Below are 72,089 nucleotides of genomic sequence, written 5' to 3'. Positions count from 1 at the left end.
CAACATGGTTCATGGTGTAATGAGATGCACAGACCCACCCGTCTGTTGGGTCTGGGAGGGCTGCAGACTGCCAAATTGGGGCCGGCTATTGAACCTCCATACTGATAATGAGGATTGATACAAATGGGGAACTTTGGTTCTAATCACTGCATTGGCAGGAGGCCACACACACACACACACACACACACACACACACACACACACACACACACACACACACACACACACACACACACACACACACACACACACACACACACACACACACACACACAGTTTAGAGGGAAGGGCATGGGGAGGGTGTATGAGAGAGAGGGAGAGAAAAGTATAGATTGTGAAGAGAGAAATATATGCGAAGGCAAAACACTGTTTACTTTAGTAGCGATCCGTAAATAGTGTAAAAATGTGTTTAAACCCCAAAAGCCTGTGTCTGTTGTTTCTGAGTATAGGGTCAAGCCCCAGTGAGAGGATACATTACCTTGGCGATTACCGCTACAGTGCAGTGACAGACCAAGAAGATACTACGGCCAAAGGAAACTATTCAGGACCAACTTTGTGCTTAGAATAGCAAAGAGAAAAAATACCTAAATAATGTACCAGCCTTAATATTGTATAGGATACAAGAAATAATAGTCCTCATATTTTGTTGTGTGCACACACACACACACACACACACACACACACACACACACACACACACACACACACACACACACACACACACACACACACACACACACATTCAATCAATGTCAGTGAAAGCATATGCCATGTAGCTGTTGCGCTAACATGAACAGCCAACAGTAGGTAGAGAAGCGGCTGAGGTCAGTCTATGTGTTCAGAAACAGATCGGAATGTATGTTCTATTAATGCCCGTCACAGCAAAAAGCAGACGAAAGACAAGCACCTGGGATGGCTTTCGTACAAAAGAGTGAATAGTCTACACTATTCTTGCACAGGTAGCTTCACTGCAAACAAGCGACAGAGCCTAAAGAACACAAAGAACAATAAAGAACATCAGACTTTCACTTCTGCCAAATTCACACACACACACACACACACACACACACACACACACACACACACACACACACACACACACACACACACACACACACACACACACACACACACACACACACACACACACACTTCATCCCAGGAAGTGTGCTCTGCTCACTTTAGGCGGATAGACCATTTTACCATCAGCCACCGCTGTCACCCCGGAACCCTCAATTGATCAGACAATTACCTGGAGACGGCGGATGTTATGATATAACTAGTCCTCATCTGGCCCTCCCATTTCTAATTTTATGTCTATCCTTCGCATGCACACACTTCTGCCTTCCACTCACTCACCCACTCACTATGGCAAATATCCTTGCGATTAGCTGCCTCTCCCACCATATTCCCGCCTCCTTTTTATCTCTTTAAATCAATGTTTCCAGCTTAAACATCTGCTTTCCTCGCTTCGCCTCAGCCCAGGGAGCTGGCCTGCTCTCCACAGCAAAGAGACATGTTCTGGTAGCAGATTAAAGCTGTGGTAGGCAATTTGGAGAAACCAGCCAGAGCAAACTAGATTTACTTGAAGTATCCAACCAAAAAACCCACCCCTCGCTCCAGGCCTCCCGCTAAAGCCACCCCCCAAAAACATATGCCTAGCTCGCTGTCATTAGCAATAGGCTAAGCTAGCAAGTTATTCAATAGCTAAGCCTTTTTGAGCCTTGTTCTGAAAGCCACAGAGCATTAGATTTTTTGTTTGCCGTCAGGATCTAAATATAATTTCAACAAATATGACAAAAAACGCTTCCAAAATAAATGTCCTACCCAAGCTTTAAATGCACCGGTGTTTAGAGAGTGTCCATTGTTCTTCAGCATCAGAGATCCAAATGGACCATCAGCCATGAGTAGAGACACATGGCCCACAAACGGATTTCCGCTCTCCTTGAGAATGCATTAACAAAGTGTGCACGCACAAACTCATCTGTGCATATTTGACTGCTGCATGCACCCTTTGTGTGTATTACTGCTGATCAATCGTGAGGAACAAAGAACAAGCAAGAACAAGGGGGCGATCTGGGAGGGGGGGGGGGGAGGGTAGGGGGGGAGAGGTGCGTGTCAACATGGCAGAAACAAACAAGGACAGCGCCTCCTGCTGCCATCAGCATCCATCCAATAATGAGCACCTCTGATCACAGGGACTCGGATCAAAGAACTACTCCTCTCCGTTCTCCTCACCCTTCTCTCCATCACCCCATGCCTTTCATTGTGTCAGGGACAGACAGACAGACAGACAGACAGACAGACAGACAGACAGACAGACAGACAGACAGACAGACAGACAGACAGACAGACAGACAGACAGACAGATAGACAGACAATCTGCAGGGCTCCAATTTAGACACTGCATGGCCCAACATGCAGTATAATCACACACATAAGTGTGTTTTTTTTTTTTAAATGACCACAACGTACACTTAAGTGTGAATACAGGCTCATTGATATTGCTCATCCAGTCATCATATGGGGATTATGATAATGAAATCAGCATTATCCTAATAAACCATTATTTTCTTTCGGGAGAGTGTGGACTGGGATCTAAATACGTGTAGCCAGCCTACTTTTTTTGATATGAAACATCTATAGATGTTTTTTTACAATTCTGCCGGCCGAATTTGTGCTAACCAATTACGCGCCTAGAGATCCTCGCCTCCAGCAACATGATTGGTCGAAACAATAAGAAGGGAAACAAAGGGAAACGACCCGTTCCCCTGCCATCGCAAACAAGATATTGAGCTAAATTTTGATTTCTGAGAATAAATCTCTATAAGCCCATTCCTAACTGCATCAGAGCAATCAGAAAGCGCACCAATGTTTTGCTCTATATGATATCGCTTTGCCGTGCCTTTTATATTTGATTTTTCTTTATTGACAGTGGATATGGCTCAGAGGAGCAGGGCATGTTTCAGCACTGCTTCTGCAACACTTCAGTGGCTACGCCTCTGAGCTGAGAGCAGAAGAAGGCAGAGAGAGAGAGAGAGAGAGAGAGAGAGAGAGAGAGAGAGAGATATCAAGACTCATTTCCAACTCAGCCACAGCGGGAGGCAGGGTGAGAGAGGTCCGGTCTCACTGCTCTCTCTCCCTCCAGCTCTCTCTGTCTCGGGTCTGTTCATCAGCCCATGTATTCCATCTTTCACACTTTGTATCTTTATGCTATTGCACCATTCTCTTATCTCTTTCTCCCCACATCCACCTCTATATTCCTCTCTCTCGCCAGAAACGAAAGCCCGATCGACGACACAGTGTGTGAAGTGTATGAATAAACTTTGTGCAGCAGGTTGTGACTGTGTACAATCAGTGCCGTATGTTTAACCACAGCACACAACGTATGACATGGCTGGATGCAGCGTATATGTGTGCATGCCTGACTGTGTGTTCATGTGTTTGTTTATTTCTGTGCTCATGTGTGTGTGTTAGTTTCTGTGTGTGTGTTTGCTTGTGTGTGTTTTAGTTTCTGTGTGTGTGTGTGTGTGTGTGTGTGTGTGTGGGTAAGTGCGTGCGTGCGTGCGTGCGTGGGTGTGTCTGTGTGTCTGTGCGTGTTAGTTTATGTTTTTGTGCGTGTGTTTGTGCTCGTTGCGTGCACGTGTGCGGCGTGCATGCATGCGTGTTTGTGTGCGAAAGAGGGGGCTGGACGGTCCACGGTGACAGGCTGTTGCTCAGAGAGACAGCAGCAGACGGGCTGTTAATTACGCGGGCTAATAGAGCAGCTACCGATTCACAGCAGGGGTCGGGGCCAGACAGCGCTCAGCCATGGAGAACGATAGACACAGACCAGACCCTTGCGGGAGGGCTCAGTAAGATAAGGAAATATGAGGACACAAGTGACTAAATGTGTATTTTGCCTGCAATATGTCTGATCTGGAGCTGCAGGATTGTAGTCACCAACTTTCTCCCTCTTTTCAGGAAGTTTGATGGCATTTTTCATACGCATTAACATTTGAATATGTATGACGACACATGAAAATGATCATGGAAAAAATGCCATCTCCTGGCATAGGTACTTTGCGTACCTATCCAGTTAAAGACAAAGCATTGTTGCATAGTGAGTGCTCTGTGTGTGGCCCCAAGTACAGCCTGGACATCCAGACAATGTGGCCCTCCTTCCCTCCTATGTCAATAACAATGCTGGATGCTGCACGGCCCCAGCGGTTGTGCGAGAGACGGTATGTTTTTCCTCTGTATATTAGTCCCCGGGGGTACAGTAAAGTATGATATCATCACCTTTGTTTGTGTTGTGGCCCACATGACACATTGTGTAGACTAAAAGTGAAGGCAGCTAATCAAGTGAGACTTTATATTCACAAAATAAATTGTGCTGAAGGCTTAGGGTTCCCAATTTGTCTTTGCGTGTACGCCAGCTCTACAAATCACAGGGTGGGTAAAACAGCCATAGAGGCCGATAAAGAGGACAGCGATATATTCAGAGCCTGCAACATCGTTTTGTACCCCATTTTGAAAGCTGGAGCTGAAGGCAGTGTTATTTCTTATTACAACGTTCGGTTTTGGTGAGGCAAAAAGCAACTTTGGATACTGAATCTGTCATGAAAAATACATTTGGAGGATTACTACTCTAAGAACTGTAATGGGTTCCTTCTGGGGAGCAACAACGCAATGTCAACTGAACAGGGGCTATAAACCTATGGTGATGGAAAGACAAGTAAGGCAAGTATTGTCAGCCCTATGGTACCCGGTCACAAGCTGTTCTTAGGGTTGTATGTATTGGTTTCTTTCTTGTTTCTTCTATATCATATGATATAATGGGATGACAAACAGTACAGTGGATAAACTTGGTTTCTTTCTGCCTGACATGAATGAACTCTATTTCACAAAACAGCGTTTCCACCTGGTTGGACAGCTTATGGCTGTTTTCTGTATTTCTGCTGAGTAACACTTAAGAGAGGATTACATAAACGGTTGTAATTAAGAACTGTGTTACTGTGCACTGTCAGCTACAAAGTAGTGTGCACCAACTTACGTAGGGGATGCAATAAAGGGAATTCCCGCATGTACAAACCACGTGAATAACAGTTCTATGCATTACAGACAGGGTCACTGAGCTTTGTGCTGCTGGTAATTCAACTGGGAGCTTGGAATGTACAGCAGCAGACAACAACAAAACACACTTTGTATTGTGTATGGACAATAATAAAGTTGGTTGGTGAGCGAGTCGGATCTGAATATGTGCTTTTTTGTATGGATGTTTGTACATTATGAATTAAAGCTTTTGTGTAGTTCTTTCTTCTTTGTACTGTATGTGTGCATGTTTGCTTGTGTATGTGTGTGTTTGTGTTTTTGAAATGCATGTGAGCTAGAGAGGTTCAGCCACTTGAGAAAAACTGTTTGATAATATGATACTTTTTGATGAACACTATGATAAAAGACCAGCTAATGCTGAACAACAGTAGTCATGATCTCAAGGTTGAGAATTACTTTGTTCCCACAAATCAAACCATCCTCATCATACGCCATCGCCATCCTTACTGCGGCAACAGTGCATCCCCTCCATACAACACACTATAGTGCCTACTCTTTCTGACATGACGCACAAAGCCAAGACGCAACATAAAGTTGCATGAATGGAAGGATAATTTGGAAAACGGTCATAGATAAACCTAAGCAATTCAAGAAGAGGAAGAGAACGAGCAAATAATGCAGCAAATTTAACAATCCCTGCCACTCTGTAGGGGGTGTCCTCATAGTGGTTCAGCAGAGAAAACGATGGACAGTGTGTGAGAGGGCGAGAGGGACAATGTGGCCAGCAGAGGGCGCACCTTACTCGGTCGAGTGGCGCTGTGTGTTGTGTGTTGTGTGTGTGCACACAAGTTTTGCACACACACACACACACACACACACACACACACACACACACACACACACACACACACACACACACACACACACACACACACACACACACACACACACACACACACACACACACACACACACAATGGTGATCTTATCACGGCGAGCCTATCTTGATTTGTATTTGTCATACTCTATCTGAGTCTCATATATCCCCTCGTACTTTCAGCAATGGTACTGTTATCTCTGTCTTAGATTCACGTGTTAAACAGTACATATCGACTCCCCCCTCCTGACGAATGAGCCGCCATGTCAGATACTGCTGTGGAACTAGACCATCTGTTTATAAATGCAAATACAGACCCACGTCTTCCAATCAGGCCCATGATGAAAACAAGGGGAGAAGAACACAGACTTCCAAATCACATCACCCAGCACTTAGAGCACTTGTTGTCAGGGCAACAGGATGCCAAGGTAGTAATTGCAAAATTCAGAATGGGCAAATTTAGAATTGTGGGGGCACCAAGGACGTGTTTTTCAGAACAGCAGCTAGGATAGAAGGAGAGGCAGCGAGGTACAGGCTGAAGTGCAGCACAAGGGTGGCACTGCTGACTCTGACTGCGCCCGGTGCCCGGTGATGGATGGAGCGATTGGTAGCAGTTGTTTGGTTTATAAAGTCAGTGGGCTGGTTCACACACTGAGGCTCCAGTACTGAAGAGAGGCGTCCCAGTGATGTGTCTTCCTGACAGCACCATCTATCAGCGGACCGAAAATAAAATGTTATCCTGACACGAGTGCATGGACGACCAAGGTTGTCATCGCAGCATGCTGGTCGGCTCATAAGTCTGCACAAAGAAGTTTAGTCCATTTCGTAAGTGCACATGGGCATGCACACACGCACGCGCACACACACAATAACAGAAACGTTTACGATACATCCATTATGCGTCTCATATCCATTTTCATAAGGTCAAAGTTCTGTTTGTGTCCTTTTAATATCAGTCTACTCTCCAATTCTGTCCTATTCCGAGTCCTCCTCAGGCTAACACCACCACACAACCCTCAATCAATTCTGCACGTCATCGGACACCTTATGCAGCACTGTGGCCTTGTTTAATGATCTGTACTGACCCAACACAAGGGACGCCGATTCAAAGTGGATTACGATACAGCACAAAGACCCCTCGGCACGAAACCTAAAGGTGTTGACGTAGCTTATTTCCCCTTCTCCACCGCAGCGTGTGATTAAACGCACCGTATCTGGCCTTCACAGGGCCCCGTCAGGCATCAAGCTCACAGCGGGCGGTGCCTCCCAGTCATCACTTCGATGACTGGGAGTTTCTCCCCCTTCGGTCAGACGGACAAAGCTCATTACAAGTTTCTGCTCGGCCGTAGCCCCCGCAAGGTCGCCACGGCCTTGCTGATCTCCAGACTGGAGCGTCCAGATGGAATGCAGTCAGCGCGCCTCGCCTGCCTCACGCCGCGACCAGCCCAAGGACACAGACTTGAATGAAACGCTGTTTATTTAAATTCCTTTGCACCAATAAAATGGGGGCTTTGTAGGGGGTCGTTATTACGTGTACTTGTTACAGAAGTTGATTTTCTAGTACTAAAAAGGATGATTTATTTGTATAGCAAGAGCCTGGGCCATTGTATAATGCAGCCAATGCTGAGTAGGAGCAGTTAGTGGAAGGATGGATGGTGTTTTCAGCCTGCATGCATGGCCTCTCACTGAAACAAAAAACGGGCTCGCCTCAAGTTTGACGCGGCGCAGAATGGAAAGGAGAACAAAAGAGACGACCGAAAGGATTCTTAGTATTTGCATCGATTGCGGCCGGGTACCTGAGTATATCTCTCTGCTCTTCAATTTCATCAGCCACCTCTTGATACCTGCAACGACGTAAGGAAGCCCGTCAACGTCACAACCACACGAAGCACCCCGGCCGTCTGTCTGACGCGTTGAGGCGGCCCCGCGGGGGAGAGTTGCACACACACTGTGCTATGATCGCCTCATGCTAAAATACGGCGTCATAAAACGTTGTGGCACTATCGCATGCAAAATCAAAAGCACAACATGCTCACATAAAGAAGAAGAAGCAACCCACTTGTACGAGTGACGAGTGGTAACAAGGCCGCCACCACCACGCCATTCCACCCATCCGCCCTTTCTATGAACCGAACGAATGGGCCTCCTGCCTCACTGCCTCAGCAGTCCTGTGGCTGTGGTTGGCCCCTCTGCTGGGCAGAAAGCAGCTCACTTACCTGTGTTCCTGTCTGGTATGATACAGCAATGCTTCTGCAGTATGCCTGGCAACACCTTGGAAGAGAGAGAACAAGCAGGAAGGAGAGAGATATTGAGACAGGGACAGAGAGAGAGAGACATGATGGAAGTGAAGAGACAATGAGAGGGAGCGAGGGACACACACAGTGGTAGAACGTGTGAGAGAGAGAGAGAGAGTGAGAGTCGGAGAAAGAGAAAAATTGAGACAGAGAGAGATTACAGAAGAAAGGGATCGGGGAGAAGCAAACAGAGAGAGAGAGAGAAAGAGAAAGACATTAACATTATGGACAGCGTGACAGGAACAAAAATAAGCTGGAGCTCACGGGAGAGGCACTGAGCCAAGCAGTACGGCCCGCAACCACAGAGCAGCCGTCTGAAACACACACACACACACACACACACACACACACACACACACACACACACACACACACACACACACACACACACACACACACACACACACACACACACACACACACACAAAGCATATTAGCCTAAATCATCCAGCAGAGCACTTTCTCCTGCACCCCCGAGATGACTCAATGATGGTCTTGGTCCGGACATGAACGTGAGTGCAGCAGCGTGAGGGAGGTGAAGTGTTGAGCTACGTCTCTCAGATTGCAAAGCACTCACCCTGTGCGCGTGCATGTGTTTGTGCGTGTGCCGACTAACTTTTCATACTACACACACTGCGCCCCGCCGCTCCGACGGCGTGTGACCAGGGTTGTGTCGATGCAGCAGTAAAGTTCTACTTGGCAGAGGATCTGCTGTTAGCGGGGCCTTTCAGGGGCTGCTCTCTAGTGCTCCATCAGTGGCCCAGGGTCTCCGCAGGGAAGTTGAGGGAGTGCGGGCAACAGCCAATAAGTGGCGCCGCCAAATCCCCCCCCGGTTCGGAAATGATAATCATTAGCTAATGCACTAGTCATGGTACCGGGCGGCCGGGCCGCCGGTAGGGGAGGTCCTCCCTGGAGACCGTGGAGCCAAGAGAGAGCCGTGCAGAGTGCGATGGCTGTGTGGGAGATAACATGACCTCATCTGACTCCTGATGTTGTTCCAATTTGCTCATTGCTCTTCCTGTAAACACGTTGCGCGTTTCAATGTTCCACAGGAAGTACGGTAATCGTCGAGATGGCTCCTGGATCGCTTCCAAACCTTGGTTGGACTACTGCCGCTCCAAGGATAATTCTTTACAGGTAACCACATGCACAAATGCAGGAGATTTCTGTGTCAAATAAGAGGCACCCTGGAAGCCTCACTAAAGAGGAAGGTGGAGAGGGAGGACCATGGGTACAGAGGTTGCTCAGTGGGTGCCATCTGCAGTCCGACCGATGCAGACTACATGGACCATTATAAGTTGAGGCAGCATCCATCCTGGCAGTCTACCGACAAACAGGCTAACCTATGGCAAACCAAGAGGATGTTGCTGACCCATCCCATGTTCAACACACTGAGGATCAGCTCCTCCCTCTGGAGGAGATTCAGAGTCACTTGTTGCAGATTAATTAAAATGCGTCAGGTTGGACACTGGAGGATGTTTGTTTTGTGCAGATTTAGTATTTTTATTTGTTTTAACATTTTATGTTTATCCACCCCTGTTTGTAGTTGCTTTTAGAAACCTTTCTTTTAGGAATGTATTTATTCACTTAAATCTTTGTTTGTTTTCTCTACGTGGAATTGGAGTGTTTGTGGAATCTTTTACGGCTGCAGCATTGGTGAAAGCCACAGCATAATATTAATCTTGAATAAACAGGATCAACGTTCTCCATTTCTCTCGCACACACACACAGACACACAGATACACACACACAAACACACCTTCAAATTCACTGGACACACTCTCGTTTGCTTTGTTTGGCCCTTTGACATTTTTTACCTTCCCTCTGGTCTCCCTAGTTACTTTTAAACTCCTCATTCCAACAACATCTCATGAACTGATGAGGTATCTCTGATGTACATCATTTTAATTACAGCCTAGAGGGGTGGTATCAGGGTCACAAATTAACTGGGGCTCGGGTATTTCACTCCTGTTAATATGTTAATTAGCCGAACTCTGTATTTTACTCTGTTTCTGCAAAGAAGTGAAACATTAACATTATAATACATCCTAATATTTATTTCTAAACGATACATTGATAAAATTACCCTGGAAACTATCCAAAATGCCCCAGAAACATGCTACATGGCAGCAAAAAGAGTAATGGTTCAAAAACTGTATTTCCCCACCAGGAGTGTGTATAGGTTTTAAAAGGTGATCATCACCCTGGTATGTGTGTATAGGTTGAACAAAATTTGATCATTGGTTTATATGTTTGAGACAATGAATTCTCTGGTACCTGAAATCATGGTGACTAACCAAAAATGAGTAAAAAATGGTGATGATGGATGACGACTTGACAAGGGCATAAACATAAACATAGACATTCTGACAAGAATCCCTGAACAGCAACTAATCATCACAGTCTTTCCTTTATACACTTGATGGACGTGCACTTATTTACGAGGTCTCTCAAGGCCAGTAGCTTCTGAAGCGCTTCAATGAGTCAATAACTACATGCTAACAGTGCAGCAAGCTGTAGGTCGAGTTAGTCATCATTAACAACACACCATAACCTTCATACCACTGAAGAAGAAATTAAGCTCTTGTTTGAACTAAACAACCTTCTGTCCTGGTAAATCATTACACAGTAATTTACCCGCATCATCGGCTCATCAGTGTGGCCCCGCCATGCGTCATTTCCTCCGGGTGTATTTGTCAATTGTTGTCAACTGAGGTGTACCCACCCAACGCCTACACAAAGCAAACACCCAGTCACTATGGAACACAATGACCCGAGAAGAGCCGATAAGTGCTGGACCTGGAGCTGAGAGTGATGGAAAAAGTTTGGATTGACATTGCCAGGGCAGTTGCCTCATTGTGAGACAGGAGTTTGTCAAGAGAAAAAGGTCTCATAAAAACACACTACTTCGAATACGTTTATTGAATGTATTAAAAACTGATTTGAGGGACGCAAGTTTGGTATTTAGTGCATTGGTGAACTGGTCTGGGTTTGGTAATTTCAGGCACTATCTCGGAGGTAAGAATAAGAGGGGATAGATGTCCTCGTGTTTGGTTGGGAAACACTTACTCAGCGTCAGAGCGGTGAGCGATGAGGCGTATACACACACCGATGCTTTGATTAAATGAGACGGTCGGAAAAACATGACAGGTTAGATATTTAGTTCCCAGGGGAGTGGATTACAATTTTGGATGCAGGATTTGGGCTGCTTGCTGTCGCTAGCTTCAATAGGACAGAATCATTCAAGATTTGCCATTGAATCCATCAAATAAATCTTGTCCCACCTATACATCCACTATATATCAGTAAAATCCAAATTGAATCAGCTTTACAAAAACCACGAGCCAAGAATACATTTAAATCCCTAATAAGTGGCATAAGATCCCAGTCTGAGTTTTTAACTCTAGAAAGTGGTATCTATAAAACCTAATGAAATGACTTCCATGAGAGGGGTTGCTTAAGAGGGGATTCTCTGTGGACCACCAGAACAATCTCCCAATCCTGTGACTGAGACTCCCAATCCATGCTAAACCGACACAGCGGATAGAAAGGCTCTATTTGGCACAAGCATTATTCCAAACCGACTGGTCGTTGGCTTACTTTGACCTGAGTGATATCAATGTAAGAGCATCTGGGGAGATGTGAGTGCATGGTCTTTGCTTCCTATCCCATAATGCCTCGCTCAACTAACAGCTACAACCATCTACAACCCTCAATGAGGGTGGGCCTCATTAGGGGGAAATGAGACCGCAGGGCCTATGGGTTTTGAATAGACCTCAAATTAAGATAATGACTCCATTAGGAATGCCTCAATGTCGCCACAATGACGGTGTGCACATCTCTGTGTCAGATCACAACATTTTAATGATCGTTTGACACAAGATTTCCATGATTATTATGCATGGTGTGGCACAAACAGTAGAATAAACGATTTAACAAGCAAACACTGCATCATTAATATTTTTAACATTTCTACACTCAAGTAAAGTTGCCGTTTCTATCTTTCCATAGCGAGAAGGTTGAATTGCTTACATTCAACTGAGGTGTTCTGTTCTTGGTCTGGTCTTAATGAAGCCTCAAACACTTTTACATCTTTATAAAACATCTATTGCTGGTTTACAACGCACCACAGGTCCTATTTTCTGATGTGTATAATATTGTCCTTAATAATTAATTGCAATTACGTCACTGGCTGTTGGGTCAGGCCTCCTGCCATCTGTGCTTTTTTCCTACCGCCCACTCTTAACATCAAGAGGCGACATTCTGTAAACAGAACATTTATAAATTGAATAAAATGAATCAACTGTATTATAATGATGATGATGTATAATAGGCTTTAATATTAATTGTGACAGCTAGCTAGACAGTAAGCAGCATGCTATGATACAATATGCCAAAGTGGGAGAGCTAGGCTGACAATGCAAACTATAACTATGACCAACTTTAACTAACCGTAACCAGGGTGCATTCTTAAAAACTTAATGGCAGGTTTCGGCTGCTGGATTTCAATCCGGTAGCCCTTGCTTTTGGGGGAACGTTTTTGCCAGACGACAGTCGGTGACCGCAAGGCGAAAACTTTGATGCATCGGCCATATCAGGACTCTGCTGGTAAACTGACCAAAACAGCCGTGTTAATAGTGGGTAACAGGCCGATTCCTCTGCGAGGCCACGCCCCAAGCCCCCCCAAAGTGCGTTCTGGATTTAAGAGGCTGTTAGTGCCGCAGCAATGTGTGTCCACTTACTAAAGCTGATTTCAAGACATCGGAACATATGCAGTGATTCAGAGACAGAACCTCTGAGTTGTGGTCATATGGGAAGAACTTACTAATGTCTGATACTTTTGGTTGATGCTGCGGCAATAAATACTGGATTAAACCCCATTTGAACTGCTGCAGCAATATCTCTTCGTGACGTAGAAGTGTTTATAGAAGGGAGTTTAGCTGAGGCAAGGTGAAATACTACACAAAACAGTAAAATATGGCATTGGGAGCATTGTACATCACAAATTGATGTTTTATTTTAATCAAGGCTCAAGCGTTTTAGGCTTTATTATTCCTTTAAAGATGTTCACCTACAACCTCACACAAAAAACCCCACAATAAAAGAATACAAATACTGCAGCCTCAAAGGTCGAAAAAAAGGTCTCACAACCTTCTATTAGAACTAGGAGTGCGTAGTTTGACAGGAGAGAGGTTTAAATACTTGATTCCAGCGGTCAGGCTGTGTAGTGGACTGTCCACCACAAACAAGTTTTAACTGACAAGAGGGAAAGATGGAATTAGAGAAGGGCGGGATAAGGAGAGAGGAGGATAAAAGATGCATCCCAAATGCACACCCATTAGTTAAAGTGAAACAGAAAATGGCACACAATAGTTGGGTAAGACACCTCCAGCCACCCGCCCACCCACCCACCCACACCCACACACCCCCACACACACACAAACACACTTCAGGCGTTGGGCAAAAACGAATTGGAACTGATAACGGTTCTCTGAAAATGACTGCTTTGTCAGGGAGATTGCTTTTATCCAGCGCGGAAAAAGGGAGCCCTACGTCGCGAGATGAGCGGTTGGCGAGTTCAGGCAACGGCCTTGCAAACAAACAGAGTTTGCGCAGCGCCTACCAACTGTGGCCCATTAACGTGCATCGCAACGCCTCGGCATCAAAGGCTCCCCTGAACTGAATCAGTATTCATTGAAGTGGTTCTAATCATGGGAACTTCTAATGTATATGCCAGACCCCGTGGTGGTGGTGGTGTTGTCCTCCAACCCCCACCCCCACCCCCACCCCACTCCCTGGTGCAATGAGTTCACACGTCACACCATGTCCTGCTAGTTTAGCCCCTGCTCAGACCCCCCCCCCTCCACGGTGGGCCCCCGGGGGCCTCAGCGCACTGCGTCTCATTTAACGCTTGGCTGCTGTCGTCTGTGGTCAGGGGGGCAGTCGAGGGGAACGGGTCTCGTCCCGGTGAACTCCAGATACTAATACATGAAGTCACACACACAGACATTCACACGCTCAACACGCACGCACGCACGCACGCACACAGACACACACAGCCCAAATGTACAGGAATGTACAATTGCAAATATTTGTTCTCCATCGAACTTTAGGCACATTTATATTTCTGTGTTGCTGAAACACTTTGTTAGAATATAATATAACTAGCTATAGCTCCCTCCTGAATTTCACACAGACAACATACTAAAAGATTATAGAGGAAAGGGTCGGGAACACATTGCAATTCTGTCTATATCGCGATTCAGAAAATACTGTGGTATGAAATTCAGGTCTTTCGTGTGGTTTTATGTTTTAGATGTTTTAAGTTTAGGTTTCACTAGGTTCGGGTTCTACAGGTCTGTCGGAGTCCGTGGCTGAAGAAAACTGAACATTTGACACAGATTTACTATTGGAAAATGGTCTACAGCGCCCTCTATAGGACTGCATATACACCCCTGTATATACCCCCTCCCCCCCGCGCTGGATACAGACAATCAAATGGAGAGCAGAGCTGTGAGTGGAGCTGTTTGGGGTTGCGCTGGCAGCCTCCAACAGTGCACTGTGCAGCCCCTCTGATATATTATTGATTTATTTTTTGGCCCAGTCAGCTTTTCAAATACAATGGTGTGCACTGCAGACTGAATGGGAAATGAGTTGTAACATGCCCTGGCTGGAGCACTTGCCAAAGCAGCTGTTAGGGTACAAATGCAGCACAGTAAGGACATCGGACCTTCAGGGTAAACATACCAGGCAAACACAGGCAGTGAACCGTCGGGATTTATGGATTAGAAATGAGCCGATATTAGTTGTTTTTTGCATGCGTGTGTCAGCAGAGCGCAGGTGTGCCGTGCAATGCATTGCGGACTGAGAGGCAGCCGGTGCATCAGATCAGCACCATGGAGAGCAGCCATTAGTCAAGTTAGAACACTCAAGTGGTGGTCAGCCTCTCAAACTCAGCCTGCTTTATTAACAGCACATATTAAAGATGATGGACGACAGGATCATAAAGTAGGAAATAACCATCGTATATCAGGGAGAGATGTGTCCACTACACAGCCACTGACTATCTTAAAAAGCATATTGTGAAAAAGTATGTCAATGTACAATTCAAATTCATCAGCCGGGGGCGTGTGTGTGTGTTTCATTAACAGAATACACTGTTCTCTAAACTGTCTTCTCTATTATTATGCAGTACATCAGTACATCAAAGCAAAATTCCCACAATCATAGTTAAGGCACCTTCTATAGAAAGGTGCCTTAACTATGATATGCAAAGTTATCAGAGAGGAGTCCTTCCCCCCCCTGCCCCCTCCTCGCCACTTTCTCGAGCGGATAGGAAGCCTTTTCGGTCTACTGCGCCAATCAAGCTCCCAGTCCATAAAACACACTTCCCACGGCAGAGACAAGGGCAGTTCTCTCACGCCTCTCTATTAATCTCTGTACTGAGTGTTCTCTGGCCGGCCCACCAGACTCGTCAGCCAGGGAACGGATCTTTATGTAGGAAAAGCACACACTGCCGCAATCCCATATTACATCACTCGGAGGCCGTCGAATGTCGGGTTGGATGGCAGGAACGTGCGCGCTGTTAGAGCTTTAAGTGCTGGAACAATGGAGACAAGAAGAAATTAGGCTGCCTTGGATACAGAGCAGTCACTTCCAACAGGCTTCAGGAAACGAGGATGATCGAGGAACAAAGACAGAAAATGAGGAAAAATAAACAACACACTTTATGAGTGATTCCTTGAAGTGGTCTATTTTAGGGATACTGTATACAGAGGCTCTCTGGTTGTTGGTTTGACAAACGAGGAGGAGATTAGAACAGGATTGGGCCCATTTCTCTGGGCTCTGGGAAGATTTAGAAAATAAATCATGTACCGATGTGAGGTTTTTACACTGCTCATGCAGGTTCTCTGAGAATTCATATTTTTGCCAATGTGATTTCACCTCGACTCCCTTTCATGAGTCAGAGAAACAGGCCGCCAAAACATTTCTCTGTATACGTTTCATGGTGAAAACGTGACCCAACGTACTTCCAATAGTGCGGTGCTGTGATCAAAGCCCTCATATTAATGGCTGCGCAATTAGGAGTGAATAGAATGCCGCAGATGGAGGCAGCAGCTTGCTAATTGAGCCTGTAATGAGTCAGATTCAACCTGAGGCTAGGTGACAGCTAGCACTGCTAATGCATAAGGCCGGAAGGAGACTGTGAAGTTCGCCTGCCGGAAGCATGTGCCCTACCTCAACTGATGAATGAATGAGCTGGGCAAACACTCTCTCCGATCTCACTACACCCAGCCCATACTCGCCTGTTCGAGCAAAGACACACACAGACACACTCATCGAATGATTACATGCATAATAGACCAGCTCTATATATCTGCTCAATTTCCTCCACAGGCCTTTGATGAAGGCAGATTATTGTAGAGGCGAGATGGTCTCGGAAAGTTTGATAAGTGTGAATGTCAGGGGCGAACAAAGATAGGAATAGCGGGCACCAAGCAAGAAGGTGTGTTACAGTGGAGGATAAGGGGGGAAATGAAATGACCAGGAAGCATCAGAAACACATTTTATCTACACCATGCTTGATTTGTTTAAAAAGTGTGGGCCAGTCGGCATAGAAATAAAGCAAGTCTCCCAGAAAGAGGGGGGGTATGGAGGAGAGAGCAGAGGATAACATTTCACACTGCATGTGCAAAATACATCTTCACAGGTGTGGCGTTAGACAATATCTTTATCAAATTTAATGAAAAGCTACATGTAAAAGGATGGCCGGATTTGTTATGTTGTATGAGGCAAAACCTAGAAAAAAAATCCATTTTAATTTTACCTACATTATCATCCAATAAAGACTTGGATGGATAGATGGTCTAGATTATAAGGTATCTAGTCAGACCGTAGTTGACTTCATGTTCACAGTCTTTATAACCAATGGCCAATAGGTCTATAAACTGTATACGGTTGTTGCTATAAAGCTATTAATAATAGGATAACAATCAAAATAAAATGGCCATTAATCATCATACCTTATCCCCCAATATGAATCAGCATTTTCAAGCCTAAAACATATTTCTAAGCAAGGTTTATGGAGGATTGCATTGTGAGGAAGGGCCTTGTGCATGTGTAGGGCTTCGCTCTGCTCCTCGGCATCGCTGCTGTTTAATAAAGATGATTCAGGAAAGGCTGAACAAGCAGCAGCGCATCGTAGATGGCTGTGGGGACGCAGCGGCACTGTGACTGAATTCGATGAATTCTTGGACAAAGATGGAAGTTAACAGCAAGAGTAAATAAAAGTTAAGTGTTGGTTTGCTGACATGTCTATTGGCCAACTTACAAACAGGAAAGAAAACAAGACCTGTGTGTGCGTGTGTGTGTGTGACCATCCATCCTTGCGCAAGCGCAAAATGAGTTTCACAATAGCTGAGAAGTACCAAACTGGCCTAATTACTCCCTAAATTCTCACATTTATCAAACAAAACCAACCCATCCTCAACCCATTGAAGATTAAAAAAAATATCACCATCTCGCAAGAATCCTTCACCATCATATGCGGTTTAATACGCCATCTGCTTAGAGGCTGCGGGTAGGCGTGTGGCATCGCTTTAGGCCGAGAAAGAGTATGTTGCCTGCAGGGTTGCAGGGGTGACACGAATGGCATACCAACCTGTCACCGGCCAACATACAATTGTTTTGCCTCCAGACCGGTGTGGCCTTTTGACTTTGTGAGATGTTTAGGCAATGCAATCTGATCCTAGATCTGATCCTGTTGGATACATGGGAATTGCAAAGGCAAAATACGAGTCAAATATGATCCAATCATTATTAATCATTTGATCTTGTTATCGACTAGGAATATAATATAGGTTTAGTAGGGTAAAAGCCACCGGAAAGACAATGTGATTTGTAAAGAAAAAAGGTAAAGAATGCCCGTCCAGGAAAGATGGGAAGGAATTTGAAATCACACTGGACTTCTATTCTATTCTATTATTATCTGTTATACGAACAGATGGTATACACAATTTAAAATTTGAAGAAACATGAAACTGGAACACGAACACTCACAAACTCACTGACCCAAAAAGCACTTCTTCACCTTAATTTGACCAACTTTCCACATAAAACAGCTCAAATCATTAATGATTTGTCCGTTCTATTCCTAAACCCTGGCAGGGCCCCAGTGCACCATTGACTCAACTCAATATGTAAATAATATATTGACCAAGCTGTTGCTGCCATAGACGAAAATAAAACTGACCTAATGTTAATATTACAGGAACAGGAAGTCACTTCACCCTACTATTTACATTCTCTGTCCATTGTGACGCTGCCTTGCGATTACTAAGCCCAACCGCCATCCTGCTACGGCTCATCTCAAAGCACCTACATAATAAATGAACAGGAAATCCTGGGCACTAAACAAAGTCCCATGCCTAGAAAATGCAGTTTTCATGTTTGGTTTTCTGTACTGCAGCAAGCACTCTCTGATCCAGAGTCACGATGAAGGCACTAGAAAACTCACCCACGCAGCTGGTAGTCATTTAAGAAAATGACGGTCTCTCTCAGTGACAGAGACTAAAAATAGGCCTTTTATGGTATTATTGGCTTTATTCTTCAAGATTACGTCTAGGAGGATACAGGCACAAGCTAGAGATGTTATGGAGGGAGGCGGGGGGTGGAGCGTTTGTGTCTGTGTTTATGTGCAAAAGGAGGGAGAGGGGGTGTTTGAGTGTGTGTGTGTTGGTTTTTCTGGGGGGGGGGGGGGGGGCACAGAAATAACTAAATTTAGCTTTTCAGGCATCACAATGAAAGTTATATATTTTTAGCCCCTCTAGAATTTTGATGTTCCACCATGTGAAAGCTGGCAGCTGACACTTTGTCATTCAGTGTGCGCTTTGGAGAGCTGTGTGTTTGTGGGTGAAGCAGCTAGGCGTTTTATTTCACACAACTTCCATTCTGCTTTTTGTTTATACTCAATCAGAACCACTAAGGGATGATATCAACCCTTCATGCATATTGCCGTTGACAATGGGACAACGGCAATGACAAGTGTCTTGCACAACCACACTAATCACCCCAGATACGTATATATAATCATGCATCATCCCAAACAAAAACAACAAGCCTGATTGCTGTGCAGTGTTAATCAACCCCTCACAGGAACAGAGACTCACAGCTTAATTAATCAACAAACTCTAATTATCGGCCTTATAGGATTTGTGTTGTTCATATGCGTCATCAACCAAGGAGATAACTGTCAGCTGCCAAACTGCACATGGACAGTCACTTGGAGTGGACTTAGCCACTGCAAGTAAGGAGTTGACAATGGGCTTTGTCAGACAAGGGCAAGCTTAATAGATCATAAGTCTAGCTTTTGTGTGACAAGTTGACAACCTACCCCAAGAACAATCTAGGAGAAGTCAGACTCGGCACGCAAATTCAATGAAATATTAACCTCTTTCAAATAATTTTCAGTCCGAAAAAGTTATGTTTATTTTCCACACTATTTAGGCAAGGCAAGGGGAGGGTCAGCCGGGGAATTTGCTATGCATGCAAGTGTCCATTATATGCTCCAGTTGTATGTGGTTACTACTATAACATTTGAAGAGAAGCAAGGCAGAGTATATTTTTACTGTTATTGCAACTCATACTAAGAAGTGAACCAGTATGTCTGAATCCTAAAAGCTAGCTCTGAAAACCCACCCATCACGTCAAATTATTCACAAATATTATTAAATTCACACAATTAAGACAAAAATTTCGGGATTCTCAAGATCCACATCTGTTAACAAAACATCTATTTATACATGTGAGAGAAGGGAGGTTCGGTTTTTACCTTTTTCAGAGCTGACATTCTAGGCAGTTCCTCCACCTTCAAACCCCGTTCGTACGCTGAGGTCCCAGGCTAAGTTTGGAGAGTGCGCAAATGTGAACTCAGTCCGGCGCTGGTGCTGAGGCTGAGCCATGGGGTGGCACCTACTTGATATTCTCATCGCGCTTCCCATGCGCTACTGTCAGAGCAGCCTTTGGAGCTGGCTCGATGTGCGCATGGCCAACAGCGCTGTAGTAACTTGTTTTGGACGCAGAGGGAGTGCTTGTTAGATTCTCATTGAGACATGTTGTCAATGTAGCTCGTTAGCTTGCAGGACAAATGGGCACTGCGGCTTGAAGTCTCCAGGAAGTTTGGGAATTTATCAGACGGAGCTGACTTGTTTAACACTTATGTCACATGCTTCTACATTGTCATGTCCTATAACCTAATGTTTTATTCAACATGTATGTTTCAGCCTTTGGTGCGATGAATTTGGACTCTGGCTAGTTCACCATGCTTTGCTAGCTTGTTAGCTAGCCACCCAACCAACCACCATCATTGTCCTCGTATCACGGTGCATATCACATTGAATTAGGCTACGTTTGTTGAAATGGCACAAAGGAAAGACGGTGAGTGTTGTTAATTCACCAGCTACCTTCTCAACCAGTGAGCAGATGGCCTATGCTGTTTGTCGCGGCTGTTGAGCTAATCGAAATCTCGTTATTTGTAGTATCGCGAGCATATGTTGTAAACAAATACACGTGCTACCTGCCGAACTCCGCAAATAGTACACTCCCAGTAGGACATGAATATTTTATATTTGTTGATTTACTATTCCTTTTCTGAATGATCTATAATATTATGTGTTACTGAGCAAACCAAATGCATTTAAAAAAACCGCGTTAATTTAGCTGACCACATTAGATCAGTTAAGCTTGACAAAGAAAGTATTATAATCGTAAGTGTTTTCTTTCTTTCTTTCTTTCAGTATTCCAATCAAAAGTCCTCAACAAGCTTTACCATAAAGCTCCAACGGAGCAAAATAAGCCTAACCCTATTAATCTTGTGGAGATTTTGGCGAATAAACCTGCTCTGAAAAGAAAAACATTTCCGAATTCAGTCAAAGGTAAACCCAACATTACACTATACTGTGCATGTAATTGCCATGTTGATTGTTTCATCCGTACACATCACACACTACACTGAAATAATTTATAGAAAAACCTTCAGTTTCATTTTGCGCTAATCACTTTCCTGTTTCTAGAGACTTCAAGTCTGGTATAGTCTGCACAAACATCCCCCTTTTTATGCCCCTTACACACAAGCACCACAACAGTTGAAGTTCTCCCTCCTCCTTCAGTGTTTGTTTCATAACCCTCCCCTGTACCTCTTCATGTGTCTTAGATGATGGAGAGTCATTATCCAGCAGCACTGATCCAGGCCTGCGGGTTTACACGGCCCTGCCTCCACCTGCAGACTACAGGGCGGGCCCCCAGGGGGAATCTGTCACACAACCCCAGCCGGAGAGGATAAATAGTGACGGGGAAGCAGCTGGTAAGAGCGTCCTTATCTTTACATTTATGACGTGCCTCTGCTCGCCGTGGAGTTAAGGCTCCATTTACCGTGTCAGAGATTCTCCACCTCAATCAAACGGTGTGAGTGTGACTTGTAGGGAGGATCTTTACTAGCCTCACCTAAGCAAGGGGGATAAACTGCTGAAATATACATCCAACCGTTAACCCTGTCGACAATTAGGCTGATATTGACTCACTAAACCTCGGTCACATTAAACTCTATGGTGAATTAAAGCTCAACATTTGGATCCAGAGTGTAATTAAAAACATCTTGAATATTTTGAATCAATAAACTTGCACTGAGTTGGGATTTTTTTATTTATGTTTCGGTGGAATGATTTTGTGGCTGGCGCGTGCTATATAAGAAATTATTTTGAATGTTGTGGGCTGTATTCTGTATCTCCCTCCATTAGTTCCACTTAGCCTAAGTACTTCCGCTCAATTTTAATTTCCCTTCTTCAGTACTACGTCTGGGTTTGCGGTGTATATATTCCTGGGTTTTCTCCGTCCAAATTTTGTGTGTCCAATCAGCGAACAGAGGGAGTGGCTGAGAACAATGACGTTAAAGTCAGCCCCCGTTGACGGACATCTTCACTCACAGTGTTTGGTTAGTTTACAGCCTGCGCACAACCTGATTCCCGGCCGGTCCCGGCGCATGACATACGTCATGACTAAACGTTAGCGATTGGTTATGGCAGATCCAGAGTGGGACTGGGCAGAGCCAATATTTTTAAACTACAATAGACACCCGCCTTCAAGTGAGTTAACGTTAGTCAATTGAGTGGGTCCAGACTCTGTGCAAATGAAATGAAGTACCAGAGTCAGGGAGGACCAGGCTATGTTCCACTGGTTTAGCGGAGAGAATTGACGTCATGAAACATTCAAGCTGAGTGTACTTAGGATATGCATTAGCAGAAAATACCTCAAATTTCATCCATGTGCATTATTATTCTCTATATTACCACCGGGTTCAAACTTTGTTGGCCCTTTTTGGCCTAATTATTTCTCTCATTATAAGAAAGTTCTTGCCCTAAAACCAGAAGTTTATTTTCTTAACGTCTTTTTGGACTTTTGGACTGCGACAATAACTTTTAAACACATCACACCACCATGTGTAGCCAGCTCTATTTTAGGCTCACATAGACTGTATAAAACAGCTCAAAGCCCATGCCATTTGCACTACTGTAGGACAGATGTAGCTGCCTTAAGTGGTACACCCAGCTGCAAATATCCTATCCCCCTTTAGGATACTAAACAAGCACATGGACATGCATTACTCTTCTACATATTTAATTGAATCCACTGCATTTTAATGACTGAATTCACTATAAATAATGCATATTTTCTAAATGCTCTGGCAAATGAAACCTCTCCATCGTCCATGGGAATACTAGATAGTGTTTCAACTCTCAGCCATCTACCAGTGTGCCAGTATTCCTTGGAAAACACTGTTGCTAAGTTTAGATCTATACAGACCAGAAGTTGCTTTTTGACCACGAGTTTGCACTGAAACGAGCAATCGCTACCCACAGAACTGCAGTTTGTACATTTTTCCAGCTCACGTTTTGTTCTGATATCTCGTGGTGCAAACCTGCCACTAACGATTACCCTCAGTCCGGCTGCCTTGTAGCCCCTGGGGGCTCTGAGCTCTTACAGAGAGGCACTGGAGATGTGAGAGGGTAGAAAACAGAGCGTTTACGCGGACAAGAGTGTCCGCAAAGGACCCATTTTATTCATTAATTAAATTGTATACACTTTTTGAACACCTTGTATGCTATTTTTTATGTCGTAGATAGATTTTTCTTTTTACTATAGTTCCTAACTGATATGTTTACACTTTCAATTGCTTTCCAATAGCAACATTTTCCATATGGAATTTGCGTTAGTCTTATGACATGTCAAAGCTATCTCCCTTGGGTTCAAAGAGGCACCCTAATGCATCGTATAGTGTACGGACAATGCACCCGTTATATGTCAAGACACGGTGTGAACTAAAGGTATTGACCAAAATCTAACTTTTTATCTTTCTGCTACCTACAGCAGAGAGCGGCGACGACACAGACCAAGACGGACCGAGCGAAGACCACAGGAGACGCAGAAGAAGAAGGGGGAAAAAGACGCGGGCCCCCCGCGAACATTCCTCCATCGATGGAGCAACCGGGGCGGCTGAACCAAAAGCCAGACACCTCACACGAGACTCCAATGCCACCGCTGAGGGGGGTGGGGGAGATGGTGGCGGCGGTGGGGAGCCCCTGAGCAGAAACAGAAGGAGGAAGCTGAAGAAGAAACGCCACAAGGAGAAGCTGCACGCGCTGGGCCTGGTGCCTCGGGCATCGGCTCTGGAGTTCACCTATCAGAGAGAAGGAGACGAGGAGGAGGAGGAGGGGGAGGAGGAGGAGGGAAAGAGTGCAGATGAGGTGTCAAGGTTCCTCAAGAGCACAATGGAGATCTACCTATCAGACGGTGAGCGGTTGGTTGCACTGCAATTTTAACATGGAATATCCCTGTGAAGATAAATCAACTTTATTTTATTATACTGAAGTGACAATGTTTGACATTGATCCATTAAACTAAATATTACTATTTAAATCATTTGATTGCCGTGCCATTAGAGCTAACTTGCAATGACTGAACCCTGAGCTGGCTGCTTCTTGCTATCCATTGGTTACAGGGATCTAAATGTAACCATGTTAATGGGTCGGGCTGACCCGACCCATGTTTGTTCGGTCTCATTCACTGCCCCAAACATTTAGGCTATAAGGCCGCACTTGCCTTATTGTCATTCCTAAAGAAGAAATAGGCAGAAAATGCTTTTCCTACAAGTGATGATATTTTACGTTAGGTTTCGACCATATAAACATATTTTTTGTTAATGACCAGGCCTGGAATTTTGTAGAACATAAATGTGTCTATGCGTCTGATTTAACTAATGCATTTTCTTTAACCCTAAATTAGCTATGATGTTTAATTTTTTTTCTGTACTAATTCCCATCCTATGCCCTGCGCCGTTCCCTCTCGCTCCAGGCTCAGTGCATCCAGACTGGCCTACTCTGCCAACCGCAGCACTGCAGAAATTGCTGAGCAACGTGATCGACGGAAGCGCCCCTCCGTCAGTCCTGAGGCAGCTCACCCGACTCATGGGGCTCGTGCAGCGCAAAGAGGCTGGCAGGCTGGCCCAGGCCCTGGAGGACCTCTGCGCCGCGCCCCTGGCTCCAGGTCTGTTGGTACAGATGGCTGCCTGTGCTGGTCAGCAGTCACTAATATACAGTTGTAACATACTCCCTTGCGTATGTTCATCACCTGTGCTGCTTACATGCATGCATAATGCCTACATCCAACCTTACTTGGACAAACCTGCCTTTAAAATAACTTGTCTTGACTTGACTTGACACAGACTTGCCTTTACCTGCCAATTGGCACACTATACATGCCCCGACTTGCCAAAATTGGATCCATACAGGCCTTTACTTGCCAATATTGGATATGTACCTGCCTTTAGTTGCCATTATTAGCCACACACTTGTCCTGACTTGCCAATAGTAGCTGGATACATGCTGTTACTTGCCAATAGTCTAGTAAGGGGCATACCTGCCCAGCTAAACACCTGCCCTGACTTGCCAATATTACACGGCTTGTTAATATCAGCTACATACCTGCCCTTATTTGTAAATAGCTGCAACACTCACAGTTGAGCTCTTTATAGAAACATTGCGTGTCTCAGCTTGCCCTCCTTTCTCTGGCTTCATACACAGCTGTACAAATAGTTATGTTGGCATGGTTACTCTCCTGGGGACACGTAGCCCTGGTGAAACATGGTTGTTTGAAATTGTGAAAGAAATTGTGTCTGTTTGTGTGTGTGTCTGTGTGTGTACGCCAACTCAGACAATGCATGCATGCATGCATTTATTCAGTTGGCTGACTAGATATCGGGCAAGCCCATCCGTACTTGTGTCTTCTGAACCATGTTTCTTTGTCACAGTGAAACATTCGGTTCAAGGTGCCAACCATCCAAAAGAGAGCATTCTGTGTAGTGTATTTTCTAATAAGGAGCCCACAATAGAGCTTTCTCTAGTTTTGCCCCTTGACTGTTACTAAACCATCCAAATAAGGTCCTGAAAAATGGCGGTGGATTTTAAATGTTATCAACTGGGCCATGACATTTTAATGGATAATGGTATAAGTATTATAGTCATTGAGACAAAGGTATCAAAGATCTTTCTTTAAAGACATAATCTGAATAGATTGTGCCTCCCTCCAGACTCTTATTCCTTCTGCTGGATACCACGTTGTATGTGTCCTGGGAAAGGCGGCTAAAAACAAAAAAAGCTGTGGGCATAATCAAACTGCTCAAATTGCTAAAAACATTCAAGCAACAAAGGAATGTTATAGTATATTGAATATGATAAGCTTTGAGATTTAACATTTCAACCTCTGTATGTAAATGTTAAACAATACAAACTGAATGCCTTTGTAGCTAACCCTATTCAGAATTCAATGAATCTAAGCTTAAAATATACTGACCTATTTCTTGTCTACCTTCCTGGCACGCTAAGAGAAGTCTGTAGATAATAATTTGTCACTGTCATCCAATAGCAGGTTTGATTTACTGCAATGCAGCACAGCAAAACAGTTTCCTATTCCAGACATACACAAGTGGCAGTAAGGGGTTTGTAATGCGGCCAAAACGGCACATGAGCAACCCACCTTTTGTGTGAACAAAATGTATCTTCTATTCCATACCAAAGCACCCCTCACACACTCCCCCATGACAGTCCCAGTCAGTGGACCACAGCGTAGCAAAGAAAACCTATGCTTCTATAAAGCTATACTTTTTCACTCTAGTTCAACCCATAAAGTTTCCTTCATGCATCTGTTCGACTGCTTCTTCCTTTTCATGAAATGTAGGGGGGGGGGGGGGGGGGGGGGGGGGGGGGGGGGGGGGGGGGGGGGGGGGGGGGGCGAATATAAAAAATGGATTCCGACCATATTGGATTCTTTTGATATATTTCTAAGAAGTGTAAGTCTGCCTTGGGCAGCCAATAGAGCGCTGGAGAAACATTAATGATCGTATTTGTACACATGCATAACTAGATGGCGGGCGTGAATATTTGTAGATTCAACAACATGAGTTGTGAAGATTTTGGCAGCAGAAAAGGAGTTCTTGTGATTAGCAACACCCCCCACACTGGCTTCAGAGAATGGGATGCTTGCTGACAGCTTTGTAACATTTTATTCAGATTCTGGCTCATCCTTGCTTGTCTTTTTTTTTCCCCTCAGAAGAAACTGCTGCATTGGTGCCTCTGTTCAGATACTGGATCACAGACATTCTCCCCATGCAGAGAGATGCAAAGGAGTGACCATCTGAGAACACATCCGCAAGACTTTGAGAATGAGACCCAGAGGCTTCTGAAGGACTTGAAGAGTAACTATGCCAAGCCATAGGAAACACAAAACAAAATGTATTGGCCAAGTCAAGTCAGCTGCCAATGCCAATTTGATCCATCAGAAATTCAAGCAATACAAATTCACTGTTGTTAATGAGGAGAAGGTGCTAACCATGTTTTTTATACAAGTATCTCTTGAGTCTCTGTTAGATGTATTCAGCAACACCTAAACAAACTACTGCTTAATAAACGGCTGCATTTTGGTACCATCCATATCTGTCTCACTTTTACGGAAAAACCAGGTTCCCCACATCTTTGCCCAATTCAATCTTTTCTCCCGCCATAATTAAACTGTTGTCATTATCGACCCAAGCTTTCACTGCACCGCCAGTCATTATACTTTTTCTTTTTACCAAGTGGTTGATGCAGTCTAAATTGGATGCCTAATTGTTATTAGCATCACACTTGTCCTCCCCTATCGGCCTTCAATTGCCAGAAAACCAAATGTCAGTTGTGCTTGAAGAGCCACCCAGACTGCAGATGTCATGACATTTAAAACCAACCGGCTAACTGGGTAGCTTGTCATTTAGATCGACACTTCACAAGAGCCATTCCCATTTAAGAGGGTGCATCATAAAGCCTTTTCATCCCATCTGGAAATTGTCAATGTCCTATGTGAAAGACAACTTTGATTATGTTATGAGGTTGTCATTCCGGACATCAACATGAGAAATAACCGAGGGAGTGACGTAACTGGTATCATACCCTTTTGAACCGGGTGTGCACCAACCAGCAATGTGTGCAGAACCAACACCTCGCAAGATTGAAAGACCAGTAAACAACTCCGGGGGAGATCAGAGCTCAGACGGCTGACCTGTGGATCTGCACAGTAGTCTGTCCTAATAGGCCTGATGGTGCGTGAGAGCCCCGCTTGCCAAGGGAAGAGGTCGGTGAAAGGGGAGAGAGGATTATCCAGGGTTGGCAGTGCCATTAGACGCCTGAAGGATTCCCGTATTGCACAAAACCGGTTTGACAGGAAAAGACTTCTGGGTTATACCGCTTGTTTGTTTAAAGCCACCTGTAGCAATTAACTCGTGACTTTGGTCAACATTGCAGCCTTGCTGAATTCTTACAGCAGATTACTTTGGGGGGCCGCCATTTGTGCCCTCCGTTGAAAAGCCACCCACCGCCAGATGCCAGGCATCTGGCAAAGGGGCTAATGGTCTCATTCTGGATGCATTAGCCGACAGGGACTACAAGGACGCAACCCACATTAACCCAAAATGCTTTGTTTGTATGTATTTCTCTAGTACACCACATGTATTTGTAGTGATTGGCACACACTTGCTTTTTTGGTTATTTTTTCGGTGGTTAAGGGAGGTTATATTATTTTTATTTCTTGACATTAATCTACATTCCACGGTTTCACCTCAGTGTTTAGATTGTACTGGGAAGCACTGAATCCGTGGCCGCGGCCTCACAGATCTCCGCGTCGTATGAATCAATGAGGGTACGAGGTCAACTCGGCTTCTCCGCTCACAGAGTTGAGGTGAAGGTCCGGTTGGCAGTTGTTCTTCCTGGGCTGACTCTTTCCGGTGCACCGAGGGAGGCGTCCTCAGCATAACCTCCTTGTTATAAGGACTCTGCTCAAGTGCTCAAAACCCCGAGGCTACCCGCGTCTAAGGATGTTAAAGTCTCCAAATGTGTGCTGACGCTGCAAACATACGGAAAAGAAATGGCCAAATCAGCTGACACTGCAGATTCGAGCCATTCTTTTGTGTTTGTACTGTACAACCAAAACCTGTTGAACCTTTTAGATTGGAATCCCTTTAGTTACAGTAGCCCTGCTTCAGTTCATTCAGAGGTAAAGATTCTGAGGACATTAGACCATCAGTGACATTTAGACTTTGGTGACCAAAACAAAGGTTTCTGGTGGTTTAAATTCCTTGAATTTATATAATTATTATAAAAGCATCAATAGGACACTGCAATATCACATCGAAACAACCTCCTCCATTTTTTACGTATGGAAGCATTGGAATGCTAGTTATTGTGTTAATAATGTGCAAGTATTGTTTTTTGGTCATTATATATTAAATATTTAGTAATTTATCATGATATTATTTGTCATTATAGGAAAACATTCTCATGTATAGAAGTGCCACAATGTTAATTTGCCTAGGCTATTGTGTATTTATATTGATTTGGATTTAAAGTAGTACATCTCTCTTGTGTCCTCAAAAAATGAATATCGCAAACATATATCGTTCTTTCCTTATTTACTGTTATGTTTATCTCCTCTGACCTTCCTGTGCGGTCACCTATACTGTTTATTGCATCATGGTCTTTCATTTGAGTTTAAAGCGGCAGTAGAAATCCTCTTTAAACTTTGCCATACCTCAAGACACAAAAAATCTGTTCACAGCTAATAGCCAGATTTTACTGCATCCTCTATTTATCAGATGCACACAAAGTCACACAGACAGACATGTAAACAGGCAACACACGCACACATTCTCAAAGTAGCATGCTGCCGTCTGACTTCCCTGTCTGCTTATACTGTTGTCTTCGTGGCCCTGCCAACCTCTTGTAATCCACTTACCCCCTGCTGCCTGTGCGTTTATGTCTTATGTAAAGACCAGAGGGCAATGCTATAAGGCCGGCCTGCCAAGGCTGTCCTGCACTAGGTACATGCTACAGGTAGTGGTGTCCACACCACTGAATAAACACACACAGACACACACAAAGGGCCAGTCAAGCGCCTCTGTCAGTGGATTTCCTAATCCCAGGGATCCAGGCAGGGGAACTCCGAAAGGGGCTGAATAACTCAGAGAACCATCTTGAGAGACGTACCCGGGCGTCCTCACGCACTCCATCAGCATGTTTTTCAGAGTGCCACGACTCACTCCAGGTTACCTCCGGTTTCTGCAGGTAAGATTGGGCCAGTGCTGAACTGAATTCTCTTCAAATATTCTTCACTGCACTCAATTTTAAATGTTTATAAAATAACAGATGTTTCTGGGATTGCTACAAATGTCCCTTACCTTATCTGTATTAACAAGGAACAGCACTGAAATGATGCATTGGCATGCAGTGCATAGATAACATGGTCGGCTGCTTGTGTCTCGGGTGGCAGTTCCTCAGTAAGTGTAAGCAGCCTACCTGCTCTCCCCAGGTAATGCAGCAGCGATGGACTGCTGACTCAGAAATGACTTGCCCTTAAAGAGGGAACGAAGAAGGCGATTGCTACCTCAAAACACCACATTTGCACTTTGGACTTATTTTGATTTAGTAGTACCCTTTCAAACGGATGTCTTGATATTGACATGCCAAGGACCAAGTCCAGCTGACTGACAGATGCTCTGTTGGCCTCCCGCTCGCAGTCGCTGAGAAATGGGAGGATCTTTAGAGTGGTGCATTGATGGAGTGTTGGTGGCAAGGCTTTAATAGAGGGGAGTGCATAGTGATCAGTCCTTATGAGTACGGCATGCCTCACACAGAGAGGTTGCTCCGCGTGGTCTAACGCTGCCGTATTTCGATGTCAATTTCTAAGCCATTCATTATGTCCATAATATACAGACATGACACCACGGGCCCGTAGACATACACACCCGTGGGTACGGCTTGGCTAAGGTATCAGGTTGCCTTTGCTTCTTTATTTGCATTTTTACTTTTGATTTCATTTTGCATCTCCAAGCAGTCGTTCACATCGCCATCTCATCCAGAGCGGTACCGTGATTGGTCATTTACAGTACAGTGCATTTATCTAGTCCATATATTTGTGATCGTATCGTATATTATTTTATACGGCCATGTAAATTACGTTACAGTAGGTGTAATTATAAAGCTCCCTCTGACCTGAGTTATCTCAAGCATAGAACAATAGTTTATTTGTTGATAAAGAGTGAACACAGAAAAATTGGGTTGTGTGCTGCCCATTATATGACCTTATTTATTTTTTTCATTTTAACAATATAACAGCTAAACAACTAAAGTGGCTTAGCATTAAACCATGTTGTGTGTCTTGGATGCACAATTTGCTCTGTGTGTGTGCGTGTGTGTGTGTCTAATAAACATCCAGGACTCTCACAGCCACTAATAGTCTGCATCACTGTAATTGACATGGGTAAGAAGGAAGAATGACCATGCAGTTTCAGACAGTTTGGCCAGAACAGGTCTAAAAAAAACACATTGTGGGATCTAATCATAGCCCATAACTTTATGATTGGCGCTTGTTTGGATGACTTGGCCACTTTCTCTATAACTCTGGTGGGGTCGCTCTGCTGGAGTCTCTGCGGTGGAGCCCTGGTATGCGTGATACATTGTTACTGCTTCTATTCTATCAGCTCATTATTCTCTCCGCTTGAGCTACTTCACAGCATAATTGCAGCATCTCCCTGTTCTCAGTTCACAAAAAGCAGTCGCATTTATACTGCAGGTTATTTTCCTAAAACAATGCACTGTTGTGGGATTGAAACGGCCCATTGAATCCTTAAATTACAGCTATGGCTTTCTAACTGTCTGTGGCGCAGCGCCATTAGAACAATATAGAGCTTGTATTATTTTCACCTCTCTGCGTTTTATTCTCTTCAAAGGGCCAAGTGAGGAGCTGACCTTTGTCTCAAATTGGGCGAGGCATCTTTGTTTGTTATTTTTTCCCCAGAGAAAAGAAGGCTTTTAAATATGTTTGAAGGGAACTTGAGGTTTGGTTAAATGGGATTCCGTTAGGAACTTTGTTTGAGACTGCTTTGGGGAAAATACCAAAACAAAATTCATTACAGTTTGGTCAGGGGACAAATTCTTTGGACTTAAACATACAGAATATTGCCCAAAGTACTGACAGATGATGAAAGCAAGGGTGTGTACATTCATGAAATATTTACAGAATCAGAGATCATGAAGTATGAGTAAACATGAGTAAGTGTAACATATGTCGAGAAGAAGATATCTGCTTCCTGCAATAATATGTGTAATAATAATAATAATGAATAAACACCAGGCTGTTTATTCTGGCCTGTCACTCAGTCCCACTCAGTGATGAAAGTACAGTGAACAAGATGTTGCCTAAGAAACAGTAATTATGTTTTTCATTGAGTTAGCAAAACATGAAGGGGTGAATTATTGAATTTTCAATCTCAAAGCACTCAACTTCACAAACAGCAATTTTCCACCACCTAGGACATCCAGACATTTTCATTCCTACATCGGATGACTAAATCTGGTCTCTCTCTCTCTCTCTCTCTCTCTCTCTCTCTCTCTCTCTCTCTCTCTCTCTCTCTCTCTCAGACCCAGGCCTGCAGACCAGTGTCTGTGCGGCCCCCGGTTGAAAGGACCCTCCCGGGCGTAGCGATGCTGATGGGGGCCCTGGGGATCGGTATGTGTGGTTACAGCTCCCAGCAGCTGGCCCTCCACCACCGGCCTTCCGCCCGTGTGCTCCAGTGGGCCGGCGCACATACCAGCATCCCCTCGGCCGCCATGATGGGAGGAGCCAGCCAGAGGACCCCCTTCCTGGATGTGAGCCGCCAGGCCAGCGCGTGCATGGAGGTTCCCCCGCCCTCCTACGCTGGCGACAAAGTGGCCCTGAAATAGCCTGGGTCCGATTTCAAGATGACCAAGCCTCATAGGTTTCTGTTCAGGTAATGGTGCATGTGCACACCTTTAAGCGGAGCGGTGCCGGCCCGTGGACGCACGCGGCCCACGCTCCCTTGAGATGTGCCTGTGCGGACCGACATGAACTGGACCTGTGTGTTGGCTTGGAGAATGAGTGCGTGTTAGCTCAATGATCAAATAGTGTCAGTTCCGGTAGCCGGAGTAAAATAGCAGCAGCCCTTCATCATCTATAGCCAGTTTGGAGTTTGTTCACAAACACTTAGATTGGAATGTGTTCGATTTTACGCTTGAAATTCGACAGAAGTTTAGAGTGGGTCTTAAATAAGATCACGTGTTTCATCTACAGTCTGTGGCGTGTGTCTTGGTGAAGGCTGAGCGGAGAAAAAAGAAAAAGGGACTTGATGCTTGGCACGGCTCTCATGAACGCAGATGGTGGTTGGCAGCATGTCTCCTGTATGCCCTCCCTCCCCTCCTCTCACACACCCACTGACACACACACACACACACACACACACACACACACACACACACACACACACACACACACACACACACACACACACACACACACACACACACACACACCTACTGACACACACACACACACACACACACACACACACACACACACACACACACACACACACACACCTACTGATACAAACACACACACCGCACACACACACACACACACACACACACACACACACACACACACACACACACACACACACACACACACACACACACACACACAAAGACACACACACACACACACACACACACACACACACACCTACTGACAAACACACACCGCACACACACACACACACACACACACACACACACACAAACACACACACACACACACACACACACACACACACACACACACACACACACACACACACACACACACACACACACACACACACACATACACAACACACACATGCCAGAAATCCCTGTGCAACTGGGTTCCGGTGGCTCCAATTGATTTCAACGGAGTAGAACCAGGTGCCGTTCATCAGCAGGCCTTGGCATTAAGCATGAACTGGCATGAGGCTGCCATCAGGACTCATTCACACATCATGGTGGAAGACAGTGGTTCCAGAAGATTGGGTACAAATCACCTTTTTTGGGAGCATAAGAGAGCGTGATGGGGGGGCTGTGATATTGCAATCTGTACCAGTAACAGTGTAGGCTTTGTCTTCTCAAGCCAGTATCTACTCTGTGTGTGTATTGATTCCATATCTATCTTGAGAGCAGCCTTGTACTTGACCCCGGTAAACAACAGTGCTGTATAAATACACCTCTGTGGATTAAGGGTCCTAATTCACCTGGGTAAGACAGCGATGGCGGCATGCACGGCAGAGAGCCTCTCCCTGCCTGAGCCTGGCAGCCTAAGCCAATTTCCTCATTTAGTATTAGCCCTGGTGGAAAATCAGCACCCCGGCACACACACACAACCACCTGATCTTGTATTCAGACTAAGTACCAACAAGACAGAGCCAGGACAGGACCTGACGGTTCCTGTGCATCCCCACTCTTGTGCCGTTCCCCCTGCAGTGTCCACCACTAATAAGCCCCCCCCCACGCTGCCGTCGGACACAGAGGTCCTGATGGGTTCTGCCCTTTGAAGGGCCAGCCGGTGGGCTTTTGGCGAGACCACTGAGTGTGGTTGAGAACGCGTGCTGTGCCTTATGGGGATAGCGCAGATGCGGTCTCGTTGTTGTTGTGCTTTTGTGGCACGGTTAATGACCTGAAACTCAATTAGCACTCATGGGAGAGATTGAGCGACGTTTGGGGATGAGCTTTCGTGGTTGCTGGATGTTGTTTTTTGGACGAGCCTGCATCGGCGCAACTTTTTAACTCAGAGCCGCGAAATCACTCCTTAAAGAGTTTCATAACGCTGAGGTCAGAAAGACCCAGTGATCCATTTCCTCCCGCTGCGATGAAGACATTGGCGTGTGTATCCCGGTGTGGCTTTGAAATGTGAGGATTTTTGCAGGTTGGGAGACGGTAACACGACAAGCCAAGGCAACAAGGGCCTTGCTGCAAATCTGTAGTTCTGTAGTAGTGCCCTGACAATGGAATAAACCTCTTATCCTACTATCCTACCGCCACCCAGGTTCTATATCTAGTGGGTGCTGGAGTGTTGAAATAGTGTCACATCATGTGCTGCATTGGTACAGTTTATTGCTCCCCCACAGGCCTCGTCGGGACATGGGTGAGAGGGGGGTTGACGGGGTTTAACGGACACTCTCGATGCTGCCATGGTCTGCAGAAGGTGTATTGAGCATTAAATAAATGTATTGATCTCAATCATCCCACTGCACCAAAACAGCTGCTTCTCTGAATTTCCCCAACTTGTGTTAGAGAACTGCTGACATGACGTGAGACTGTATGAGATGCATGTTCTTATTTTAACATTGCAGGTGGAGGCGTTATTTAAGAAAAAAGTGTTTTGCACAAACAGGATGCATAATGATTAATGCGACTAAGTGAAATTGTTTGGAGAATGTTATGTTTACGACTGTTGCACTATTTGTCATCCCCTGGCTTTTGCTGGGCCTAAACACATATATTTTGAACAGTATGCTGTATTGTATTCACTGAAAAAAATCAATAAAACGATCAAAAGAACTGCTTGTGTTATTTCAGTTGAAATGTCACACTTTATTCCTATAGTGAAATTATTTTCTGTGTCATCAATGACAAAAGAAGGCGTTCTCATCACGAAGATGAATGCCCTTACTCCCATAAAATACTGTGCAAATTAAATTGTAAAGGAGACCTCAACCTCATCATAAATGCATGACAAAGGTGTATGCGCACATGGTGATTGTTTACTTTAGTAGAGTTGTGATCTTTAATGACACTTTGGTGGGTTAAACTTTTTGGTTGAGGTTTCATTTTACATTGCCTAGACATTGTGATAAACCAGAATCGCATTTGCACTTCACACTATACCTGTTTTATCCATCACATGACCTCATCATTCTCTAATAAGAAAGTTTATTAAAAATAATTCTGCACAATCATCTGAGAATAGATAACAAATGCATTTGCCATTGAGCAACAAAAGTAACCATAAAAACAAATACTAGCACTTGCATAAGTATGTAGACTCGTCTCGGAAACCAGCCAATCAGATTTGAGATGTAATGGGAAGAGGGGATACGATACAATATAATTTGGCGACTATTCCCCCTAGTGGATAGAAAGAAAAAACATCCAACATCGATGCAAAGTTTTCCTTCGTTTTTTGTATGTCGGGTGCGGATTTATAGGATTTACCCATGTGATTTTTTTCTCCATCGTGTGGAAATAACATGTTTGCATTAATAACGAGAAGGACATGTTCTTCTGTGTTCCCTGCCATTTACCGCACACCCCTCCTCATAAACTGAAGACAGCGAGGTGAAGTTGTGGATGAGTAGCGCGGACGGAGGGTGCACACAACAACGGGACTCGGCGATTGAGACATAAATAAAGTGAGTTTGAACCATCTTTATTTGACCTTTTAACGGGTTGTTTTACAACGCTGTCCCCAAAATAGTTTTTAGTTTGATTTATGTTTTTGGGCGCCCCAACATGACGTATTTATATCATTATACTGAAATGTTGTTGATGCACATCAACGCATCCATCGGGGCATGGAAGTTTTGAACAAATTGCTCGTCAAGTATACCAATGCCTTACGATTGTTTTAAATGATCATTTAAAAGTCTTCTGACAGTCGTCTGACAAATATAAGTTTCTTTAAGGGAGAAACTCGGGTGAATAACTAACGCTGTTCGCTAAAGAGACGCCTCCACGGCGACCATGTGTCCCCACATTATGTCTTATCTTGTAATTTGGTTCATGGTCTTCTAGATGTGCTACAAGGCTAACATTCGGCTCTTAACAAGTCAAGTGCTTATTTAGAGTTTTTCAAAGAAATAACATCCAGAGTTATGTGTGTTATAGCCCGACAAAAGCATAGTGCATCTAATCAGGCAGGGCACATCAACACCCGTACAATGAGCATGATCGTTGTCTGGTGTTGATGTGCCCTGTCTGGTATGATGCACTATGATTTTGTCGCGATACCCATTCCAAACAACTTTGTTATTTTTTTGCAACAGCAAAATTGGCATTCAAATGAGTACTTGTGCACACCAATGATTGTTTTGTAAACTTCACTCCGCCTCGCCGGGCCCTGGGCTGACGATAACTCTGGAGAGGATAACCTATTATTTCACTTCCGTAGAGATGTAAGCTATAATCAGTGTATGAGTCCCTGATGTCACTGTCTCAAAAATAACCTGTTCTCAAGCTCAAAAAGTGAATGTGCCTCATAACATGATTCCTATGGCTAACATTGTATTTAAAATAATATATATTAACCCATATATTCAGATATTTTGTGTGTACGTGTTGGTAGGCCCCAGGAAGAAACAACTGCAGGGTGGCCATCAGAGTGCACCATGGGTCACTTCTCCAGCAAGGAAAGCCACGGGGCATCAGGTTGGTCAACACAAAAGGCTAATACTGTGGTCACACTGTGTGTGTGTGTGTGTGTGTGTGTGTGTGTGTGTGTGTGTGTGTGTGTGTGTGTGTGTGTGTGTGTGTGTGTGTGTGAGAGATTGACTCTGGATGTTGCCCCTTCAGTACCCCCTGTTCCCTAATTCTGGTAAACCACTTTAAGAAGCTCCTTCATGTTTTCTAAAATGATTTTCAATTACGTAACACAAAAAAGTACACGCACACACACACACACACTCCTGGCAGTCTGCTAGTGAGAACAAAGCGAGCCCACTGCCAAGCCTCAAATACATATTCTCTTCTTCAGGGAAGAGGGGGAACTAATAAAGGAGGGAGAGAAAGGAAAAGAACAGCTAGGAGGGGGCAGAGTGCGAGCAGACGGGGAGGGCGGTGTACAGAGAGGTATAGACCTGAGGGACGTTTGGGGAAAGGACCACACATGCATAATGAAGGAGAGGATAAACAAAGGGAGAACCGGATGCCTGTGTGTATTTTATCTTTTTTATTTTTTTTTAATAAATTACAATCTTGGCTCGCCTCCGTTTTGATCTGCTCATAGAGCGGTCACTCGTCTTGACGTCCCATCGCTGCTCTTCTGCACCATGAACCCACTGCTGTAACGCTCACCCCACCTCCACCTCCACCCCACCCGTCAGTGCCCAGCTGTGATAAATCGGCAGAATTCCCCGGCTCAGCACAAGGGCAATGGATTAATCATAGGAATCCTAATTTTGTCCGACACGCACGCAGGCAATTTTTTTGCAGCGCATCCGCCTACAGACAGATGTGTACAATGACAAACACACAGCCATACAAAACCTTTCCTTTAAGGCATCGTTCTGTAATTCTTTTCACTCGTACACAAAGACTATAGTGCGTTAAGGTCTGCAATGGGAAGTTGTGCAAATAAAGTTGAATGATCTTGAGGTATTTTCCTATTACAGGGTGGGGGTCTGGAAAGAGACAGTCAGCCTAAAACAAGACCATTCACTTGTGTCATGGTCTTGCTATGCGATAGATGACCGAGTTTGAGTACGGTTCAAGGCCAATTTACTGCTCTCCCTTTGGTGTGTACCTCACCCACTCCTGGGAGCACGAGTGACGCAGCAGTGAAAACATTAAAGGGGGGAAAAGAAGGGTTATAGGAGGAATGCCCATATATAGACGTATTGGATTGTGGTTCCCCCCCCCCCCCCCCCCCCCCCTCTTCTGCCACCCAAAACCTTGGCTAGTTCATATAGTCGGGCCAGATGCACTAAAACCTGGTCAACATTCTAGACTGGTTACTGCCAAGCAAATTCTTCTGGACTTGAGACTTTCTTTCTGTATTCCCCTGTATATAGCTTTGTGTCTTGGGAGCCATCCATTCGCTCTGTGTATAAGCATCTACTTTTGTCCGTTTCTGTTCTAGGAGGTCATCCAGATGTCTTCCACACGCCTCCTACGTCGCCCACCAACGAAGGACCCGCCCTGGACCCCCTCCAAGTAAAATGCGCCAGTTCACCCCTATCCCCGCTCGTAGCCCAGGTGACCTGTCCACCCCCGGTCCCAGCCAAAACCCCCCACCCACTGTGCACCGGGAAGAAATCCCAGTTGGGCAACGCGCCAACCACACCTATTCCACCCCCCGATTGGAAGCCTCCAATCCCGCCCTCCGCTCCTACGAGTGTCGTGATTGGTGGATCTAGGGAAAGCCTCCTGGCCACGCCTAAAGTACAGGGGGCCCCACCGGGGTGTAACGGGGGTCCCTCCAATTCCACCCCGGCCCCCAGGGCCCAGGGCACCCAGCGGTGGGGGGGCACAGCGAGCCCCAACGATAGCCCCGTAGCGCTGGACAGCCCCGCTTCGCATGACACCAGCCGAGCGGACCGCTACTGGAGGGAGATGGACAGCGGGCTGAGCCAGTCCCAAAGCAGGGAGGTCCCGGGGGAGGCGATGGAGAGGATGCTGGAGCAGTGTCGGACCACCCTGGGTCTCACTGATGGAGCGCCTAGCACCACAGGTGAGACCGTCAGGACTGGGTCCCAGTATTTGAGGACTACCTCCACTGGTTTTAATTTTTTCTTATTTTTTTTAATAAATCAAATCCTAATTTAGTCTACAAAATGTCACAAATAGTTACCAGAGTCCAAAGTGACGAATGTGTGAGCTTTATCTGACAAGCAGCATCGAAGAACTAAATTATTCCTATTACGGGGATCCATGAACCAAATATTAGAATTTAATTGCCAAAGAACACAGAAATCGTTTTTTATTGTTTATTGTTCTTAATAAATGAAACGATTCATGGATTATCCAAATTAGATTCGATGCATTTTCTGTCTATGGACTAATTGACTACTCGACTAATCTTAGTTTTAAGTGCTTGTAATTTTTCAACATTTATCTTCTCTATCAATAATGCGCTTGGGTTGCGAGATTTTGAATTAACCTGCCCTGCATTTAGGAAAATGTATAGGTTGAAAGCAGGACATTGAACGCCATGATAATATAGATTTAACTAATGTTAGTTCAGGTTTTATTGCGGCCAACGCTATACATTTTTCAACAACATGAATGGCTGAAAGATAAACATGTATACATTTCTAAATTAGACATTGACTTTCCACTTTGTGCATTCTCTCCTCAGAGTTGCTGAAGTGTCTTTTGACCGAGATCAACAGTCTGAGGACTAACTTGCAGGTAGGAGCAGCAAAGTCTCTGTGCATTCCTTGGTTGTGTTGTGAAACTATCGGTGCACTTTTTTCCTTGTTTATGGAAAATATTATCCTTTCCATTCTCCACTGAATTGAATTCATACAGATATGTAGCCCTGGAATTTTTAACACATGCCGAAGGCATGTCGCAGGGTCTTCGGGATGAATGTAGAATTGTAAACAGGAAGTGTGTGTGTGTGTGTGTGTGTGTGTGTGTGTGTGTGTGTGTGTGTGTGTGTGTGTGTGTGTGTGTGTGTGTGTGTGTGTGTGTGTGTGTGTGTGTGTGTGTGTGTGTGTGTGTGTGTGTGTGTGTGTGTGTGTGTGTGTCACTCTGATAACACCCCACCAACACGCATCCACATCCATTTTCCAGCAGTGGGAAAACTGGAATGCACCCCTCCCCTCCCCCAGGCTAATGGAGATCTTCCTGTCCTCCGCTCCTCCTTGGAGGCTCAGGGGAAGGAAGGAAACCCTTTCATATTCTACATAAGACTTTATTATCTCTCCTATAGCTCCCTCTCTATTCTCTCTCTAGCTTGCTGGCTGGCTGGCCGTCCACCTCCCGAGCCTCAAGGTTTTATTTTAATTTTAGAGTAGCGTTTAGAGCAAGGTTTGTAACGGTCTGTACACCGCTGCACCAGCATCTCCCAGGTGACCAAGAAGCACTTATTTTCTCCCTAATTTAAACCGCACTAAACAAATCGTTGACGTTTTGATACCGAGGTCAACACGTTTTGACAATGTTGTTTGGGAAGCGATGAGCCTGTGACGAATGAAACCACCCCACCCATGACTTGCATCACCCCAGGGCTCTCTTGCCTCTCAATTAGTTTGGTCCACCGAGGCAACAGAAAGGATGGTAGATCGGAGGTAATGGTGCGGATGGAAGAGATGCCCTTTTGAGCCAACAGTTGGAAGGAAGTGGTGGACTTTGTAATGAAAGTTGGTTGTGCAGGTTTTAAAACAGTTTGTCACGCCGCGTGTTAACGGAGCCTGCATGGGGCTGACCCCTAACGACTGGCCCCACACCAGGCTCTGTCTGACTCAGACATCCTGCCTGCGCTCATTGGGTCCCCTGGTGCTTATGTCCATTTGTGTAGAAGAGATATTGGAGAGGGAGAGGAAGGGAGTGAGAGAGAGAGGCAGGGGGGCGGGGGGGGCTGCTTTTGATGGTAATTTCCTGTCTGCTGCGTGTTCCACTTCCTGGCCCACCCTTATGAGGATTCTGGCTGGGGGATCCAACCTTTCTCCAGATCTGTCCCAGATCCCAGCAGCATGCAGCAGCTGCAAAACAAGTCCCCCCCCCCCCTCCCCAATAGATTGAGAGATTTAGAGTTAACCCCCACCTACCCAGTACATGTCCAAGTGTTAATGTGCACACAATTAATATTGCACTTTTTTTATCTCTATCGCTCAATCTTTCTCGCTCCTCCACACATCCTTCGTGTGTGTGTGTGTGTGTGTGTGTGTGTGTGTGTGTGTGTGTGTGTGTGTGCGCATTTTAGAAGAGAGAGGTAGCCTGGTTTGTCTGTAACCCAGCCACAAAAAAATAACCCCCAAAAAAGTGTTTAAGTTGGGGGGCCCTCCCATTTGGCTGATCTCTGCTGCTGCTCGGAGAGTTTGTTTCGACTGTATGCATCACCCTACCTCCCCTCACCCCAGCCCCCTCCACTCTGTGTTCCTTTCCTGGGAACCTTTTTGTGGAGAGGGATGGAGATCGGGTGGTGCCGGTGCTAGGGTGGGTGGGGAGCAGTGGGCCTCATTTGTTAAGAAGACGAAACTTGTTTTATTTAGTTGTGATGAAAGGGCTTTGGCCTCGCTGCCAGTATTTATTTATGCGTATGTGCGTTTGTTGGCCATGATAGAAAGACACACACTCACACTCTGACGTAAACAAGGTCCGGACATGCAGTCACTCTTACAAACACAAATAGTGCACTGATCTATGGAGGGGTGTTGGTGGTTGGAGAGTCTCTGGTTCTAGGTTGGTCGGTTTACCCCCACTTCCTCCTTGGCTTTCTTTCTCTCCCTCCCTCTGCCACAGAGCTCCCCTGGCCCCTCCCGAAAAGACAAGAACTTTTAAACAAAGAAAAATAAATGAGCTGGCAACTTCTTCCCGGCTTAGTTCCTTCTCATCATTCCTTTCATCCATGATCACATCCCCTATTTCTCAACGCTCTCATAGACCCAACATTCCTTTTTAGGGTTTTAGTTTTCGCCAAACCGTGCTCATTTCCATATTCTCCCACATTATGCCTCTTCTCTTTTCTCAACACTCCTACGCTATCATTATAATAACTGGTCTTTAGGCTCCATTTTTCATTGGCCCTTCAAACCTGACTACTATCTAACATTTTTGGAAGCTTAAAGCAGGGCAATGTCAAGGGTCTTTGCTGCAGACTGATTCATTATGAAGCAGGAATATTTTATTTGGTCGAAGAAATTATTCTTTAATAGTGTCACAAGTATTTGTGGCAACATTGTTGATGCAATTTTGACGTTCTATTAGATGGAATTATTTCCTTCATATTAATCAGATACAAGGACATGAAAATTTAATTTTGAGGATAATGATGAGGGTTTCCATTGTCCAGTGAAATTAGCAAATGTTCAGCATATGTACCGACTCCAAAGAAACTTTATTCCTCCAACTCTGTGTCTCTTGCCTTATATTAAATGAGTGAGTAGACATACCCAATCTTGCATACATTTATTACGAAGGCACGAAAAATTTGCATTCGCGGAGGTCTGTGTGCGGATGTGCATGGTCGCTGTTTCAAATTTGTCATGCAATGCAAATGGACCGTTGGACTCGTGCTCTGTGTAATGTTCATTTGCGATGTGGCTCGGATCGTTTTGGGCTACAACTGGGGATCTTGTAGATCATGGGACTGGGCTGAGGAGGACAAGCGAGGGGAGATGGTTTATGTCTTGGTGGCCTTGTGTTTTCGAACACATCGGAGGGACTGGGGAACGCATGACGAAACAGGGATGTTTCCCCCATGCATACGTCGAGATAACAGGGTGTGGGTATGAATTCCGGGACAGATGTTACACACATACACACTCACACACACTCTAAATCTCCTTGTGTGTTGGTTCCTTTCGCGCAATTGGGGCGTGTTTGCACGTCCAGTTTGTGCACGTTGTCACACTAGGTCATGGCTAAGTTGTATATGTATGAGGGAGAATAAACAGCCTTATCTCGGTGAGAATTGAGGATCTCCCCTTCCTGTTGCCTGAAGGAGGCATGCTGTAGTTGGAAGCTCCACATTCACCTTACAAAGTGTGAGTGTGTGTGTGTTCACCATTTTAAACAATTCAGCCAAATGAGTAGTGAGTCCTCTTTTTGCTCCCTACTTTCCAACCTTTCCACCAAAAGCGACGGCAATTATTTATTGTTGCCTGGGAAAGTGTGTTCCAACTTTTAATTTGAAACGGAGGATCTGTGTGCTGTGCACTCGGCTGAAAAGGAGTGTGTGCCTGCGTGTGATAGAATGGAAATATGATATGTGTGTGTGTGTGTGTGTGTCTGTGTGTGAGAGCGAGGGAGGCTGGGAGAGACTGCGTCCAGTATAATCGGGCCCAGCTGTGGTCTTGTGAGTCTCGCCGGTCAGATAAGGGGTGCGACTTGGCAAGGGTCCTCTCTCTCTCTCTCTCCTCCTCCTCACTATCCATTCTTCATCTAATTGCCTGCCTGCCTCGCGCCTCTACTCCTCCGCTGCACTCGCTCAATTTCTCTGTGGCTTAACGTTTGCTGCAACACAAGTCTCTGCAGGCCTTAAACCACTATATTATTAATTCTCTCTCGCTCTCCCCCCTTTGCCCCTATTTTTTTTTCCCCTACTCATGCACGGGATTGTGTCAAGTCTTGTGTGCGTTTTCACAAATGGCCTGTTCTTGCTTACCTCCTGGTTCCCGTTGCTCAGAGAGCCCTTTGTGGTTGTGTGTTGTAGCGTGTCTGCGGAGGCAAGGTTTGTGCACTTCCAGGCCACAGAGAGTCTGAAGGAATTCGCCGGAACTGCACATGACTACACGCCCCCGCAAACTCCACTTCCCGAATCGAACCGCTCCTTATCTCCACAGAAAGGCGATGCCGGGTTTTAATGAAGGCAGCCGCGTTGGTTCGGGTGATGAAATACTGATGAGTCATATTTGAGTGGAATTATGTGAGGGTTTATTTGTATGATGAAAGAAGTGCATAAATACACCTTCATCTTTGGCTGTGGCAGTAAACAAATGGTTATGTCAAACCACACAACGTCAGAATTCAAAATCAGGAACAGTTACTGGGGACAGAATCGGGGGCCGGATGGCCTAGTGGTTCAGTCGAGTCAAACCACATGCCGAGTGGCTCAGAGTTCAATCCCCAATGCCCATGGTTTACCTGTAGCCTGCATCCCTGAGAAAGACGGCTAACCACTACCTGCTTATTAATGACCTGCATCTACAAAAATAAAATGCACTTGTATGTAATAAAAAAAAAAAATTTGATTGGTCCAAATGTGTGGTCACTTGTCATTACAAACGTAACCTATGTGACCTCACGTGACGGGTAATAATGATTGTCTTTGCGACTGTATTGGAGTCATCAGAGGTCACTGTCCTCCCCCACTGCTTCTCTAGGCTCTTGCTAGTTATTGCTGTTGATTCGCTCCAACCTTTCCCTCCGCTGTTGGCCAAAAGACTGATCATTCAAGATTACATCGATGCAGGATTTGATAACTAAAATGCCCTAAATGTAAATGATCAGATCAAATCTTTGTAAGAATATATATTCTGCTTCAATCAAGTAGAAGTAGAAATGGCTTTATCGAATTATGAACTGAAGGCCATCTCCCGAAAAATCTTTGGGGAATTCAATAGCTTTGGAAATCAAACACTTAAAAATGGCAGCCAAATGAAAACAACAACTTAAATTCAACCCAACATTTTGTCTTTCCCTCCCAATGCAGACGGAGCGCATGGAGTGGCTGCAGTTCCAGACTGACCTCCAGGTGGCGGTGGCGGTGGCGGACCGTCTGAGGGCTGAGGCCGAGGAGGACCTGTTGGCGCTGAGGGGGGCCCACAAGGAGGTGGAGAGGGAGCTGGTGTCCGCCCATCAGAGGCAGAGGGAGGCCGACACGCAGCTGGAGTCTCTGAGGGGCGAGCTGAGCGAAAGTCGGAGGGAATTGGCCGCCGCCGCCCAGGCGCATGGCAAAACACAGGCCCAGGCTTCAACGGAGGCCCGGGACAAGCCCGACTCTTGCACCAACAACCGCGGAGGCCTCGTGGGAACGGACAGGGGCAGGACGAGAAACCTGCACGGACTAGGGCGAGAAGGGACGGCGATCGGGAGTCTGAATGGAACAGCGATGCCCAACGCTGTCACTAAGGGGGAGGAGACTAAAACAGAAACTCGGGGTGTGGCTAGGAGATACATGAGAAATGTGACCGGTGAGGGCGGGAGCAAAGAGACGAGTCGAACCAATGAGACACAAAGGACGGGAACTACAGAAAGGTCAAGGTGAGCGGTCAATGGTGACTAAAGTGGTAACTTGTGACCTATTCACCTATAACAGATTGTCTAAAGTTTTTAGCAACAAAAAGTAGACTCCTAAGATTCACAAATGCGTGTTTGAATTAGCTTGGAAGAAGCTGTACCATCAGACACCTGTGATACAGAAAAGCTGAAATACGGCACGCGTCAACCCTGTGGTCAGAACTTTCAGAAACCTGACCTGATTTTATTAAGACTTCTATATCCAATAAGCCTAACATTGGTGTGGAGGCTAAAACAACGTGTGTGTGTGTGTGTGTGTGTGTGTGTGTGTGTGTGTACTCATCTTCGTGCACCAATTATCACCCATTTCTCTCGCTGGATACCATTTTCCTGGCTATTATAATGGGAAACCGATACCCATTTTTTTTTTTGTCGACCGATGTCGCCAGGTTTGTGGTTGCCGGTGAATGCACTCCCATTTTCTCCTGGCTCGGCGGGGACACTTCAGTTTAAGGATTTTTGTTAGAATCACCCGATCGACTGCAGTTGAAGTGGAACCAGGGTTCCGAAAAAGCCTATCAAAAACAGTACGCCTGGCTGCCCAAGCCTGTCCACTATAAAGTGTGTGTCTGTGTGTATGTGTCACACAGAAGTCTCTCCAGAATAGCGCTCTCCTTGGATTCCCACACGCCGCACAACGGAACCTCCCAGTCCAACTCTGGCACCACGGCCTCCTGTACAAACAAGGTGACCCTCTCCCACTCCAGGAGTATCCACTCTATCAGGGTCCGGGGGCTAACAACATGCTAACGGGGGAGCCACACGTTGACCAATGTCATTTCCTATTTTCAGAACTCAAACCAACTTAGAGTGCAGAGAAGCTTGGACTGGCCAGAGAGCTCCTCTGCGAACGCCGGTGTGTACATTCATTTATATCTGCATCCAAAAAACACGAGGTGTTGTGTTGGTAAGCTGCTGCTGTCCTGGTGGTGAATAGTTTGGGTGTGTATTTGTAGGGAAGCGGGAGGAGCTTCTGAACAAGTACAACTCCGCCCTCAGTGAACTGCCTCCCACCAAGTGAGTGCATGCACGCACACGCACGCCATGCATGCACACACACACAGGCTACATTCTTCTCTGAGCCCTCAAGATGCAAACCTTGAATGTTCAAAAATGATCCAACCTACATGGTACACGGTAGATGGGCATAATTGTTCCATGTTGGTGGCCTCGGAATACAATCGCCGATTGTTGGCCTTTTTTCGTGGTCGCATTCGCTTTGTAAGGCGGGAGGCGTTCTCACTTCCTGTGTGTTTTCGTGGCCAGGTCCCAGGACGGCTTCAACATGCTGCTGCGTCGTCACGGGGGCTCCAAGCGCAACTCGCTGCTGCTCTGGTGCCAGAACCGCACGCTGGGATACAAGGTCACCACTAACGCTGATGATCTTCTTGGAAGGACGGATCACCCAATCTGCGTCCCTTCTCTAGATTTATCAGAATCAGAATCAGAAAGGATTTATTCCTTGCTAATTAAGGGAGTTTTTTTTCTCCTGCCCTTTAGGGGGCTAGGGTCAGGGAGGTGTCATGAATATATGGCCTGTTAAGCCCTTTGAGACTGTAACTGTGATTAAGGGCTTTACAACTTGAATTAGTACTGGGGTGGGAGTTTAGCTTGACTTGAAATGTAACTTTAACTGTAATGTTCTTTTATTTTGTTAACCCGTTTATTGAGGGGATCCACCTTAGGCCGGTCAAGACGGGTTTAGTGAGGGGGGGGGGGAGGGGGCACGTGAAGCAAAAAATGACGGTGGGGGGGGGGGGGCCGTACACTGGACATTTTGTAGAGCAGTGTGGAGAACCTTTACTTTACGGACGTAACATGCAGTCGTCCACGTTCTTTGCTGTATTGTTAGTTTTCCAAGGCAATTCTCGATACTTCAGAAAATCCTAGTAGCTGCCATATTTAGAGTGGTAGGGTGGCCCACAGCGTGGCCAATCACATTTTTTAATATATGCTTTGAAAAATACTCATTTACATATATATTTTTTAAATGACAACCCTATAATGCTTTCTGTCGACCGCAGAACATCGACCTCACCAACTTCAGCAGCAGCTGGGTGGACGGCTTGGCGTTCTGCGCCGTCTACCACACGTACCTCCCCTCTCACGTCCCCTACCCCAGCCTGAACCCGGAGAACAAGGTCTGGACCCGGGCGCAACCCGCCGGCTCAAAGCTGTCCACAATAGGTTTTGTTCCAACTCACTACTTATTGATTTTCTCTTCCGACCAGCGGGAGAACCTTAACCTGGCGTTCAAGACGGGCGAGAACGTCGGGATCACGCGCTCACTGGTGCGTCTTTTGTGCACGCATGTAATCCGGCGGGGACATCGCATGCTGGACTGGACGCATGCTTTGTTTTCGTTTCATACAGGCTGCTTCAAATATCTTAATCAATATATGCATGGGTGTTTGTCAGACGGCGGACGAGATGCTGCGGGCGGGGGGACCGGACTGGCAGCGTGTGCTGAGCTACGTGGAGAGCATGTACCGCCACTTTGAGATGTGACCCGACAGCTCCCAGCCGCCACGGAGACGGACGGACGGACTGACGTCCAGACTGATGGACCAATGACCACACGGATGCTTCCGAGACCGGTAGAAGGCGGACGAAACAAATGTCTGCCGCGTCCACCTCAACGGGTAACTGAACACCTCTCTCTCTCAAGAGATGTACACACCGACCACACCCTCCTGTATTGGTCGCTGCTGTCGCTATTGCTTAACGAGGACGGGCACGCCATTGGCTGTTTGACGAGCAGGTTCATTCCTTTAGATCTCTCGACCCTTTTCAGAGGTGTCATTGTCAAACACAGCTGTCACCCATAAAGCTAATTAAGGGTTGGCTCCTTTTTATGTATCGCCGGGGTACTCGACTCATCCCTAGTTGGGCCTACTACCCCCGTGGCCTGGTACTATAAAGGAGCTGACCCACCATTAGTGTAATGAGCACACCCGTGCTTGTCCCACGATGACCTATCAGGGATAGGGCGTACGATCAGCTGCAGTCCTATATGCATACTGTTGTCACAGCCTCATGAGTCAGTACTGCACCACAGTCAGGTCTAACACTAGATCAGTGACGTCTTGCCTCATCGCCGTGCCTCTTTAACTGATCCGTGAACTGTGGACGGTGTCATATGTTCATGCCTGGTGATTCTATGCACACTCTGTTAATATGCACTTTTGTCCGCACTTTTTATGTGAGATTCTTCTGCCTGCCATTGGCACATTAGGGATATGTTTGGTGATGAGTTTTGTCTAATAAATGTTTTTTGAATAATGTTAAAATAAATATATATATCTGAATTTGAATTCCCTTAACCCATTTAGCTACAATTTCAATTAGACTTCAGTTTTTCTAATGGAAGCTGCACTCCACACCACGGACGGGCTATTATGGAAAATGATCCTCAAACGCTTGCATGTTTTTTTTATATACACATCTTGCTATATTTTCTAACCCTTTCTTCAGTGGCCAAAGTGCTGCATTGAAGAAGAAAGAAACATTGCATAATTATTTATGCAATTATGTTTGTGAAAATAATGCCAAAGAAATAAACACTGAAATGAATTGAGCACTGCTTAATGATTGTTTTATTTTAGCAATGTCTTCTTCTAAGTTATGAAATAAATAAAATGTTCACTTCATTAGGCGCTTACACAGAAAGATGAGCTGTACGACCTGCCCTCCAAGAGTAGATGATTAGTATCTTATTAGTGCTCGCCAAGAAGTTCGGCTTTGACGGGATATATCGCCAGAAATTTGAATAATTTGAATAGTTGCTGCCTTCTGTAGACTTTAAATTAAATATAAAGTATTCATAACAGAAAATGATGATGATGCGGCCCCCTGGTGGAGTATCCTCAGAATGCAGCAAGACCCTGTACTCGGGTCTCGCAGAGACAACCTTTATATACAAAACATAGTGCGAATACATGGAATAGGTTGAGACTAGTAGTAAACTACTCCATGATAAAATATACAAAATAGAACCCTTTTGCCTTGTATATACTACCATCTGCTGGTTTGAAACAGGTGATGCATCAAGATGTGTTGACCATAATTTTAAACCAACTACTTGATGGGTGCATGGCGTTCTGTGCCTTCCACCACATATACCTCCCCTCTAATTTCCCCTACTCCAACCTTATCCAAATGTGTATATTTATATATAAATGCCTACAGCGTTATTTTGCAATTGTCCCTGGTAACTTCCCCTTTTGTCACTATGTGAAAGGAGAGGTCACAGCTACCCGGTTACTTTATGGAGCTGACCTTTGGTCTCTGAATCTCTAAAACACAGGATAGCAGGACAACATGGATAAACATCTATAGGTCAAAACACTTGTACATCAGTGTTTGGTATAGGGCAACGCTATAAGAGTAATCTGCTTAGTGTATATGTTGTGTCCCTCAGAGAAAATGTCAGGACACCTGAGACAAAGGTCTTCTCATTAAAGAATCACTGGTGCCTAAACGTCCCAGTATTTAGTGGACTGTGTAGGGGGATTGTTGTTATTCTGTGAATGGGCTGAAGGGAAACACGCCCAACGTGCAAGGTATTGTCTGTGTATGTGGGGGGGGGGGACACAATGATGTCTGACTAAAACTGTGGGGAGAAAGGGACTCTATATCCCTTTCTCCCCACGGGATCCGTCTTAGTCATTGGCAAGAAGAGAAAGATGTATGACTGGGCCTTGTATGTCAGTAACTGAGTATGTCTGCATGTGTGGGAGTTTGAGCAGGTTAGAAGAAATGCAACAGCTACTCGCTGTTACTTAGTGAGGGTTTAAGGTTGTGTTAGTTGTACGGCCAGAGACCAGTTAAAGCAAAGCTCGGGAAAATGAATGCATTTGGTATCCTTGGATTGTGGCTTGTGGAATTGTTGTGTTTTTCGGGACCTGCTTCAGCTCAACTTCCGTCCAGGTAAAAAGGGCTTTACTATTATCTTGAAGGAGGAGAAAAATGTGTTTTGTCTTGGTTGTATGTAATGATCAAAAGTATATAGGTCTCTTACAGAATTATCACTGTAAGAGTACATTGATATCAATATTATATGATAAATGACAGTATTATACTGTAATTAATAATGATACGTCTCTAAAGCATGTCATTTTTTTGAGGAGATGTATTGTGTATCTATCTCCTCACCTAGTGTGCAACAAATTCTTAACCATGTCTTGCATCTCAAATCTCTATCCGACCACCACAACCACCAGCAGCACTCTGACGTCGACACTAATCTCCTCTAGCCAGAAGCCCCTGTATCTGCTCTCGTTTTCACATCAACTGTACACGTCCAGAGCCACTAATCTATCTGTCACCATCCTCACCGAGTCCACTGTCGACGTGTTGGCCCGTCTAACACAGGGAAAAGCTTACCTGTCCAGTGCATCCGTCACCATCCCTGGAGGTTGGTTGTTTTATGTAGCCTTTCGTTTTGTAATCTTGGGAATGGTCGTCTATTGTGATGGTGAGTTTTGGTTTGTTTGTGTTTTATAGGTTTGACTAGAATTATTACCCTTCCTCCAGTAAGTATGTGTATTTTGTATTCCATGTCCTAAATAACAGCATAAAGATGGTTTATATTAGTATGGGTATACATTTGCACACACGCACACACACACACACACACACACAGATAGCTTCACACGCACAAACCTACACACACATACCTACACACAAACCTCCAAACACACACAACTACACACCAACACACACACACACACACACACACACACACACACACACACACACACACACACACACACACACACCGTCACAAACTACAAACAATTTACACATACTGTATATTCATGCACTATTCACTCATGGATGATGTGCCATGAATGAACGCTCCGTCCTCAGCTGGAGGGAGACTCCCTCAGCCCCAGCGGCCAGGTGAGGCTGACGCTCAGCGGCTATCAGGAAGAGCAGCTGATCTTCTCCAACTCCACCTGGCTGACCTTCAGCCGCAGGAACTTCTCCAGCTCCGTCCAGACGGACAGAGCATTCTACGGCCCCGGGCAGAAGGTGCTGCTCTGGATCGCGGCCCTGCAACTGGACAACCGGCCCTACAGAGGAGCCATGGAGATCAGCGTCTTGGTGAGGGTCCTCCTTTGTGTATTACGGAAAAAAACACAAGATACATCTATACATGTGGAGGAGTCGATCCCTGATCTTACACAACCGTATTAAAGTCAACAGCACCGTCGACGATCCATCTCAACGTTTAAGGGGTCAACACATGATCCATACAGGAAAGTTTTGCTGGACTCGAGGTTCAGAATATAAATCGCCAACAGGCGGGACTTAAGCACTTTTAACTTATATTTATACTGTGTCTTTAGAAGTAAAGAACGCCATTGGGTATAGAACCTCAGACACAACTGTGATCTGATATGACGCATTTCAAGTGGTCAGTGTCCACCGGGGTCAAGGTTGAAACTTTGAATGCTGGAGAGACTACACCCAGGGTAGCATCGATGTCGGGTTTCAATGCCCAACTCCATAGGGATAATTTGGCAACACCGGCAACTCTGACAAATAAGGCTGCTAATGTCTTCACGGTTTAAACGTGCCTCCCGTCTTTGACTCAGACTATCAGTGTTCCATTCCCATAACAATATTTGTGTAATGTCTTGGTTTTTATCCCCATGTACCACTAAAGAAATATTTCTCCTTGAGAACCTCATAGGGCAATAAACCTTTCTGTGTGTTCAAATTAAACCTAAAGAACCGTTCCCCTCTGAGAACATCAGAGAGGAATGTACTTCACTCTGTGTATTCTGATTAAACCCAATGCTTGGTGTTCTTTGGTCTATTCACTTCTTAAGAAATCGGTATAATTCCTAGACAGAATAAACAAGGTTAATGTGTGTGACGGATCATTTTGTCGTGTACAGGATCCCGGAGGGAACATCAACCAAAGGTGGTACTCCCAGGGAAGTTATCTGGGAATTGTCTCCCAGGAATTCTATCTGTCTCCGAGCCCAGCCATCGGACAGTGGGCCGTCGTGACCACAATAAATGTAAGTTGGTTACTTTCTATCACTTTTTGTCCTTTTTGTAAGGGTGGGTTATGGAATAACAATGTCCAGAGTTAAGGGCTGTATCAGGATATTATCATGGCCAGCCATATTATGTACAATATTTTTTTCAGAAATTATTGAAGAAGGAAAACATACTCCTTTGTTTACATAACATTTTTGTAGAAAGCAAATTTTTGCTGTGATTGCAGGTAGATAATGTTAAAAAAGTACAAAATCATATTTATTTTCGAACCCATTCAAGCCACAAATACAGCTAAAACAGTACTTTATTCTGCTTATTGCGGAGATACCTACACAGAGATCAATAATCCGACACAAAATATTTAAAAAACTAAATATTTTAAGCATTTTTACAATCATTTTATTGTTTTTTATAAACGCTTCCGCAAAAATGAAAAAATAACTAAATAAACTTTTATTGATTTATTTACTTATTAGCCATGTAGGAAACGTAAGGGGATGAAAGGCCATTCTGCTACGCCTCGTGGTCCTTCATCAGCCTAGAGGCTTTATTCTGCTGTGAATGATCAGAAACGCCACTATCATTGACAAGCCGGTATATCTGCCTCTAAACAACAGCCAGTACGTCCCCTGGTTTGGATACAGAGTAGGGGTCCACATAGAATTCCATTCACCTATTAATAATGGGTTAACATATTTTGGCTTACATAAAATTACATCAGAAAAACCTTGACATTTTACTTCTTTGTATTTATCCACAGGGCCTTACCGACGAGAAGGTATTCATGGTGGAAAACCCGGGTAACTTAAATTAAATGACTTAGAATAGAAATGCATTGATTGTCGTGGATATACACCCGACCCCTGCTCCCCATGTTGAACTAGTCTTGCCTGATAGTTGCAGACCCCTCGATGTTTAACCTGCAGCTTGAGACGGCACCAGAGATTCTGGCGGGAGAGGACATCTCAGGCACAGTGAGAACTAAGTGGTAACCAATGGTTTTCTCATACTTAGTGGTCACTATATTTACTTTTCTTAATGCCTAATTTCTCCAATGCCTTATGTCAACCAGACTTTAACGAATGCATATGTTCTTGATTCAGGTTTGATTTTGGGAGCTGGTCCTATAACAATGTTTGAGTTGAGAATTAAACCAAAATGGGATGAGTCGATAACAAGACAGTGAGTTGTGTTGTTGAGAAATATGGCTGCTGGCAATGTTGAATGATTTATTTATTGCTGTATTTCTAGGGTTCATTCTGCTATGATATATTAAACTTTATTGGTGAATGTCACCCGTATTTCCCCTGCAACAGCTCCTGTCCAACTATTCCTCAGCTATAAAGGGGTGAGCCTAAACTAATTAAATTATTATGAACAAATTCTTATTAATCGTACTACTATAATAGCAGGCCTGTCGCACCAGTTATTCAAGTAACTCACGTGCGCATGTGCCAAGCGGCCTGCAGCTCACACACACACAGCAAGCGCGAATGCATACATACACTGCAAGCACGCACACACACGCGCGCACGCACGCACGCGCGCGCGCACGCACGCACGCACGCACACACACACACCACACGTCAAGACAAAGGCAGTGACACACTCGCCAAGCTACGACCCTATGTTTTTAAACGGCTCCGCCATCGACACTCGGGCAGGTAAGAACACACACGCACGCGCGCACACAGCAGTGATACTCGCCCAGGTAAGACGTTATGTTTTTAAACATAACGGCTCTGCCATCGACACACGCGCAGGTATGAACACACACGCACGTGCACACCTGAAAATCTCCTGAATAATACTACCCCTGAGGTAGTATTTTCTCTGTAGGAAATGTATATCACCCTTAGTGAATGAGGAGTAGAAAGTCAGTATTTCTCGCACCACTTCAGTGTGCTTGTTGATGGCGCTTCTGTATGTCATTGAGTGGCCCCCTAAATGATAATCAGAATGTTGCCTTTTGTTCGCTGAATTGTTAAAAATATTTAAATGATGGCATTGCTTTAAGAGTAATTTGTAGTGAACGAATGTTATACGTTATTATATGCAAAATGTTATTATATTATGCGCTCAGAAATTTGTTACATTATCGACTGGGGTTTCCACATCATTGCAATGGGTTTAATTACAACTATAGGTTGAGTGCGCACAATGCGCGAAAGAAAACTCTAGTCTAGTAATAATAGAAGATGTCCTGCAGTTTTCTCCTATGCTGATATGCTGGATAAGAGAGGTTTGCTCCCAGTATATAGTGCAGTGGAACCTGTCTGGGTTGATGTTTACCTGTGTTTCTGAAGTTCTTTGTAGCAGAGCAGTTCTTCTTCAGCAAAGTTGCGCTTGCCAGCCTTTATGAGCCCGGTGACGAAGACATCACACTGAACATTACTGCCTCTGTCACTGAAAGCTCTACAGGTTAGTTGGCTGTATATGTATGTTTATAATCCTGAAAGGCATAATCATCAAATTTCATCACTTTTAATATTGTCTTAATATTATGCTGTTAAATACTTTTTGCTGATAATATACTTCTTATCTTTTGTGTCATGGTTGGTATTTTTTGGTGTAACTGGTGCTCGTTTCTCAGGATTCACAGAGAAAAGAGTGGTTGCAGTGCGGGTACTGCAAAACGCATTCAAACTCCAATTCCGGGATTTTCCCCAAGTGCTGAAGCCCTCTTTAAGCTTCTTTGCCAAAGTAAGGTCCTATAAGTGGACGGTTTACTTTTTAAGGTTGAACCACAGTTGTCTTCATTGACTGAACCTAACCTTTGTCATCTGTTTGCGCTCCTCAGCTCGAAATCTCAATGTTTGACGGCATGCCTCTCGCCCCGCAAGTCATGCTGAACTCTGCGTCTGTCGTGGTCGTGCAGAAAACCTCCCACGCTGAAGACCAAACAAAAACCACCACTCTTCCAGTGGTCGAAGGAGGAGTTGTCCTGATACGGTTTACCTTGCAAGCTAACATATCAATGCTTATCATCAATGTACGGGTTCTATGTTTGAAATGGATAATAATGAATAATGCATGTTGAACAGCAACATGGAATGGATGTGAACTTTAGACCATGCCGACCCTAACCATGAATGTATGATCTTAACACATCATCCTATTTGATGCTTATCCAGGAGTTTTTGTCTCATGTTTTTGTCTTGCTGTACTACATGCAGGCTACGTTCATGTCCAGCAAGAAGATTTTGAACCTCTTCTCAAAGTTCCCCTCTGCAACTGGCTCATATGTTCAGATCGAACCTTCCAGCTTTCTGCCTGCACAGGTACTGGTATTGATACACATTTCAATAACAATGTATTGAATATACTGATAAGGCATTAAATACCGTTTATATTGCACTCTCGATTATATTATTCTAGATTGGATCGTCTCATGAAATCAACGTGGAGTCTACGTTCCAACTCGCTGAACTTCACTATGTTGTGAGTTGCTCACAGCCTATTTAAAAAAAGTTCTTATTCAATTTGAAAATACCTATATTGGGTTCTTGCCATTTGGGGTTTGTCTGTAGAGTTGAGACAGTTAGGTTTGAGACCAAACAAAAGGTCGGGCATTGTAGCATTCACCTGCATCTTGAGTCGGCTTTTGTACTTCCAGGTCAGTGCCAGAGGTCAGGTGTTCACTGCGGGGACACAGGTGGCCTCTTCTTCTCTTTGGCTCACCCCCATGGTGTCCTGGTTCCCAGAGGTCTGTCTGACCGTCTACTGTGTCCTCCCAGACGGGGAGGTGATCAGCGACACGCTGCTCGTACCCATCCAGCAGCCCAACCACGTAACTGCCTCCTTCACACTGGCTCCTCCTCTTTTATGTAGAATCCTCCTCTTTACCCTGTGCTCCTCTTCTTCATCAGTCTCCTCCTCTTTTATGAAGAGTCCTCCTCTTTACCATGTGCTCCTCTTCTTTATCAGTCTCCTCCTCATTTATGAAGACTCCTCCTCTTTACCATCTGCTCCTCTTCTTTATCAGTCTCCTCCTCTTTAATGTAGACTCCTCCTCCTGTGTCACAGGTTCCTTCTCTTTACCCTCGATCCTCCTCTTTATCATAGGCTACTACTCTTTCTCATATTCTTCTCCTCTTAATCATAGGCTTGTCCCCCTTAACAATGACCCCTCTTCTTTATCATAGGCCCCTCCTCTTTATCATAGGCTCTTCTTCTTTATCATAGGCCCCTCCTCTTTATCATAGGCTCTTCTTCTTTATCATAGGCCCCTCCTCTTTATCATAGGACCCTCCTCTTGATCAAAGGCTCTTCTTTGTCATAGGCCCCTCCTCTTTAACATAGGCTCTTCTTCTTTATCATAGACCCCTCCTCTTTACCATAGGCTCTTCTTCTTTATCATAGGCCCCTCCTCTTTATCATAGGCCCCTCCTCTGGATCAAATGCTCTTCTTTATCATAGGCCCCTCCTCTTTATCATTGGCTCTTTCTCTTTATCAAAGGCCCCTCTACTTTGTGTGTGTGCGTGTGTGTGTGTGTGTGTGTGTGTGTGTGTGTGTGTGTGTGTGTGTGTGTGTGTGTGTGTGTGTGTGTGTGTGTGTGAAAGACCAACAGGTGTCTCTAAAGTGGAACGAGGACCTCACAGGGCACAACCGATCGGTTTCCTTCACTGTGACCGTACAGGACCCCAGGTCCCAGGTGCTCATCCTGGTCACCACGGGAACCCCGGAAGCCCACCTCCCCCTGGAGGACTGGCTGACCAACAGGGACACGGTAGTGCATGTCGAATCCACATCATGTTGCAGTTTAACAACATTCCTATGCCACAGAATCTTATTGGCCAATATAATACAACCATCACAATAATCCTTGTCTCCATCACAATTCTACTGTTGTAGTTATGTATGTTCAATTACCTTTTTAATTGCAGTGTAGTATCTCTCTTTATGGTGACCATTAACTGGTAACTGTTAGAGGGTGTGTCGTAACCATTGAGATAGTACACCAGCCGACAAAATGGTAGTACGTAAATGTGCAAAATCTAGAAAATAATCAAGTATACATTTCACATCTGCCTTGGCCATGTATCCTATGCCAGTCAACATCTCCTTGAGTAAAATGATGAAATCACTCTGTCAAAATTAAGTCTTTGGTTAAATGACCAGGGACAACAACCCAAATGTCACTTGTACTTAACTATAAATGTAAAGTAGCACATTATGTGCTACGCACAATATTCTTCAAAATGACGGGACAACACATCGAGTCATTGTGTATTCATTTTTGAAGAAGAACTCCATTAATTTAGCTTTTCGGATTCCTCCCGCCTTCCTCTGTTAATATTATAACTTATATTCCAAAGAGGCGCTCACCCAGGCCTCAGACAGTGTCACCAGAGACCAGCACTCCCCTTAGTCCAGTCCTCACCGCTCCCAGTCTTCCATCTCCACGGGTGGAACTGGAAGTAAACCATCTGCCTCCTATTGTTCCCAGGTGACTCTACCCTTTCCAAGAAGTTGTAACTCTAGGGTCTCGGGTATCGCGGTGTGGCCGTGTTTGTGTGTCCGGGGGTTTCTGCTGAACAGGCGAGGCTGAGGCGGTGCGTGTGGTGGGCGGGCACTCGCATCCCCCTGTGGGGGGAGGGCTTTGACGAGGAGGATGTCTACCACGGTTATTCATCGCTGGCGCTACATTGTGTTTGATTGTTGAGGGGAGAAACTGAGACCCCCCGTCCCCCCCGTCTACCTCACATCACTCGCCAAGCACCATGGCCGGTATCTTTTATTCGTGGCGATCATGTGTCCCGATCGCAAGGCGTGATAATAGCGGGCGTGGCGTAATAGCTTACGGCTGCTTATGGCCATAGGGCTTTCAGGTTCCACGTCCAATGCCTCCGACTGTATTCCCCCTCAATAGAACATGCTAACTACTGTCTTGCGGGACGTTTTGTGTTTCCTCAGGAGTGCAACACTGTGGTGTTGAGCGATGGCCAACTACTTGGATCCGGGGCCGCAGGGCAGGTTGAAACGGGTGGGGCAATAGATTATTATGCCTTTACTGAACTCATCAAACTCTGCAAAGAAATCACCTCAAACATGCAAGTCATGCATATAACTCCATTGACAGTACCATATTGCTGCTTTTTTGTGTTTTGTCATGTTTTTAGTATCTTTGGGTTTATGTGTAATGAGATTTTCTGTTGATGTATATGCCAAATGTTGCAAAAGCCAATTTCACACCTTGTGTTTACAATAAGGTTGTGTTGTATTGGAATGTATAGCAACGTTTCGCTTGGTGTGGACTTTACTTTTGTTCTTTGCCGTCCTCTAGTGGACAACTTGTACAATTGCAACAACTCAACCCTACCTATTGCTAAGGCTTAACCTGTCCAGCTGGTCCAACTCATACCTGGATAAAACTATATCTCTTACCAGACGCTATTCCTTGCTTTTGTCAATAGAAGCAGGGCCCGGGTCATTCCAGAGAGGAGAGCAGTGGAGCAACTGGACTGATCAGGGAACTCCAGTGACCAGGATGTATGTGAGCAATAACCTTAGGTGAGTGGGCTGATGCTATGCTTGCCTGCATTGTCTCTTCAACCATCCACTAGTCAATCAAATAAATTAACTTTTCTGAATCTACCAGCGCGTGTTTTTTTGGCTTGAAAATTAACCAACACAATGCTCAACGAATGATCTGTTGAGCAGAAAACCCAGACAACTACCTGATTCCAAAAGCAATTGATACAACAATGGTTAGTTTACCAAGCCCCAGAGTGTGTGCGACACTTATACACTCCACTCCTTTGCTATGCTTCCCTTCTCTAGTGATACGACATGGGTCAGTCCATCCTTTACCATACCCGACACCATCTACTCCTGGAGAGTGGAAGCACTGGTGATGTCCGACGAGCTGGGCTTGGGTTTCTCCGGGTCTGTCACCACCACCCCACTGAGAGTCAGTACATGCTAATCTCTTATGGGCTTTTCTGTCATGATGATGTAAGTAGTTTGGTTTTCAGCTTTGTGACAGTCTCATTCTCTGTTGAAGGAGTCATTGAAGAAGTTATTTTACATGGAACTCCCAGAAAGGGTCATCAGAGGAGAGGAGGTTGTGCTTGAGCTACTGTTCTACAACATCCTGATGTGGGACTTGGAGGTACAACAGCCTGGAATTTGGAGACTGGATATGTGGTGTGGTCAGGTTTTAAGAGGCATCCCGCTCCACTATTTCCAATAACACGACAGTACTGCTTCATGTGAAACAATGGCGGATTGCTACATCAACTCTCTCTGGGAAAAAATCTCAGAAAAGTCTGACCATTAAACGTCCTTTTTGAAACGGGACCCATCGATTTGCCCATGTGTTGTTGTAGGAAACACTTGGAGGAGTCCTATTATAAGCCAGCGGAGTTGTTTTTTATTTGTACATCCTGCCGGATCGCACATTTTTTTTGTGCTACTGATAACCTCGCTCCATTATCACCATTTTTAATCGTTTGTTCATTAGTTTTCCCTCTGTTTTGCTGTTCTGTTATTTATGTCTTGCTCTTGGTTTCACTCCCTCGTCTCTCCTTCCTCCCCGACGCAGGTCATACTGCTGGTGGAGCAAAACGAGGCCTTTGAGTTTGTTCTCGCCGTGGACGGGGACCTCGCTGTAGTGAATGCAAGGAAAGTGACGGTGGGGCCCCAGAGCACTGTCAAGGCGTTCTTCCCCATAAGGCCCTTGGCTCTGGGCGAGATGGAAATATCGGCCGGCATGTTTTCGGCGGAGGATTCGCGGAGATGGGTCCAGACCGTGCTCGTGAAGGTGTGATGTTTCGTTGGCGCTGTTTAGAGGAATCCACATGGAAGATGTTGCCAATGTATCTCTTTTGAAGAAAATCAATTCCATTTTGATTGCATATGAACACATATTTGAATCTGAAATAGCATGAATAACTTCCACAAATATGATTTATTTTTTATGTCGTAAAGAGAATGATTATACGAATGTCTGCCCCTAAAGTTCCGCCCAGGTTCTTTGCGTGCCCCTTAAAATTGTACACTTAGAGCCCGGTTCTCCTTCGGAAAAACTGCCAGCTTAGAGCCCTGCTTACCCTTCAAAAAAATGAAAGAAATCAATTGTATTCAACAGCCGCGCAGAGAACGCTGCTGAGCCAACCGGCCGAGGAGCGCGGCGGCGGCACACGGGCGAAGCCGGCCGCATCTTTTTCTGACTTCCGTGTTTTCCCTGCAGCCGGAGGGCGTCGCACGCTCCTACTCCCAGACACTCTTACTGGAGCTGGCACCCAACACGGACAGCAATTCATGGACCACCTCCTTCTCTTTCCCCCCAAATGTGGTGCCGGGGAGCCAGAGGGTCCATGTGGCAGTGGTTGGTATGTCGTCCCCCCCGTCCCCCCCCCCCCCACCGTCTTAGCATTGGAGAAGGGACGGCCCTTGGTTTAGGTGCACGGTAGGAGTTGAAGCTGTTCCTTTGTATTATTCAAAAAGGAAAATCTAAATAAGGAAAGTTTATGGGGCTTTGATTGGGAACAGCATTCTGGGCGCGTTTGGCCGGGCTCTTGTTATGACAAGCAGAGAGGCAAGGTTTTCTATTGTAACACAGCTTGATGTCATTTTTATTTTATTTTTTTAACATCGTGCAAACGCTCTGTATCAAAATGTTTTATGTCCGTGAGTTTCTGTTATGTCGACTGTGGTTAACTTGATTCTTCTTTCTGTTCCTTGCTTAAATTGTTTTAATGTTGAACAAATCAACTAACTTTTTCAATGGCATTAACTGCGGAATTGTTCTGTGTGGCTTTGACTCTGACACTGTTTCCATCCAAAAAGTGCAACAGATACCATACCAGTATTAAATAAGATGCAGGGAAATCTTGTTAATATTAATTGAATGATAAGTAATGCCAAATGGTCCTTCCAACATCTCCGTGCCATGCTCCATCCCTCCCGAACGGTTTAAATTTCTCTACTTTAAACCGTTCAGTTCTCGGCAAAGCTTTCCTTGAACTCCCAAAATGTCAAATTTCATGTATTTTTGTTCTTGGTCAGTCTGAAAGTGTCCAAACTACCTTCTTGCTGATTCAAGACTTTTTAGTCTTTATGCATCTATTAGCTAACTATCATGTTGCATCCAGAAGGGATTTTATGATTATTATTATTATTATTATTATTATGACTTAGACTTGTATGGCTTCTACTGTATCTTCGTACACCGACATTGGACCACTCTCCTCCACTCCACTCCCCTTGCAGGTGACCTCCTGGGCCTGTCAATGGGGGGTCTGGAGTCCCTGGTAAGCCTGCCCCGGGGCTGTGGGGAGCAGAATTTTGTGTCCTTCGCATCCAGTGTCACCGTCCTCGAGTACCTGGAAGTCCTGGAGAACGGCCCCATCAAAGCTAGGGCGCTGGCTGTCCTGGAAGAAGGTACACTAGGCGCACACGCACGCACGCACTATATTCTGAATACTTTGTATATTAGAGCATTGATCTGACCTCCTTACTCTTTTCTATGTGAGCAAGGTTGGTGGGGGGGCATTAAGGGGAAGGCAGGTCGATGTAGACGCATGTTGTATTCATTATATATGATTCAAATGTTGTCCATGACAAGGTTTCCGGAAGGAACGGTCCTACCAGCGAGACGATGGCTCCTTCAGTGCCTTCGGGATCAAAGACTCATCTGGCAGCACATGGTAGTTCCCCCCCACACTAGATATATTTATGCATGCATGCTGAGAGCTTTTAACATGAAGCAGACCATGATAAACCACCCCCCCAAAAATAAAACAAACAATGCATTTCTTTTATTGTTGAGGTATTTTGGATTATTTGAATCAATGTTTTTTTGTGTTTGTGTACAGCTACCCTGTATTGTGGTTCATGTAGGATGTACATACTGTTGTTTAATACAGTGAGTCTCCCCCTGCCTTGGCCCCCTATAGGCTGACAGCCATCATGCTGCGGACCTTCCTCCGGGCTCAGCCCTACATGTCGGCGGAGCAGGGCGTGGAGCTGCAGGGCGTGGTGAGGGGGGCCGCCAGCTGGCTGCTCACCCACCAGGGGCCCGGGGGGGTCTTTGCGGAGGCCGGACACGCCATCCACACGGAGATGAGGCGTTGCCGGGACGACTGCCCCGCGACACTCACCGCCTTCGTGGTCATGGCGCTGTTGGAGGACCCGGAGTTCGCGGTCAGTTGTCGAGGGCGGGCTGGTGGGGGTCTATGATCAGTGATGGGTGGATCATTTGAGACATTTTCTCAAATGAAGGTCATAGAAAAGTGCTGTGTCTGTTGTGGGAACAAAAAAAAGGGGGGGGGGGTTAGAAAGAATAATCGATGATTGACCACCATAAGATGTTGTTTTGAGAATATTTATATCAAAGACAATAGCAAAAGTATGAAGAAAACATCCTCAATAACCATTGTGTGTTTATCTCGTCGGGATTCACAGACACTTTTTTTTTTAACTTTCCCTCTCTCCCCGTCCTCTTCTGTAGCGCTTGTACAAACCCAATATAACCCGGGCCCTAGATTACCTGAAGAGAGTAGTGCTGACCACGACCGGAAACTACACCCTGTGTATGATGGCGTACGCCCTGGTCCTGGAGGACCGGCCTGCAGCCAGCCGTGTGCTGGCTGAGCTGAGACTGCGTGCCAACTACCTGGGTAACAGTTATGTTCTGTTATCCTTGGCTAAAAGCTATCGTCCTTTTGACATCCTCCTCCATTCCTTGGTTGTCAGGACCAACCCATCAATGCGCTCATTGAGGTCAGCCTGGTGGTTAGTGCTTCATCATCGCATGGTTTCTCTGGGTTCATTCGTGAGACCTGTGACGTAGATGTTCTTGCTGAGAGCGGTGGAGTGTTCTTGAATTGGGATTAAAACCAAGATAAGAGGTCGATCTCGGAGAGAAACACAGACATTGTCTGTCTACCTTTCTGTCTGTCTGTCTGTCTGTCTGTCTGTCTGTCTGTCTGTCTGTCTGTCTGTGTCTCTGTTGCAATAAACCTTTACTTCAAGATGAACTTGTCCTTAATGAAACATTTATCTATACAGTATTTGTAGATGATTAATAAGATGAATGATTAATAAAGGGACCCTACTTGACCACCGTGTGTGATGCTGATTAGCCATCACGAGAGGTCTCAAGGACAGAGCAGCCTGCCAGTTGGCACAGTCCACTAGGGATTAATAGTTTGGCAGGTTGAGCACCCATTTTCAAATGTATAGTCCTGTTTGATCGATGATTAGCTCCTCATTAACTAAGAGCTTACAGAGGTCTGAACATATTACATTGAAGGTATTACCTCTTTCTTTTCTCCGTTTAATCATTGCAGACGGCGACCGGTGGAGTTCGTCCGAGGCCCCGCGGGCGGAGGGGGCGTGGGGGGCCCGCTCTGCAGAGGTAGAGATGGTCTCCTACGTGCTGCTGGCCCTCTCCCGCAACGGCAGGATAGTGGAAGGCTTCCCTCTCATGAGGTGGCTGAGCCAACAGAGGAACCCCCTGGGGGGCTACGGGAGCACTCAGGTGGGGGCCGTGCTCATGTTGGGCCCCGGCGCTTATGCAGGCACTGGCTGTTAGAGCAGGGGTTCCCAACCCCTGTTCCAAGGGCCGGCATGTTCATAAAGAGATGGGGAGGACCGGGAGTCATTTTGAATGCATCATTTTAAGATGCATCATTTTTAAACAAAGGATGTGACTTTTTTTCAAGATGGTTTATGTGTCATATTCACAACAATTAAAACAACAGCATGTCTCAGTCTCCCTTCAGTTAGGCAATAATATAAAGCATAATTTTTTTTATAAGAGAAACACATAAAAAGTCACCTGAGACTTAAATAAACACAAAAGTATTGCAAAGACAAAAAGCATTTACAGTGCTTAATTTACAGTGGTTTAGTTATATTATGAACTAGGTGGCAACAACAAAGGCTAATTGTATGAATTGAATAACTATTTATATGTATGTGTATGTGTGTACATATACAGCTAGCTCTTCGGCAGCATTTAGGATGGCCGATGAGCTGGCTGACTCCTTGAAACTCGGGTTCGAACTAGCAACCTCCCGGTACAACTCGCCCGCTCCACCTCCGGAGCTAAGCTGCGCAAATCAAATAGAATGTGATTGAATTGTTGCGTTCCCCCACACGTCAGGACACGGTGGTGGCCATACAGGCGCTGGCGGCCATCGCCGTCGTGGTCAAGGCTGATGCCATCAACCTGACCGTCCAGGTGTCCTCCTCGACCATGAGGGGCGTGTCGCTCTTCAGAATCACCTCCACCAACTTCCAGCTGTACCACAGCAAGGAGGTAGTGACTGCACTCCGACGCCCGGGACGTTTACCTCTTAGTCTTTTGTCATGTCCTGTCTGTAGTGGAGAATTGGGTTCTTCTTCCCCTCTTGGGTTTATGTATTCTTTTTTTATCTAAGGGCACCGTGGGAAAAAATGTCTACAGGCCATTCAACTTTTGATTTCATTAAATGATTGTTATAAAATCGAATAAATGTGACTTAATGTTCCTTCTTTTAATTCAATTCCATTTAATGTCCTTGTAAGGGTTTGAAACTTAAAATGGCACCTGTGATCCATGTGCTGTGTCAATGATCAATGATGATGTAACGTCAACGTAAAGATGTCAAATGTATAGAGTTTCATGGAGGTGTTATCTTGCTTGTGTATGCTTTGGAATCTGTTTCCTTTGTTAGCACGAGTCAACTATCGTTTATTTCCTTTTCAGATCCATGCCGACCAGAATGTAACCATAGATCTAGTCCTGGAAGGCAAAGGATTTGTCCACTTTCAGGTATTCCCTTATCTGCCAGCTGGTTTATTGAGCAGTGCTGCATAAATCAAATAAATAAATACAAAAAAAAACGGATGTTGCAGATTCTAAACTCTAAACAGCACCCCTCTAAACTTCAGAGCCGTTTAGTTTCCCATGCATCCAGTCTCCTACCACATCTTAATGGATGGTTTGGACTCTGCTGAAATTGCACATTGATCTCTGCAGCTGCGCATGGCGGTTCTTGCCAAGCACAATGGGCTGTATTGTGAATGCCAAGGCAAAATAAGTCATCAATACAGAGGGCTGCACGGAAAAGATTCATTCTGCCATTAGCCTCTGGAATGGCTGTTCCGTTTGGGGCTGTTTGCATTTAGTGGGTCTAGATCGTATCGTACAGGTTGACCTTCTCCTCCATTAATGGACTTGAAGCATAATGGGCCTTCAGCCTGACTTAATTGTAATTTTAAATATGATGCAGTGCCTTTTTAATGTGTGTGTTTTTATTAAAGTAAAGGCAGGTGGACTCATTCAGGTCAAACAGAAGACCTGCACGAGACTAGATGTGGCTTTGCGTCTGCCCCATGTTCCTCCTGTCTTCTCACTTTTTGAATGCCCTCCAGATGAACGTCTTCTACAACGTTGAGAGCGCAAGGGATCCCACAGAGAAGCTCCAGGCTGGGACGGAGGCCTTCTCCCTGGACGTGGAGGTGCTGGAAGCGCTGGACGACCGGGGAGACCGACACCATTCCATGGTGGTGTCCATATGCACTCGGTGAGTGTCCTTGGCCATGCCAAGGCTTGAAAGACCAGCTGCTTGAACAAACACTTTTACACAAAGAGTTTTTAAAGGTCCCATGGCATGCTACTTTATGGATGCTTTAATATAGTTATTAGTGAGCCCCTAACACAGAATTTGAAGACATTCCTGAAATTCAGCCTTGGTGCAGAATTACAGCCACTACGAACCGCACATCGAGCTTTCCCCAAACGCGCCGTTTCGGTGTCTGTAACTTTAATGCAAATGAGGAGGAGAGAGGCGGGTCAAGGAGGAGGGTGGGGGTGTGGCCCGCAGCAGGCTGAATCTCAAACGCCTGAGTCGGGTTCTCCGACGTCTCTGGCCGCCGGCTGCCCGAGGCCGGCTGGGCGGTGGCGCTTCGCGGTGGTGGTGCCTCGCTTCAGCGGGGGGCGGGCAGCGGGGCTCAACCATGGCCGAGATACAGTCTGGTTGTGAAAATACCGGGGACTTCAAAGAACCGACGGGTTATGCGCCATGACACCAACAGCAGAATGGTTATCCAAATAACAAAGAAGTGTACAACACTTGCGTTAGTGTGTGTAATCACACACACACACACACACACACACACACACACACACACACACACACACACACACACACACACACACACACACACACACACACACACACACACACACACACACACACACACACACACACACGAGGCGCTTGCACGGTCGTAGCTCATTGGCAAGCCAAATTCTCTGGGCGAGAAAGGGGAGGTGGCATCTCCCCTTATGACAACACACGGGGAAAATTCCAGAATGGCGTGTCTGAGCTTTGTTTATTCAAAGGCAGAGCTGAATGCCTAGTGCTCGTTTTACATCCAACAAAATTCCTAGCTACTGGGGGAGCATAGGTAGGCTAGGGGAACTCATATTAATGTTAAAAAAAAAAAATACATGAAATTGTCATGCCATGGGATCATAAAATTACATAACATAAAATGATACCTTTTTAATCCCAGGTGGTAGGTACAGGTTTTAATTCACCCGTAGCCTTTGGTTTCATTTTGTCCTCATTCTCCAGCATCTAAGAATGTTGATTCTTAAGACATCAAATGGTAAAATCAATAACGGGATTAGTTTTTCAATTCAATCGTCGTCTGTTCAGTGTCCTCGGGACGGATGGGATAACTCAGACGGGCATGGTCCTGGTAGACGTGGGTCTGCTCAGCGGGTTCCTCCCACTTGGATTGGCTGCTGTTGACCCCATCAGGAAGGTGGAGACCCCCCCTGGCAGGGCGGTCCTCTACCTTGACTCGGTAAGCAGCTTTCAGCCCAAAAGTATTCCTAAACGTCACCTTGTGAGTTCTATGATGAATTCTATAAACAGCTCTGCAATATTTATAATAGTGTTTCGGAAGCTCTGTCTCTTATTGTTTCAGCGAGATTGATCGAGAACACGGTTAGCTCGATAGCTAAGGATGGTATTTTATAAAGTTGAAATAAAATCGAAATAAAGTGAACCGAATAGAGGACAGTATTTGTATCTACCTCGTTAAATGCACAAGAATCATGCAGGATGCATGTGTGATCCGTGCAGCTCACCTTAGATGAGGTGTGCATCAACGTGACGCTCACAAGCAGATGGATGGTTGCCCGCGTGCAGGACGCCACGGTGCGCGTGTACGACTACTATGAGCCCGGTAAGGGAACAACCATTTATCATTTACATATTCATTATAATTATGAATAATTCTAACCGCAATGAACCAATTTAATTTCAGTCAGAGTAACTTTTACCAAAGTATTCACCAACGTCACATTCATAGCAGAGAAACATACTTTTATGAAGCGGTGTGGTTTAGTTCTGGGAAAGCCGTTTTTCAAGTTTGTCACCTAAAATCCGACAAACCATGACAAACGTATATTAGTGGTGGTTGAAAGGTGTTGTGTTCGATCCTCAATATCCGAGGCCTTCCTCCAAGTCTCCTCGAATCATCCAACACCTAGCACCTACCAGCTCTCTAATAAACTACCACCACCTCCACAGGGATCTAGATGCTGCTTACATCCTTGTTATACATTTGTGTATTGTTCCAATACATGTATATGTATGTTATTGTGTTCTGGCCCACAGGGCGAGGAGCCATGAGGACGTATAACTCTGAGCGCATGAAGGTCATGGACTCCTGCAACTTTTGCGGTAGGGACTGCAGTCGTTGTCGATCTGGGATCTCCCTCGTTTCCTCCACCATCTCGTTGCATTCTCCCTGCAGCCTGGGCTGTTTATTTGCTCTCATAACCTTGTTATTTGTCTAGACTTGACTTGTATGGGATTAATGTAAATCTATGTATTTGCACTGGGGCAATATGTAAAACTGACACCAAATTCTTTGCTAGAAAATATGTATGTGTATGATTACGACTATCCATCCTAGTCCTTCTATTTTTTTTTTTTGATTGGTTGAGAATGTTTTGTGAACATTAACAGAAGAACTGTTTTCAGCATAGTAATAAATCAACTTCTGCTTCATAAGATACACGGAAAATAAACAATATACCATGTTGCCATATACCTTGGCGGAACAATTCAACTTTCTGAGAGTGTTTCAACCTAAGCAAGGTCTCTGGACATATTTCCATCATTGATTATTCCTTGTTGAGCATAGTGTGAAAGGGTGTGATGGGTAAGGGTACAACGTGTGATTGGTATTCACGCTTAATCTGTACATAATAAAGGACAGATTTATTGAACACAACGTCTAATGATTTATCCTTAGTTCGGAAGCTTCCTCTTTGCCTCATGCGAGCCTCTCATGAGGTATCGTAGTCATGTCTTCAGGAAAACCTGTTTCTACTCTATTAATGTTTAGTGGAAGTACCTCCTCTCCTTTCATTAAAAAACAACACACAGTTAATTAACCAATAAGGAAGAAAAAAAAAGGGCATTGATATATTCTGTCAAACAAATGGTTTGGATAACCCCTACCCTTTTCGTACACTTAATCTATGTATATCAACGCTCAGTTTGTGTAATTAACATCAAAATATATTTGAATGGATACATTTATCGAGCCAAGTGACAACATGTAGTTGGACACTAAAGTATGTGGTTTTTCTTTTCCCACATGACAGCAAGAACTTAACTGTTATTTCAGTTTAAGTGTAAATTTTATCATGCAGAGATTTGATTAGCCCAGTGGACACGGCGATGGGAAGAGCGAAGAGGCTACAGTGCAACTTTAAGACACTAGATGGTGGACTTGTCTACCTTTTCCCTGGAAGCTTTGGAGTTGAACCCTGATCCCAGCTCAAAGGGAAGCAATGATAGAATCGCAATGACGCATCAGGAAATATTTAAAGGCTGTTTAGACATCCAAGATTGAGTGATAAAAGGCTCACCAAACATCGGTCCGGCAATACTGATAAGGGAAACACAAAAATGTGTTTTGGGAGCTACCATGTCTTCTCATCACAATTGTATATGAATGAAGGGAAAGGTGGCTCTTTAAATATCGAATGCACCTCATTTCAGTGCTCCCAAAGAGAGGGTGTGACGCTAAATACGAGCCCACTTACTGTGGGTACCCCCCCCACCCCCCAAGCAAACGTCTACCCACCGGTGATGTTATGGTTCGGCAATGCCTAATGATGCTGCGTTAGTGTGTGCGTGTGTGTGCATGCATGTGAGTGTGCGTGTGTGTGTGTGTGTGTGTGTAAGTGAGGGCGAGACATAGACAGAGATAGGATCTTAGAACCCCAAGGAACAACTATGTAGTAGAAGCAGTAATGTATTTCCCTCCCCCTCCCCGCGCGCGTGCGCGCACACACACACACACACACACACACACACTACCGCACACACACACACACACTACCGCACACTCACATACATTGCATGTAAAAAAAGTGTGCATCCTCTGTTGTAGCAGAGATAATTCAGAAGCCTGTCATCTCAAAGCTCATGGCGTTTATGGAGCCTATAGGCCGTGACATTGTTGCTCTTTTTGAGTAAAAGAGGGCTTGTATAAAATAGGGGCCCTTGAGAGGAGCCCCGTGAAGCCGTATGGATATTTAATCATTTCAGTGCTGCTGCAGCAGCTCTTCTACGAGTCTGCCGGCACGGAGACGCAGACGTGGGGCACACAGCCAAACTGTGTTGTGTTAAGGGTAGACACACTGCTGTGTGGACCAAAGCCCTCAGGACCTCTGGCAGGGACTCTGGTGGCAAGGGTTCGGGTCAAACAGAAGATGATAGGACTTTATCATTGTCGATACTCCAAAATACTGTTGGTTAGATAAAATACAACGTCACTGCTAACACTTACAATTCGATTTGTGTTTCATCAATAGGGCTCTGTGGTGTCAAATGCTATTTCAACCAATCAGGAAGAGCAATCTCTTTGTGCTTAACAGGGTTAACATGTCGCAATAAAAGTCAAATGAAACGTTCCCTGAGAGAATTGGCTAGTGAAACTAGAAATTATTTATTGTTTATTAGCTTAGGTTTCCTGTTCAAACTGAATTGACAGGCGGGAATAAACAGTGAAAATCCTAGCCAGATATTTATTATTATTTATTGTTAGCCTATTTCATAGTTTACTTCCCCTGCACATATAACAGTTGGAGTTGAGGACATAGATAAACGGTTACAATATTATGTTTTAACCACCTTTAGCGATTTTAAGCTTCAATGGAACAGGCTACAACACAGTAGCCTGTGTATGTTTAGGTGGCCAACAGCTGATCAATCACCCCTACAGGACCCTGTAGACTTAAAAAGTTTGCATTCATTAGTACCAAATACGGAGTGAATATGTATTAAACATATAAACCCTAGTACAGATTACTTTCACATGTCAAAGAAAGGAGGGAATCCGATTGCATGTGGGATGCATTAGGCTCAGATTCTTGAGGTCCGAATACTGCTTTATCTCCATCTTGGACTAATATCAATGTTACTATGCCCGCATATCTGAAAGTTATCTGAAGCATAAAAGAACACGCACGCTAAAAAACGTCTTTATCACCAGTAATAGAAATTCCTTCTCTCTGGTCATCTGGGGGTCCCGGTTGATGTTCACATGATGTGGAGGGCTGCGGGTCTACAGGCAGTGGCTATCGCCTTGTTGCAGTGAGAGTTGGGTCCGACGTTGTTGGCCACGCTTAACCAATCCGTCTGGAAGGAGAACAGATAGGGAAACAAAGTGCTTCTGATGGGCTCGGTTCCAGCTGAGAAAATAGGGGAGAAAATAGGCACCACCACCACAACCACCACGACCACCAGACATCCTATGGTAACCCAATGTAAGCGGTGTGTTTAAAAAAAACAACAACACAGAGATGGAAACGACCCAGATGAAGTGAATATGAAAGTTGGCCAAACTCTCCAACGATTTCCCAACCACCGCTCCCAACCCGCCCTTTACCTGAATCCCTCACCCTATGCCCGTGATGATGATGATGACATGTCCGTCTGTCTGTCCATCTGTCTGCCTGCTCGGGGATTGGTCCTAACGTCCCGTCAGAGAACGAGTCACTCCTTTGAACATCCGTCCCACCCAGGTTGAGTGTGTATATTTACCCAACCTCTTGGTGACCCTGGCTAGGCCAGATCAGACCGTACCAGACCAGACTCAAAGCCGCCGATCCGTCTGAAGCAATGGGGGGGGGGGGACTTTCCATGTGTCTGCTCACAGAGAGTGTCTACACTAGTCATTAGTCTCGGGGTGAACGATCGCTGATCTTATCAGAGTGGTATGACCGTTGCAGGTAGAGTCAGGCCTTATTACAAGCAGTCTGGAAAATGCGGCGTCACCACTTCGGCCTGAGGTTGAGATGATTGTACCATACTCGGCTCCGTGTGTGTCTGCGTGTGTATGTGTGTGTGTGTGTTTCTTTGTGTCTGTGTCTGTGTCTCAGCACACTTCATTACATAAGTGTATCGGCGTCTACGTGTGTGAGTCACCGCATCTGCAAGGCTCGGTTACTATGAAAGTGTGGCTTGTGCCGTTGTGTGTTCGCGCACGCGAGCTCGCACGCAGCGCAATGATCCTTCAGGGAATGAGTTACTATGCGAGCCCTCGGATTTGCACAGTGCCAGAAATCATTTGTCCTACCTCTTGTTGCTGTCCACTCCTCTTCGTGGTGTTTTATTGTGTGCTTTTTACAGGCGGTCTGGTTTACTTTCACAGCCAGCCTTGCAAGATCCCTTAAGTGTGCATGCGTTCTT

At 45.2% G+C, this 72,089-nt stretch overlaps 3 protein-coding genes across 4 annotated transcripts; all 3 read left to right on the top strand.

Annotated features, from left to right (window-relative positions):
- The first annotated feature begins 20,290 nt into the window (after positions 1–20,290).
- erich1 (glutamate rich 1) lies at positions 20,291–27,242 on the top strand. The gene is made up of 6 exons (XM_030356981.1): positions 20,291–20,640; positions 21,000–21,137; positions 21,416–21,565; positions 23,626–24,048; positions 24,610–24,801; positions 26,863–27,242. The coding sequence occupies exons 1-6, from the start codon at positions 20,622–20,624 to the stop codon at positions 26,940–26,942; spliced, it is 1,002 nt and encodes a 333-aa protein (XP_030212841.1). The 5' UTR covers positions 20,291–20,621; the 3' UTR covers positions 26,943–27,242.
- An 8,549-nt stretch (positions 27,243–35,791) lies between these two features.
- On the top strand, positions 35,792–48,925 carry si:ch211-195o20.7 (cytospin-A). 2 transcript variants are annotated; one of them, XM_030357090.1, is made up of 13 exons: positions 35,831–35,849; positions 35,995–36,076; positions 37,009–37,091; positions 38,521–39,111; positions 39,739–39,791; positions 44,761–45,311; positions 45,938–46,034; positions 46,140–46,203; positions 46,304–46,364; positions 46,614–46,710; positions 47,372–47,488; positions 47,579–47,638; positions 47,766–48,925. In XM_030357090.1, the coding sequence occupies exons 3-13, from the start codon at positions 37,052–37,054 to the stop codon at positions 47,853–47,855; spliced, it is 1,821 nt and encodes a 606-aa protein (XP_030212950.1). In that variant the 5' UTR covers positions 35,831–35,849; positions 35,995–36,076; positions 37,009–37,051; the 3' UTR covers positions 47,856–48,925. The 2 variants fall into 2 exon arrangements, with proteins under 2 accessions (XP_030212951.1, XP_030212950.1); XM_030357091.1 differs by having other exon boundaries at positions 35,792–36,076; positions 36,984–37,091.
- Positions 48,926–49,959: 1,034 nt separating this feature from the next.
- On the top strand, positions 49,960–68,611 carry LOC115544255 (CD109 antigen-like). Its single transcript, XM_030357117.1, has 30 exons — positions 49,960–50,276; positions 50,570–50,763; positions 50,853–50,881; positions 51,219–51,455; positions 52,256–52,381; positions 53,125–53,164; positions 53,262–53,352; positions 53,703–53,712; positions 54,671–54,785; positions 54,958–54,989; positions 55,541–55,645; positions 55,981–56,154; positions 56,936–57,094; positions 58,282–58,351; positions 58,782–58,878; positions 59,149–59,278; positions 59,372–59,479; positions 59,912–60,130; positions 60,560–60,701; positions 61,582–61,752; positions 61,937–62,018; positions 62,268–62,514; positions 62,822–62,990; positions 63,663–63,853; positions 64,481–64,636; positions 65,066–65,131; positions 65,734–65,885; positions 67,026–67,176; positions 67,458–67,560; positions 67,995–68,611. The coding sequence occupies exons 1-30, from the start codon at positions 50,194–50,196 to the stop codon at positions 68,174–68,176; spliced, it is 3,831 nt and encodes a 1,276-aa protein (XP_030212977.1). The 5' UTR covers positions 49,960–50,193; the 3' UTR covers positions 68,177–68,611.
- Positions 68,612–72,089: the final 3,478 nt, after the last annotated feature.

Source organism: Gadus morhua, chromosome 5 (assembly GCF_902167405.1).
Source record: "Gadus morhua chromosome 5, gadMor3.0, whole genome shotgun sequence".
Classification (NCBI taxonomy): Eukaryota; Metazoa; Chordata; class Actinopteri; order Gadiformes; family Gadidae; genus Gadus; species Gadus morhua.
Note: the sequence above shows the minus strand (reverse complement) of the source record. Positions and strands in the feature narration are given on the sequence as shown.

Bases quoted from the DNA above. Each gene is read 5' to 3' on its own strand.
- erich1 (XM_030356981.1), top strand. The intron at 21,566-23,625 runs GTAAGAGCGTCC...TGCTACCTACAG, and splicing joins TAGTGACGGGGAAGCAGCTG to CAGAGAGCGGCGACGACACA. The intron at 24,049-24,609 runs GTGAGCGGTTGG...CTCTCGCTCCAG, and splicing joins GGAGATCTACCTATCAGACG to GCTCAGTGCATCCAGACTGG.
- LOC115544255 (XM_030357117.1), top strand. From the start codon at position 50,194: ATGAATGCATTTGGTATCCTTGGATTGTGGCTTGTGGAATTGTTGTGT. The intron at 50,764-50,852 runs GTTGGTTGTTTT...TGTGTTTTATAG, and splicing joins ATCCGTCACCATCCCTGGAG to GTTTGACTAGAATTATTACC. The intron at 56,155-56,935 runs GTAACTGCCTCC...AAAGACCAACAG, and splicing joins CCATCCAGCAGCCCAACCAC to GTGTCTCTAAAGTGGAACGA.
- si:ch211-195o20.7 (XM_030357091.1), top strand. From the start codon at position 37,052: ATGGGTCACTTCTCCAGCAAGGAAAGCCACGGGGCATCAG. The intron at 47,489-47,578 runs GTCTGGACCCGG...TCTTCCGACCAG, and splicing joins GCCTGAACCCGGAGAACAAG to CGGGAGAACCTTAACCTGGC. The intron at 47,639-47,765 runs GTGCGTCTTTTG...GGTGTTTGTCAG, and splicing joins TCGGGATCACGCGCTCACTG to ACGGCGGACGAGATGCTGCG.